This window comes from Odontesthes bonariensis, chromosome 10 (genome assembly GCF_027942865.1).
Source record: "Odontesthes bonariensis isolate fOdoBon6 chromosome 10, fOdoBon6.hap1, whole genome shotgun sequence".
Lineage (NCBI taxonomy): Eukaryota > Metazoa > Chordata > Actinopteri > Atheriniformes > Atherinopsidae > Odontesthes > Odontesthes bonariensis.
Window position 1 is genome coordinate 3,681,943 of NC_134515.1, and position 70,412 is coordinate 3,752,354.

The 70,412-nt window shown below is 42.5% G+C and overlaps 5 protein-coding genes across 6 annotated transcripts in view; 3 read left to right on the plus strand and 2 right to left on the minus strand.

Annotated features, from left to right (window-relative positions):
- The first annotated feature begins 12,128 nt into the window (after nucleotides 1-12,128).
- On the plus strand, nucleotides 12,129-17,127 carry LOC142390162 (galactose-specific lectin nattectin-like). The gene is made up of 7 exons (XM_075475535.1): nucleotides 12,129-12,207; nucleotides 12,619-12,681; nucleotides 13,031-13,058; nucleotides 13,234-13,334; nucleotides 15,349-15,483; nucleotides 15,713-15,824; nucleotides 16,885-17,127. The coding sequence occupies exons 2-7, from the start codon at nucleotides 12,619-12,621 to the stop codon at nucleotides 16,947-16,949; spliced, it is 504 nt and encodes a 167-aa protein (XP_075331650.1). The 5' UTR covers nucleotides 12,129-12,207; the 3' UTR covers nucleotides 16,950-17,127.
- Nucleotides 17,128-18,603: 1,476 nt separating this feature from the next.
- On the minus strand, nucleotides 18,604-28,216 carry LOC142390495 (L-rhamnose-binding lectin SML-like). 2 transcript variants are annotated; one of them, XM_075475963.1, is made up of 9 exons: nucleotides 28,115-28,216; nucleotides 26,146-26,178; nucleotides 25,645-25,749; nucleotides 24,510-24,645; nucleotides 21,276-21,385; nucleotides 21,151-21,195; nucleotides 20,919-21,051; nucleotides 20,729-20,832; nucleotides 18,604-18,897 (listed from the first exon to the last, which is right to left on the minus strand). In XM_075475963.1, exons 1-9 carry the CDS (start codon nucleotides 28,143-28,145, stop codon nucleotides 18,884-18,886), a joined length of 711 nt encoding a protein of 236 aa, XP_075332078.1. In that variant the 5' UTR covers nucleotides 28,146-28,216; the 3' UTR covers nucleotides 18,604-18,883. The 2 variants fall into 2 exon arrangements, with proteins under 2 accessions (XP_075332078.1, XP_075332079.1); XM_075475964.1 differs by lacking the exon at nucleotides 26,146-26,178 and having other exon boundaries at nucleotides 28,115-28,207.
- Nucleotides 28,217-40,397: 12,181 nt separating this feature from the next.
- On the plus strand, nucleotides 40,398-45,418 carry LOC142390497 (galactose-specific lectin nattectin-like). The gene is made up of 7 exons (XM_075475966.1): nucleotides 40,398-40,476; nucleotides 40,888-40,950; nucleotides 41,300-41,327; nucleotides 41,503-41,603; nucleotides 43,618-43,752; nucleotides 43,982-44,093; nucleotides 45,155-45,418. The coding sequence occupies exons 2-7, from the start codon at nucleotides 40,888-40,890 to the stop codon at nucleotides 45,217-45,219; spliced, it is 504 nt and encodes a 167-aa protein (XP_075332081.1). The 5' UTR covers nucleotides 40,398-40,476; the 3' UTR covers nucleotides 45,220-45,418.
- A 1,629-nt stretch (nucleotides 45,419-47,047) lies between these two features.
- On the minus strand, nucleotides 47,048-57,408 carry LOC142390496 (L-rhamnose-binding lectin SML-like). Its single transcript, XM_075475965.1, has 9 exons — nucleotides 57,326-57,408; nucleotides 55,726-55,758; nucleotides 55,225-55,329; nucleotides 54,091-54,226; nucleotides 49,547-49,656; nucleotides 49,422-49,466; nucleotides 49,190-49,322; nucleotides 49,000-49,103; nucleotides 47,048-47,167 (listed from the first exon to the last, which is right to left on the minus strand). Exons 1-9 carry the CDS (start codon nucleotides 57,354-57,356, stop codon nucleotides 47,154-47,156), a joined length of 711 nt encoding a protein of 236 aa, XP_075332080.1. The 5' UTR covers nucleotides 57,357-57,408; the 3' UTR covers nucleotides 47,048-47,153.
- Nucleotides 57,409-65,947: 8,539 nt separating this feature from the next.
- Nucleotides 65,948-70,412, plus strand: part of LOC142390163 (galactose-specific lectin nattectin-like) — a 5,063-nt gene continuing 598 nt past the window's right edge. Inside the window, exons 1-6 of the mRNA XM_075475536.1 lie at nucleotides 65,948-66,009; nucleotides 66,421-66,483; nucleotides 66,830-66,860; nucleotides 67,029-67,129; nucleotides 67,897-68,031; nucleotides 69,564-69,675. Coding sequence (XP_075331651.1) covers nucleotides 66,421-66,483; nucleotides 66,830-66,860; nucleotides 67,029-67,129; nucleotides 67,897-68,031; nucleotides 69,564-69,675 — 442 coding nt within the window. The 5' untranslated portion in view covers nucleotides 65,948-66,009. The remainder of the gene's footprint in view (nucleotides 66,010-66,420; nucleotides 66,484-66,829; nucleotides 66,861-67,028; nucleotides 67,130-67,896; nucleotides 68,032-69,563; nucleotides 69,676-70,412) is intronic.

The following is a 70,412-nucleotide window of genomic DNA, read 5'->3' on the forward strand; positions in this document are numbered from 1 at the left end:
CCGCGTCTGTCACGGCGGTGTCGCACCGTGACGTCAAAATGACGTTTCAGGCATGGCGCTTCCCTTGAAAAGACGGCGCAGCGTGTTGTCGTGCACCAGTCGATTTTTGTAACTTGTCGGCGCCGAGCACAACGAGTGAGGAGGTGCGTTTGTACAGGCAGCTGTACGAAACTGCAGTGAAACAGCACAGGGAGCACGTAAACTCCCAAAACTGGTGCACAGAGATGGGCAGAACTTTGGGGAAAGAGGGAGAGTTCTGTAAGAATGTGTGGAAGAAGCTACGGGACAGATACGTGAAGGCAAAGAAGAGGGCAGAGACTCTGTTGATGCCGGGGGCTTCAAACCTTCACCTCTTTTAACTGAATTAAAAAATTAAAATGATCGGAAAACTGCAGCAGCATCATTAATGACAGTATTCCTGCTCTTGACTGCGGCATTGTTTTCTTCTCCACTTTCGTGGTTGTAGAGTAGAGGTAACCTTCTCGTAGCAGCGCCACCTCTGTGACGGAGAAAATTGCAACTACTGGCGGGCAACGACTTGCGCCACTATGGCGGGAACGAACTCGTGACGTCATCAACACCGCTCGCGCGAGCAGACGCGGCAACCATGCTAGAGCCTTTAGTGTGAGAAGCTCGGTCATCCGGGAGGGGCTCGGAGTAGAACCGCTGCTCCTCCGCATCGAGAGGAGTCAGATGAGGTGAATCGGGCATCTGGTTAGGATGCCTCCTGGGGCATCTGGTTAGGATGCCTCCTGGTGCATCTGGTTAGGATGCCTCCTGGACGCCTCCCTGGTGAGGTGTTCCGGGAACATCCCACTGGGAGGAAACCCCGGTAAGACCCAGGACACGTTGGAGAGACTATGTCTCTCGGCTGACCTGGGAACGACTCGAGTTCCCCCCGGCAGAGCTGGAGGAAGTGGCCGGGGACAGGGACGTCTGGGCTTCTCTGCTCCAGCTGCTGCCCCCGTGACCCGATCCCCGGGGAAGCGGCAAATGATGGATGGATGGAAACATTAGTAATAAACTAACACGGATTAAGATACAAACAAAAAAGTCCAGGGGCCTCATGTATAACCATCAGATGTATCAAGAGTGAATTGACCGTGGAAATGTGCGGTGCCTCATGCCAACTTCGTGGCTGGCGTACGAAGTTGGCTCATTTAATTTTCTTTGCACAAATGCAATTTACTAACATTGTGGCGAGGTTCCCTGCTTCAACGCACGATTCATACATTCTGAGTAACAGCATTGTTGGAAACAAACTACAAGCTGGCACTGTGCGCGATGGGTGAATTCTTGGTGAGTAATTTTATCCTAATATTATTCCCTGTGACGTGCATTGAGTATGTGCGCCCCTAATTTCTATCCCGTCTTCACAGCATCATTACTAGTCAGTGGTTAAAGTTTTGATCTTTGCTGTTTTTTGCTGGTTCAACGACAGCTTAAGATCTTTCTAACAAGCCCCTGATGTCTCTGTGTGAAAACGTTAATAACCCTGTGCATAAAGTGTGAAATATCTTAATCAGCCTCACCTTTTCCCCGGCGCACTTCTGTACTAGTTTACTGTAAAACACATTTATTGTGAGTTACACGAATACATAGGTATTGTTGTGGAGAATACCTTGGGGGTAATCAGAGTCACCCACATGTGCTCCCACCACCCCTGAGAGAGCAGTGTCACCCATAGTTGCGCCGACTCTCTTTTCAAACAGGGTGGGCCCCTCTTCTCCTGTCCCCCCGCCTGTTTTGACCACACTTTGTCGGTGGGCAGCCAGTCTCCGCTTCACTTCCACCTTAATGTCGGACACTTTTTCTTTACTTCTGCTTGTGTGCGCTTCTCTGACCCCACAGCATAGACAGCCTCACATACGCTCTCCCACCTACTCCTCTTACGTTTGCTGTTTATGCCGGAGGACAGCGTGCCAAAGAGCACATTTTTGCGGTTCTCCACTTCAGAGAATAGCACCTCCAATTTGCTTTCTGTGAAATTCTTTTTTTCCCCGTCTTACTCATTCTTTTTTAATTTTTTTCTGATCGTGCAGAGAGGGGAATCTCAGTTGTAGGGCTCATTTAAATATGATTTACATATTTAAGTAGGGGCGTAGACAGGAAGGGGTCGGGTACTCCAACATGTGCGCTCAATTGCACGTGCAAAGGAAATGTGCTTGGATTCATGCGTGCACACAGATTCATACATCCGGATATTTTTGTGCGAAGGAGGGCCTTTAGGTTTGAGCATACACTATGTTTCAGTCGGAAATCCACACAATTCTTTGTACATGAAGCCCCTGGTCCTGTGGCTGCAGAACCAGCCCAGATCATCAGCCCTCCACCACCGTGCTTGACAGCTGGTGTGAGGTGTTTGTGCTGATATGCTGTGTTTGGTTTCCTCCAAACGTGCTGCTGTGCATTATGAGCAAACATCTCCACTTTGGTCTGCTCTGTCCAAAGGACATTGTTCCAGAAGTCTTGTGGTTTGTTCAGATGCAGCTTTGCAAACCTAAGCTGTGCTGCCATGTTCTTTTTAGAGAGAAGAGGCTTTCTCCTGCAGCCCTTCCACACAAGCCACACCTGTTCAGTCTGTTTCTAACTGTGCTGTCATGACCTTTAACCTTTAACATGCTGACTGAGGCCTGCAGAGTCTGAGATGCAGCTCTTGGGTTTCTGACCTTGGGGTGACCTTTGACCTTTAACATGCTAACTGAGGCCTGCAGAGTCTGAGATGCAGCTCTTGGGTTTCTGACCTTGGGGTGACCTTGCTGGGACGTCCACTCCTGGGAAGATTGACAGCTGGAACTTGACAGGCAGGAAGAAACTGATTGAATGCTTTCTAACTTCCTTTAAAAGTTGGATGACATTCCACCAGTTTCTTCCTGCCTGTCAAGTTATGATCGTATCTGCATGACCTGGGTTACCCTGACATAAAAAACAAAAGGCCTTATGTAAGTTCTGCTCTGTATTAGAATTAAGAGTAAAAAAAAAAGAAAACTAACAACCAGAAAGTTACTGTAGTTTCTGAATGACCTCAGTGTTCAGATCTGAGTATTTAACTTAAAAACAGAGCTTAAACACAATCAGATATGAGTAATGATCCATCTAAAAAAATCCTCTTTTATTTATAAACCTGTTGTGTTTTTGTGATATTGATGAATATCTGAGTAATGAGCGCATGTAAAACTAATTATTAATTATTTCTGTTGAACCTAACCCATGTTTTTATCTGGATATGTGCTCCAGGAAGTATTTAAAACATTGAGTGGACGTGAACACAGCAACTTGTTTTCCAGTAAGACGATCTGTACTCAAGGAAGTAAACAGCATTTTGTGTCAAAGCCTCATCAGGAAGAAAACTTTAATCTGTGAGGCTCATTCCAAAAATTCCTCTTCAGGTGCGCCGCAGGGGAGGAGTCGTCTGTTAACTCAGGACCTTCCTGCAAACGCTGGCACGGCACCAGGTGGTTATCACAGCAACCTTCCCTGCAGCCTGGGTGGTGAGCAGCACTTGGAAAGGTTCTGACCACTTCTGATGGTTCCACTTCTTGGTCCTCATCACAACCCCGTCACCAGGCTTATCACTCTGGAGTCTAAGAACCCGCCGGCGGGATTTTTGACACTTCTCCAAAAACACATCTGTAACTCTGTGAGTTTTTGTCATTCAAACATATAAGTGACACCATTACAAACCTTGAAACTTCTACTTTTCAAATATATATATATTAAAATAAATTATATAGCTGGCCCTTTTTAAAGAGAGTGAAAAGAAATCTTTGGATTTTCTGTACTCTCTGACTGCAGCAGCCTCCTAGGCCACACCTATCGCTATTCACATGTTAAGTACCAGGTGATTGAGTGGCTATTCACAGGTGAGAACACGCCCCATTCAGCCAGCATAAACAGACAATTATCACATGGAGAGTGACAGGGGGGTGGGGGCAATCAGGGGTGTTACACACCCATCTAATTAGTATTCAACTAACAGAGACACTGCCTTGAGTTACAATGACTTTTTTACAGTTTGTGTGAAAACAACAAAACATTTCTGACTGCACTTTTTACTTTTATGCAGCCAACACTTTTCTTTACAAGGTTCAACCTTCAAAAGTCTTGGCTGGATATATTTATAGTGTGTTTTCTTGCACTGTTTGAAGACCTCTAAAACTTGTTATTTGTACAGTTGTGTTTCCCCTCAATTTAAATAAAACTTGTTTGTATTACATTCACTTTACTCTTATATTATCTTTTGTTAGGCTTTTCAGAATACAACCATATGTGTCACTTTTAGATAGATGTTTATAGTTAGTTGAAATACTTGAAAATGTCAAGGTGTTGCAAACTGCCTCAAAGTCTCTGAAAGGCCTTAGGCTACGGCTACACGGAAACGTTTTTCACTGTAAACGATACTTTTTCTTATCGTTTCGCTGTCGCGGCCACACGGAGCCGGCGTTCCCACTACCCCAAAACGATAGTTTTTGAGAACGGGTTCCAGAGTGGGAAGATTTGAAAACGATACCGTTTCGTTTCCATTGTTACAGCTAAAACGTTTTTGCGTCAGTCAGTCACATGGCAAACGCAGTGACGTATACACATACGTCAGTGACCAGAACAAAAAGCAGCTTCCATTCAAAATCCGGAAGAAGAAGACAACACAACAAGGACAGACAGCGATCATCATGGACCCCACAACATTGATAGCAGCACTGCTGCAGACGATTGTTGAAGGAACAACTATCGCGCTGGTAGAAGTAGGGGCGTACACGCATGCGCATTGCTTCTTCTATTGTTCTGGTATAACCGGTGGGGGTGGCTTACAGCGCACCTAGAGGTGTTTCGTGTGTACTACATCGTTTTTCAGCAAGCGTCGCGTTGTCATGTGGACAGAGAAGCCCCCCTGTGTGGTCGAAATCGTTTTCGTACCCGTTTTAAAAAAAAACGTTTTCGTGTAGCCGTAGCCTTAGACTACAGAGGCTTAAAGAGATGCAGCACACCGGCTGCTGGATCAGGGAGATGCTTTCACCTATGAATGAATATCTGATCAAAGAGAAGACAGCAGAGCGCCTGCAGAACGGGGCGTGGTTTAACATTTGGCAGGGTTAAAGGTTAACTGCGACTGGTGCTTGCCAGGTTTGAGGATTTTCAAAAAGTACCGTGGTCCAGATCAGGTCTGGGAGAACAAACGTCAGAGAGAGCAGGTTCACAATCATGGTCCTCCCCTCGCCATCCTCACAAGGTGTAGAAAGAAGCTTAGCGGGACTCAAAACTCTGCCACATGTCTCAGCCTGTCACCATGTTGCTGCAAAGGGACAGAAGTCATGCAGCCCTCTATTCTTCAACAGTCTGTGTGAATGGTTTGCAAGGATCAGGGAGACGCCAGAGTGGGTGGAGACACAAGTCCTGGTCTCAGTGTGGACAAAGTTTGTTAAGTTTCAGGGCTTCGTGTGATGATGTCTTTTGGTCCCAAACCCGATCAATGCACACCAGCAGACAGAGGTGCTTCAATGACTGAACAATAAGGAATAAAAGAACAACAATATATACTCACTCCCAAAAAGGACATGACTTTTCCTTTATTATTTGGCTTAGGAATCTGCTGGATAGCCTGAATGCATTTTGGAAGGAGTTCTATAGCTTTGGTGATAAGAGATTTCCCAGAAAGGTCACCTGCTGCTGCACAAGCTGAAGCTCTGACACACTGGCTTTGTGTCCTCCAGCTGCAGGATGTTAGAGGAGTTTTAACAGTGTCGAGATCAACAACAGTGGATCACTGAGCATCAGGTGGAGATGGTCAAAGAATGGCCCAGTCCACCTCAACTGGTGGAGGCAGATGGCCGCCCTTCCTGAGTCTGGTTCTGCCACACGTTGGTGGTGTTGTCGCATCCCCTCAGGTGGCGTCTTATCAGACAGGTCATCTCTATCGTCTGGTCAAAGACTGGTGGAGCCGGCAGGCCACTCCCAGAATAGCATATTTCAACCCAGATATATCACACAGAATAAAAGACATGCAGCCGTTCAAGAGTTGAACAGCACGTAGGCTTTAAACATGAAAAACAAGCTGAATTCATCCATCAGCTGTACCTGCTGCGTTCTGCATCATCTTGGAGCATTTAACCTCCACATAGAGGCCTGATGTTGCTTTGGGGCTGCAGAACAACCACCACTGAAGTGAAAAAAATGACTGAAACAAATCATGTAGGTGCCCAGGTCCTGTGGCTGCAGAACCAGCCCAGATCATCAGCCCTCCACCACCGTGCTTGACAGCTGGTGTGAGGTGTTTGTGCTGATATGTTGTGTTTGGTTTCCTCCAAACGTGCTGCTGTGCATTATGAGCAAACATCTCCACTTTGGTCGGCTCTATCCAAAGGACATTGTTCCAGAAGTCTTGTGGTTTGTTCAGATGCAGCTTTGCAAACCTAAGCTGTGCTGCCATGTTCTTTTTAGAGAGAAGAGGCTTTCTCCTGCAGCCCTTCCACACAAGCCATACCTGTTCAGTCTGTTTCTAACTGTGCTGTCATGACCTTTAACCTTTAACATGCTAACTGAGGCCTGCAGAGTCTGAGATGCAGCTCTTGGGTTTCTGACCTTGGGGTGACCTTTGACCTTTAACGGTGTCGAGATCAACAACAGTGGATCACTGAGTATCAGAATCAGAATCAGAATCAGAATCAGAATCAGAATCAGCTTTATTGGCCAGGTTTGACTAAACAAACAAGGAATTTGACTCCGGAAACTTCACTCACAAAGTACAACACTCAACAATAACATGAAATGATAAAAATTAGAAATGCAGAACAGTAAGAGTTGAATTGATTATAAATATGAATAAATAGAAACTATGGGTGGGAATGCTATTCCTGGGTGTTCAACAGAGTGACTGCTTGGGGGAAGAAGCTGTCTTTGTGTCGTCTGGTTTTGGCAAGCAGTGCCCTGTATCGTCTGCCAGAGGGGAGGAGATTGAACAGTTTGTGACCAGGATGTGAGGGGTCTGCAGAGATTTTTACTGCCCTTTTCCTGGCCCTGGACCGGTACAGGTCCTGTATGGAAGGGAGGTCAGTTCCAATAATTCTCTCTGCAGCCCTAATTGTCCGTTGCAGTTTGGCCCTGTCACGTTTGGTGGCTGACCCAAACCAGGCAGTGATGGAGGTGCAGATGACAGACTGGATGATCGCCGAGTAGAAAGTGGTCAGCAGCTCCTTAGGCAGATTAAACTTCCTTAGTTGTCTCAGGAAGTATAACCTCTGCTGGGCCTTTTTCTGGATAGTGACAATGTGGGGAGACCATTTTAGGTCCTGTGAGATGGTTGATCCCAGGAACCTAAAGGAATCCACATTGGGCACTGTTTCGTTCTGAATGGTGAGTGGAGCGAGTTGGGGGGGGCTTCTCCTAAAGTCCATTTTCATCTCCACAGTCTTCTTGGGGTTAAGCTCCAGATGGTTCTGACTGCACCACTGGACCAGCTGCTCCACCTCCTGTCTGTAGTCAGACTCATCCCCATCCTGGATCAGACCAATGACAGTGGTGTCATCCGCAAACTTCAGGAGTTTTACAGGGCTCTTTGAGGTGCAGTCATTTGTGTAGAGGGAGAAGAGCAGTGGGGAGAGGACACACCCCTGTGGGGCGCCTGTACTGATAGACCGGGTCTTTGATGAGGTACTCCCCAGTCTGACATGCTGCTGCCTGTCTGACAGGAAGCTGATGATCCACTGACAGGTAGAGGCAGGCACTGATAACTGAGTGAGCTTCAGGTGGAGATGGTCAAAGAATGGTCCAGTCCACCTCAACTGGTGGAATCATACTCCTCATACTTGGAGGAGCGGAGTTAATTTGTGACTATTGGAAGTAATCAATCTGATCGAGTGGCTATGACTTGTGGAGTTCCTCTGGGGTCAGTTCTTGGACCCCTTCTGTTCACTCTATACATGCTGCCTCTGGGTCAAATTCTGAAGAACTCTAAAGTCAACTACCACAGCTATGCAGATGACACACAGATATATCTGGCACTGTCTCCAGATGACTGCAGTCCTATAGAGTCATTGGTCCTCATTTATCAAGCCGTCGTAGAAAGCATCGTAGATATGAGCGGAGAACTCGTCGTACGCAGAGGCTCAAGTGAGATTTACAGAACATGCGTACCACACCAATCCCATCGTAAGACCGAGCGGCTGTTGATAAATCCGGCGGGTGAAATCCATCGTAATGATCCTAACCACGCCTTCTACAAAAGGGCCGCACCTCTAGATTTGCGACATGGATAGACGAAAGGCGGCAAAGAAACGCTGTCAACACTGTTGACAGCTGGGACGGCTGTCACCAGCGTTGGCGATGTAAATCGCAGACCGGACGAGTTATGTATTTTCCCCTACTGTGATGGTCAATAAAACGTGATAAACTCCAGATTAAATTAAATCTAAAATTTAAGATGTTTTACTTTTTCTCCAATAAGATCAGGAAGAAGTGGTCCGATATGAAATTGGCCACAAAAAAGGTCGCAGCTCTCGGACGCAGCATGTCACAAACAGGGGGGGGGGGTTCCGATCCAGGTTTGGATTTGAGTGCCTTGGAGGAGAGGGTGGCTGGCCTGATCGGAGCTACGTCTTTTTTCCTTGAATAACAGAATGTGCAGGCTGGTGGTAGGGATCTCTGGGTACGGGGTCCTCTGGATGCACATCTGGAAATGGCACTCCATTGTTTTGGGCAATGTATGGAGAACCCCGCATGCAATAATAATATTGCATACCTTTTCGGGCGTATATAGAAGGGTTCCCCCGCAGCCGAGAGACAGATCCACCTGCCCTTTAGGAGCCCTGTACACCTCTCCACAGTGCGCAGTGTTAAAGCGCCTCTCCTGTTCGGTGTGAGGGTGCGCGGTTGAATAATGAGCCATCATTCTTCCAATTACGGAGTTGTACTTGTTTAATTGATTTAATTTGCGTTTATGTTTATATTTATGTTGAAGTCAAATAAAACATGGGCCTTCTTTGAAGTGATAAGTCTGTAATTTTAACCAAGGGATTTGTTGCGACTCATGAGGTACACACTAGTGACGCTGCTGTTTATGTATGCTATTGCAGTCACCGCAAGTCAAAATGGAAAAGTGCGTACACGCCCTCAGACCTGTCGTGGCGATTTCATCTTTCCTGCGCTCACGATGGATTTGATAAATGCCAACCTTTGCGCAGAAAAGAACGTACACACGACCTACGCACGTTTTTCGTCTTACGCAAGTTTGATAAATGAGGGCCATTGTGCGACTGCTTAGAGCAAGTCAAAAAGTGGATGAACCAAAATTTCCTTCAGTTAAATCAAGAAAAAACTGAGGTCATTGTGTTTGGCAACAAAGAGAAGAGGTTTGCTGTCAGTAAACATCTTGAGTCACTGTCTCTAGAAACTAAAGACCAAGTCCGGAACCTCGGCGTGCTGACAGACTCAGACCTGACCTTCAACAATCATATCAAATCAGTCACCAAATCAGCCTTTTATCAACTTAAGAACATATCCAGAATTAAGGGTTTCATGTCCCAAACAGATCAGGAGAAGCTGATTCATGCTTTCATCTCCAGCAGACTTGACTACTGTAACGGTCTTCTGACTGGACTCCCCCAAAAGAGTCTCAAACAGCTGCAGCTCATTCAGAACGCTGCAGCCCGAGTTTTAACCAGAACAAAGAGATCACATCACATCACCCGTTCTCAAGTCTTTACATTGGCTCCCGGTCAGATACAGAATAGATTTTAAAGTTCTGGAATGGTTTAGGTCCAGAACACATGAATGACATGCAAGCAGAGTATAAACCCAGCAGAGCTCTGAGATCTGCTGACTCAGGTCAGATAGTGGAGCCCAGAGTTCAAACTGGACCCGGTGAAGCAGCTTTTAGCTGTTATGCTGCACACAACTGGAACAAACTACCAGCAGAACTGAAATCAGCCCCAACTGTAAGCACTTTTAAATCCAGGTTAAAAACATTTCTCTTTCGGTGTGCTTATGGTTGACTTTATATCTTTCTTTTTCCCCTCTTCTTTGATTGCTTTTAACTGTGTTTTTAATTTTTTCTCTTTAAATTGCTGCTTTATTAGGGTGACCAAACGTCCGTATTTCCCGGGACATGTCCGTATTTCACGTCCTGTCCCGGGCGTCCCGGATTTCTTTTAGAAAGTGAGGAAATGTCCTGGTTTTTAAATGACCTTCTTTGGACCATTAAATTTACAGGCACTAGGGCCCTGCCCACGGCTGCGTGTGACGTAATCCCTGACCCGCGTCTGTGCAGGCAGAATGTAGACAGCGTGACTGTCAGTAGGCAAGCAACAATCATGCCGAAGCGCAAATGCACGTTTACCAACGATTTACACAAGAGTTTCCCCGCTTTCAGACCGGGTCGAGACAAATGGGAAGCCTTGTGCACAGTGTGCAAAGCAGGCACATATGTCTCGGTGTCCAATGGAAGTGCAAGAGATCTGAAAAGCCACCTGGACACCGAGAAGCACAAAACAGCTGTCCGAGGCGAGAGTAGTGCTAGCTCATTTATTTATTTATTTTTCCAATAGCCTACAGAACAGACATTATTTTGTTCATTACTGAGGCTAAGTGAGTTGGCCTATCATGTGTTATTTGGAGTTGAGAGTTATTGTTAAGTTTTGTTGTTAACTTTTACTGAAAAGCATTTTTAATAAACCAACTGTAAATCTTGTTATTGTAGGACTGGGTAGGCCTATGTTAAGTGAGCGCATGCCACAGACATAAATAATGATAATATTATAATAATAATATGTAATATAATATAATAATAATATTGTTAAAGCAGCAGCATCATCCTCCATATGCATGGGAACAGAGTCGTCCCCCCGTCCGCTCCAAGCTGTCCTGGTTTTCCCAAACGAAAATATGGTCACCCTAGTTTTATGCTGTTTTTTTTAAATGCCTTGTCTTTATGTAAAGCACATTGAGTTGCCTGTGGTATGAAATGCGCTATATAAATAAAGATGCCTTGCCTTGCCTTTAACATGCTAACTGAGGCCTGCAGAGTCTGAGATGTAGCTCTTGGGTTTCTGACCTTGGAGTGACCTTTAACCTTTAACATGCTAACTGAGGCCTGCAGAGTATGAGATGAAGCTCTTGGGTTTCTGACCTTGGGGTGACCTTTAACCTTTAACATGCTAACTGAGGCCTGCAGAGTCTGAGATGTAGCTCTTGGGTTTCTGACCTTGGGGTGACCTTGCTGGGACGTCCACTCCTGGGAAGGTTGACAGCTGGAACTGAACAGGCAGGAAGAAACTGATTGAATGCTTTCTAACTTCCTTTAAGTTAGATAACATTTAACCAGTTTCTTCCTGCCTGTCACGCTATGATCGTATCTGCTTGACCTGGGTTACCCTGACATAAAAAAAAAAGCCTTATGTAAGTTCTGCTCTGTATTAGAATTAAGAATAGACTGCAGGATATCTTTTTCCAGGGGGTTTGTTGGTTTCAGATTTCACTTTATTTCCGGTGCAGCCTGTGCCGATGATGGTGCAGCAAAAAGATGTCATTAAGTCAATGAGCATCAGGACAAGAACTGCAAACAACGGTCCAGTTGAATAGTCTAGTTATTAATATTATTATATTATAATATTATTATTATTAATCTGTATTTAATCAACACCCAGGATGAGAGCTGTTTGAATTCTCCAAATGCTGAGGAAAGGAGCTCCAGTGTCTCCTTTATTATCTCCTTTAGCAAAGGATACACCGGCCATTGTTTATGGGAGAAAGGAGATAATTCTGTCCCATAATTCCTTGCGGCCTCAGCTTTCAGAAAGACGATCAAATATTTATTTCCAGTCATTTTTTCATTCATGTCGACAAATTCAACTTCAGTACAGCAGTGCTTGGAGCTAAGAGTGAATGTCAGACTGTTGTTCACCATTTAAAATGTTTGGAAATGTGATAATTGGCATTAAAAGGACAGAAAATATTTTGGTTTGTTTTTCACAAAACTTTTTGGCAGTCATTTCTGCTTAATAAAAAAAGTGGGAATGTTCAGCTGTGACAAAGAGGAAGAAACAAATGTTTCCTCATTCCAGGACAAAACACCTGACAGTGGTGCCGGTAATCTGTGAAAAGATTAAACGATTGAAACATTTTGAGAAACTATATAAAGATCCATCCTCTCAGAGGTTTTGTACATCCTCTCTTCGTTTCAGAGGGTAGACTCGACTCACTGGACTGACTGCTGCAAAGGTAACACTTTACAGTTTCTATTCTTACAGATTTTTAACCACGTTTAATTTTTTATTGATGTAAATCTGAAACTAACAGAAATTGTATGAATCGAGTTTCTCAAAACCAGACTAACAACCAGATAAGGTGGTTGGCGTTTGAATCGTTCCAGCATGTATTCACTCAAAAGGGCCTCGGGGGTTTGTTCATGCTCTAAAGTTCAGTCTGTGTTCAATATGTCTGATGAAATCCCACAGAGAAAGTTAGAAGCATCAGAATATCTTTAACATTTTCTCACACAGTCCACACCGTTGAACAGGCTTCATTCCACAACTGGATTCTCCTCCCATGCGTGTGCAGTGGGACAAAGTCAGTGATTGTCTGTGTAACCGTGTAGATGTAACTTAATTTAATTTCTTTGTCTCTTCTCAGATGGCTTCAGGTTTTAACTTGGTTTTCTTCGGCTTCATCAGCAGCCTCTTGATTGTTCAGTGTGTGAGTATAATTAACTCTGTGTCACTTTCATGGCCATGTTAGCTTACCGAGGTAAAGACGGAAGCATTGATGTACATGTGCTCAGAAATGACTGACTTCATTGAAATTAAATGTGTATTCACAAAGTAATTTATTCAGATGAGTTTTATTTGTGCCACCAGTGAAAGGAATGCTACAGAACTGTAGCGTCCGCTCCATGATAGTATTAGCTTTGAATCACAGATCCTGCTCCAACAGATGACGTCAGCTTCATAACTGCAGCTTTTTTAGCCTAAATATGGGAGAGGAATATGATAGTTTTGAAAAGTACAAAGTCTTTACAGGTTTCAACCTGCTTTTGTGTTCACAGAGATCTGTCCAGAAAGAGGTTGAGCCAGGTTGGTAGTTATAATTTATTTACTGTTGAACAGCTGTTGGAGGATTTTGTGCAAATTAATGAAAAATAAAAGATTTTTATGACGGTTATGACAGTGAAAAGTGCAGCTTTAATCATGGGTCAAATTCCTGTATTTTGCACTTATTATCTTCTGTCTAATACAAAAACTGTGGCAGTTCCTCCTGGCAGTTCCTCTGGCTGTCCTCCTGGATGGACGCAGTTCGGCTCTCGCTGTTTCATTTTCATCGGCACAGGAAAGACTTGGATTGATGCAATGGTAAGTAACAGAGCAATATATTATTTCCTTCGAAACAAAGCAGAAAGCAAAATTTCTGCTAATTGTAAGTATTTCTCAAATGGTTTTAGAAAAAGTTTAACCTTTAAAAAGGGTCATCTATAGTCCTTTTTTCTGAGTTTTTCTTTGTGCTATTGAAAATGATATCAAGTATTTTCTTGGTATCTGTATCATCTTTGAAACCTTATTATTGTGACAAAACAACTACGGTCTTATTTGTAGCTGTGCATTTTCTGTCTGAACATTGGGCTTCATGCAAGAACATTTTCGTATTTTATTCTAAATTTCTCTAATTTTTCTCGTACGAAGGTCTCGTACCAGCATGCAACGTCAGATTCAACAAATGCTCTTAACTTCAGAAAAAGTGTATAAACGACCTGCGTGAATGATGAATCCCACCTGTGCGTATTAAGGCTGTGCTTCCTCTGTCCTGTACCAGGAAGTGTTGAGTCATGAAAACGGCATCAAGGTGCAAAAATAACAACTTTAGGGGCTCTGAGACTGAAGTTCTGCTTTCAGAGATCCAAAAAGGAAAATCTGTCATTTTCGAAATAAAGAAGAAATGGTTTGATAGGAAAATGGCTTAAAAAAGCTTTATGACTGCAACTAAAGCCGTGCAATCAGTTGTTGCCTCATCATGATGGCTCTTTGATGGGGCGGTCCATAAGGGGGGTCTTCTGGCACCACAGCTTCTGGTCTGCCTGGGCTGGTTCAGGTAGTAGGAGACCCTCGTTCATGGCAATATTGTGCAAATCTGGCATGCCTTCTCGGGGCTGTAGAGCAGTTTGCCCCCCGCTGTATTGAGACACACCCACGTGGCCTTCAGCTCAGTGTGCTTCACAACAGCACGGGTGCTTTGATGCGTATATGTGTGCAGTGTATTGCCCCGATTATGTTTGGCAGTCCAGCCACGGCATGAAAGTCCCTCTTAATTTGTACTTGTTGGACAGCGGTGTATGGGAATATGATGTACCATGGGTGATAAACTGATGAGAGCTTTGATGACCAAGGGGAGTGCACGACTCACAGAGGACTGGGACACCCCCGATCTGTCTCCAAACTCCCTCTGAAAGGTTCCAGTGGCCAAAAATCCAAGGGTGGTGAGGACCTGGACGTATGGAGGAATTGGGTTTGATCGGCGTGTTTCTCTCTGGAGTTCTAGCAAGCTGCATATTTGCAGCAGCACAGTCCTTGGCAATCTAAATCACGATGTCAGCCATTCGTCTGTCTCCACATGGGTATCTACACGTTCTCGAAACACACGCTCCCCTCCAAGAGCCTGGCGCGCTAATGCATCCAAAAGTAGTAAATCAGCGGCTGGTTACACTTCCCATGTAATGTACATATTTATTTATGTTTGCTTCAAAGTAATTAAATGTACAATCCATTAGTAAAGCAAACTTGATTGGAATAACAGCGGACTATTTTACAAAACTCCTACGACAGGTCTGGATCACTCGTTATTCTGTTTGTAACCTGAAAGAAAACGTAAAATACGAAAAGATTGGTGAATGCGCAAATTCTCTTAAATCACTCGTACGCACGTATTAAGAACAAATCTGTGCGTATGAACGGTTGTTGCATGAGGCCCAATGTGTTCATGTTGCAGTGGAGCTCTGAATGCTCAGCACATATTACACTCTTCATCTTTTAAATATGTCTACTCAAAGTTCACCACAAAAAATACACTTTTTGACTGAACTCTTCTCACTCTTGTCAGTGACGATGGCATCACGATCTTTAAACAGTCTGAGATAAATAATCTTGTTTTCACTGTTAGAGATTGTTAAAAAACACTAACGAATTAAACTAAATTGAACTAAAGAATAAGTGATGGAGTATTAAAAAACCTTTAACATAACAAGGTTTTTCTCATCATGATCACAAAGTGCTGCCTAAATTAGATTAACTAGCAAGTTATGTCCATGATGTTCCTCTAACTTGAAGGCACTTCTCCCTAAAATCTCTTTTTCCCCCACCCTGTTTTGATTGTTAGCATTTTTGCATATCTATTGGTGGGAATCTGGCTTCAGTCCACTCTGCTGATGAGAACATCTTCCTCAGTGAACTGGTTAAGAAAGTGACCGGCGCTCATCACCACGTCTGGGTTGGAGGTTTTGACATAGTTGCAGTAAGTTACACGGTGCAATTTATCAAATTAAGTTTTTACTGAATGTGTGAGACTATTTTACATGAATAAAATACAATTATTCATTTGTAATGTTTTGTTGACACATAACTCATCAATCACACACTTAATAAATGGTCTTTTATGAGGCAGCAGGTTGCAGCTTTGGTAAATCTGATTTATTATACTGCTGTGTATTTCTCCATACTACACAATGTATTTCCTCTTTCAGGACAAAAAGTGGCTGTGGACTGATGGATCAGACTTTAACTACAGGCGCTGGCATACTGGGCTGCCTGACAACCAGGGAGGAATTGAGCACTGTCTTGAGATCAATTATGGAGGTACAAACAGAGGTTCCACTACACTTTTATGGACAGCATATGGACACTGACAGTGTTCTCACTTTTTATGTCAACATCACATGAAGTCGCAGTGACAGCAGAATGTTTAAACATCAACACTTCATTTTAACTGATATGTGAACAAACTATTTACAGGAAATAACATGAAACTAACTCATTCAACCTGCTGTAGGCTACGATGAACCCAGAGCACCATCATGGTTGGCCTGGACTTAAAATGGGTGCTGGCTTGAGCATAGTCAAACAAAGGAGGCTGCAGCAGAAGCAGGTGTCATTAGGCTTTGTGTTTTTGCCTCAGAAAGACAACTTTACATGTATTCATTTTGCTCCAAAGGCTGATCTCAGTTACCTGCTCTGTATAAAAAACACGTATTTGAGGGATTGGATCTGAATGAGTCCTAAATCCATCTCAACTGTGTTCACACCTGTTTTTAGAACTGTGAACCTGTGATTGGATCATGACGATCACATGTTCGCACCGAGTCTGAGCAGGCCCACAGATGAGCTGCAGGCCAGCAGTCCGTAGCTCTGCAGTGTGCTGTAGCATCCGGATAGCAAGTTATATGAAGTACAGTTTCAAGCTCATAGATGATGAGCACATGAGCCTGTAGAACAGCTAATTAATAACACACTCTCACCCCAAACTGGACAGGAGGTCTACTGCATGTGGTTTAGAGACGTGTTGCTATGAACTACTTAAGTTTCTGGTGCTTGTTCTCATGTTTAAATCTGTTAAAATGACAGACGTCTTTCCCGTTTTTCCATTTTTCAATGATGGAAAATATTTGCCTAACAAGACACTTGGCACAAATATAAGTATTTGTTTTAAGATGTTTGATTTTTATTGAGATATTTGGAGACATCCCAGCCCGCTTTGTGCTGTAGGGTCACAGTGTCGTGTTTAAGAAGCATTTGAAAATGTTCACAGACAGAGATATTCAACACACTCTTATGCACTGGAACAGGAACAAGCTTGTGTAAAAACCTAAATTAATGCATGTTTCTCCATGTTTGTTTTTTCTAAAAAATCTCCAAACAGCAACCTACTGGAACGATGCACCATGTCACCATGGAAGATATTTCATTTGTGGAAAGAATCTGTGATGCATCCGGCCATGTCAGCAACAAGGATAATCTCAGGCCTCATCACTCTTTTCTGTTCTAATCAAACACTTCCAGATTAACACAGAGCAACAGAGCTCTTATGATTATGATTTCTGATTTTTTTCATCATATATTAACTCTGCATTTATTAATTCGACTGTAGATTTTATCTGCACGTTCAATAAAAATCCTCCAAACGCTGTTCTGAATCACTCTGTTCTGTGGTTTCTTGTGTCCTTTCTATGGTTTTATGTTTTTGGTGCAGCTGGCTGAAGGCTTCTGTGTGAAGATGTGGGCCTACATTAGGGGCTTCTTCTCTGCTCACAGCGTGCACGTTTACATGAAACATGAGGGAAACAAACTATTGTGTTAGTCCAACCAAAGTTGAACAGAATCAAGCTTCTCAGATCTGGACTAACACTCCCAGATGATGCAGTTGTGGATGGAACCACTCTGTCAGGCTTGGACTAAAGAGGAGACTCAGATGCAGAGAGTTGGCGGAAGGGCAGACTTTATTAAAAGGGAACTGCGGTATTTTCAACATTAAGCCTCTTTTCTGAGTCGTCTGCAATGTTTCAGAACCCCCCTCACCACTTTTTTGATGTTTACTGCTGTCTCCGGTATTTGCCTAATTTTGATTCTTCTCAACCTGCTTCAGAATGGCAAGTCATGTGCATGTCTAGAAAGGTCCGTAAAAGCACAATAAACGTTCGTTTTCAAAAGCATCAACTCACCGGAGTGGTTACTGGTGTGCACTGGTAATCCAGATCAAATTTCGTTGCGAAAAGTTGCTTCTGTCGTGTTTTATTTGACATTTTGTAAATCCCATTGAGTTCTATGGAAGACTGGATGTTCGTTGATATTACTCCGCCATCAAGTGGTGTGGAGTATAGCAAGTCAGATTCAACTGCTGAGCAGAAGTTTATCCACGGCTGTGAGGTGGCTAAGAAAATAGTGCGAGCATGAACGAGCTGCCAATTTTTCCAATTTTCTGAGGCCCCCCTAGCGCCCCCTGGCGGCCCCCACTTTGAAAACCACTGGTCTAACCAACTGATTGGTTTCATAGATAAGTACAGCTGAGTATCATCTGCAAAGCATTGAAAATGTAGAGAGGGTTCAGGCTGTGTTGGAGAATAAAGGAGCTCAGTGCAGATATTCACTTTAAAGCTGCTTAGAACTGAACAAACTCTGTTTCTGTCTCAGATTCTATGTTTATGTTCATGTTTACACGGTTCAGCTATCTACAGGTATCAACAAGGGTTGGCTTAAGACTCCTGCAGTGTGCTGATACTTAAGTATTGTTTAATCTAGTTTAAAGTGGAACTCTATGGTAAGGAGGAGGCACCTGTCACCTGTTTGCATGGATGCATGTTTCCCTCCCAGTAATGCTGCATTCAACAACAGAACTCCAAGTTTCACATCTCTGACCAGAAACATGTTCATGAACACGGAGCATGAAAGCTGATTTTATGAAGCCTAAACATGTTGCTTTTCAAGCAGTTAAACCACTTTATCTCTTTGAGATCAGATCAATCTGTTTGCACCTCAGTCTGGCTTCAGTGTTTAACAAGTCAGAAAATAATATAATACCACGAGACTGCAAGCTGTAAATGAAAGGAAAGTTTATTCATGTAGCTCAAAGAAAACTGACGCAGAATAACAGAACAAAAGAAAAAGACGAGTTGATCACAAAGGATATTGAATCAGTGTTACAATTAGAGTCATATTAAAGAAAATCAATACTATCTAATCACATGTGTATTAACACTGTGGTCCAAACGTCACCGGCCTCGTCTCCCAACAGCTACAAAGTGAACTTTATTCTAAATGGTGTATTTGGATTTTTTCAGGATTCGATTGGTTGATTATTGATTCAATATATATTGAATTTAAAGCATGAATTTGATGATGTCATCTTCTTTTCGGTGATGTCCTCAAATGGCAGGAGCTGCAAAAGACCAGGTAAAAACTGAATTTCAGTCAGAAGAAATCAGCACCAAAATGTGGCAGAAAAACCTTTTGTTAACACAGTGTGAATGTGGTTTGGTGGGAATAATCATGTCTTCTGCAGCTTTTTAGGAAACATGCGGAGGAATTAAATAAAAAGATATACAATGAGATAAATAACTGACAGAAATGGACTAGAATACGAAACATAAGAAAGGAACTATTAAACCAACGCAGAAAAACACAGACCATGACAACCTGACATCACACTTCATGGTGTTCACTGAGTTGAGTCACATGATGAATATCTCCATCACAACTGAGCCAGTAAAATTGACCAATCACGTTTAGTTTTGTCCCTAAGTCATTGCTGTCCCGGTTCAAACCCTCCATGTGGGACGCTGTGGTCACTAAACACGTCTTTTCTGTGCAGAAAAAGTGAACTACGCCCACTCTTGCTGCTCCATGTGCAGCATTCTCATTGAAAACTGGCGTAAGCATCCAGGTGTTGGGTTAGAAGTAATGCTGATCAGAGCCAGAGCCCATAAATACCCCCGAACACTGCAGAGTCACTTGATGCGGGACTGAATTCTGATCATTTTCCTGTAATACTCAACAACACCAGATGTTAGTGGGCTTCACATTTCATCAAATCTTTCCATGACAGCTTAGCAACCATAACTAGGTTTGCAGTTCAGTCAGATTTCTTATATCCATTTGCTCAGACATGAACTGTAAATGTTAGCATGTCAAGCTGTGTAGCTCACAAAGTTATGCGGTGGAACTACAAAAGTCAAGCTAGAGCTCATATTCAGCTGTGATTGTTGCAGCTGATCCTCAGCTGTGTTGGTGTCTGAGCCTTTGGTTCAGGTTGTGGAGCAGTTAGCATCGCTCTCATTCTTTTTGTAGCTTCTCCAACTTCTACCCCAGCAGCATCTCATGTCACAGCCCCACACACATTATAAAGCAGCTTCAGTACATTGCTGCCACCTGGTGGTATAAGCATTACCACCAGTGTAAACTTAGCAGCTTGTTTAATCACACTGTGCAGATCAACATGTGTTTGTGTGGAAGTTCAGCCATTAACGGATCCCAGAAATCAGCAGAGCTCTCTGTGTTGTCAGCAGCTTTTATATCTTTACAGCAGAGTCACTTCCAAACACCAACGTGAGTCGGGGTCAATCTGAAATACCAGCTTCCAGAGAAAGTTGATTCTCATGATTGGAAACTGTTTTTGACCAATAAAGGTTAACTTGAATAGTCTTTCGTTTCTGGTTAATATAGAAAATAAATGTGACCTCATGGCTCTGTTTAACACTACCTGGTTTCAGTAAATAGTCCATAAAAGGCCTGTCGGAGCTATTTGTTATTTTGTAATATTTGGCTCACTTATTATTTAGTTACCTTTTGGGGGTTTAGTTTTGGGGAATACACCTTTTTTGGTTGTTTATGATATTTAGTATTTTTTGAGTTAATTTGGGTATTTAACTATGCTTTTATTTTGAAGGCACTGGTTAGCTGGGGCTCACTGGGAGAGTTTTATTAGATGGGCAGGCAGTCACAGGTGAGCAGGCACCTGGGAGGGCTAATGGTTTTTGACCAGGGCAAGAGAGGCGGCAAAGGCAAAGTTCTTTGTTCGTTTGCTTGGTTTGAAGAATAAACCTAAAGAAACAATTTTTTTTTGCCTGGACAATGGACTCATTTATCCTGTGTAAATTCACTCCCTAGCTGTCTCAGTGGCTGTTTGATTTCATTTAGTTTATTATTGTTTTGATTTTTTGATTATTGACACTGAGGACGAGTAGTCCATAAAAGGCCTTTAAAGTACTTACATATGCATATGTAGGTCACCTCCAGGTACTTGTATGTGCCAGCACAGGGGTCTCCAAACATTGAGTTGCTTGCTTTGACGGAACAGCTGCTTTTCCCATTGCAGCTGTGGATGAAACAGGAGCTTTAAAATGGACTGAGGGAACATGGGTGCCATTAGATGGAGGATTGGAGTAAAGTAACATTCTGTACCTGGCAGCAACTTCACTCGCAGGCCTTGAGCAGAGGATATTTTGGACCTGATCGGTAGGACGCCCAAAAATGCACGTGTTTCTGTCACTGCGTCCATAATCGGCCCCGAGGACAGATATAACCTGCCCCTCACCTGACGAACAGAGAAGTTAGATACCAGGCTGGTGAAAGCAAGGAAAACACAAACATGTATATTTATGGCATCAATCCAATGCAAATACAAGAATCTCACCACACTGAAGGTTTGCCAGAGAAAATTCACATGCTACACTTCGGACTGTTGGAGCAACAGAAATCACATGAGAAACAGAAATCATCTCTGTTCAGCTGTTATGAGTTCACTTTGATGCCACAGACCTGCAGGGAAGCAGCCGTAGGTGGTGTCCAGGTACTTGTAGATGCCATGGCAGGGATCAGAGGTACGAACGACGTGTGCATTGATTTCACACACTTTCTTACCGTCACATCTGCAGGAGCAAAAGGAAGGAAAAGAGCTTGTTTCCAGGTTTGAATAGAGGGATTCAAGGTAAACACAAGAAACTTGTGCTAAAGAAAAAATAAATAAATAAAAAGAACCAGACTCAGTGAATAATTCCCTATACTCCCTATAATATAGATCAGTGAGCAGTGCTGACCAACATGTCATTGGGGTCATCAGGTGGGAACCTCCTTTCATCAGTGTTTAGTCTAGTTGGGCCCACGACACCTCCAGGAGGCTAGAGAGTGATCACTGGCGTTCCAGAGTCACTCCCCTAATGCCAGCCATCACTGCTCCTCACACCACAACCACCATCTTTTTTTTCTGGGCTTTTTATGCCTTTAATGATAGGACAGTTGGAGAGAGACAGGAATGCAAGGGGCAGAGAGAGGGGGGAGACATGCAAAGGGCCGCTTGGTGCGGGACTCGAACCGGGGCCAGCTGCAGCGAGGACTATAACCTCTGTACATGGGGCGGCTGCTTAACCCACTACGCCACCGACCGCCCCAACAACCATCTTTTACAGCCACAAGCTACCCCAGCCTCTCACCAATTGCACACCAGTCACAGCGGGGAGGCAAACCCTGGTTCGGGTAGGGGGTAATGAAAATATAGAGGGTGCCAGAGGTGGAGGCAGGACAAGACACACCAGCAGATTCAGCCGACAAACTCACCTAAACAGTCCTATAATCACTAAAAATGCCAGCAAAATCAAATCCATACAACTCACTCAAAGCCAACTCACCCAAAATGGCCGTCTGGTTTCAAAAGGATCACATGGGCCAAATCCTCCACTTAAATATCTTGAACTTCTTCTTTGCTTTTTCAAAAGTCTGTTTACCCTAAGAGCTGCCCCTGCTGGGCCCCCAGCTGCTATTGCTTCTTCTAATCCAAATCCACTGACTGGATTTTACTGCTTCATCTGACACTTCCTTCACTATTTTCCTCACACTCTGTCCACTTACACCCAGCTCCCTCAACAATGAGACAAATGACTTTGCAACAAATCCTCTACATCCTACTTCCACTGGACAGATTCCAACTTTCCATCCTCGCTGCTCTGCTTCTGCCCCCAACTCTACATACCTAAGCTTTTTCCTTTCATATGCTTCTGCTACTAATTCCTCCCAAGGAACAGTCAGCTCTATGAAATGCTAATGGGGAGATCGTACACCCTGCCATAATGCCTATTTCTAGCCTCTGCCAGCCTGTTGTGAAACCTGCTGTACTTAGGCACAGTCTAATATCCTGAAAATATGCTCTTACTAAGTTAACAACTACTACAGGCACTCTAAAATACTCAAATGCTTTCCAAATAAGGCTATGTGGCACTGAAACAAATGCATTTGCTAGATCCAGAAATATAACTTGCAAGTCTTTTTTCTCAATCTTGAATCTGATGCCAAATCATGCTAGTGTGCTCTAAACACCCTGCGAAACCTGGTATTCCTGCATTCTGCACAGTAGTATCTATCAAGCTATTCTTTTCTAAATAACTGGCTAATCTCTGTGCAACTAAACTAAAAAAAATCTTCCCCTCTTCATTTAGGAGAGAGATCATCCGGAACTGACTCAGGTCCGAGGACTCTTTCTCCTTTGGAATAAGAACGCCTCCTGCCCTACGTCATGCTCTAGGAATAACCTGTTTCTCCCAAACTATTCTTTATTGCCTCCACAAAAACTTTAGGATATCAGGTGCACTTTTATAAACCCGGTAGGGGACTCCATTTGACCCTGGGGCCGCCGAAGCCTTTGCACGCCTGACTACCTCCTCAACCTCCTTCCACCTAGGTGGTCTAACATCCATCTTATGAGCTATCTCTCCTAATGGTGGCATGTCAGGTAGAAGGCCTGCTACTCTACGCTGTTCAAGATCTGAATATGTATTTCTTAGATACTCTTCCACCTCTGACTTTGTTGCCTTAAGCTGCCCTCCCTTTTCCTGGCTAAACAATCCTTTTACAAACTTGAACGGATCCCTGTAAAATGCCGTCCTTACATATTCTTTCTTCTGTCTCTTTTTCCTAAGATTTTCCGCCCTTCTGAGTATTGCTAGCCTGCCTCTCAATTCTTCCTGCAAAACATTAATTCCCTCTCTCTCTTCTTCTGTAGCTCTTTTCCACTGCTTTCTTAAATTTCTTCTTTCCTTAACCAATTTCTCCATCTCTTTTTGCCGTCTAGACTTAACTAAATGTACTCTTTCAACCCTCTTTTTATCTTGCACCCCAAATCTCTCTACACCATAGGAATAAATTATATCTCCCATCTTCTCTAGCCTATCGCTTGGATTTCCTCCTAACCTACCCAATATTATTGACAAATCTTTACTGCCTCCCATTCTTTGTTACTATTTGCCCTAGGCCACTTAACTCTAGCTTTCTGCTCCATATTTCTCTCTTTAACCGGCCTGTTCACCTCAGTATCAGCTGCATCCGTTCTTAGAACCTCCTCCTCCCCCTCCGTAGCTGTGTTATTGATATCCTTCGGGTTGGGGTTTTCTACCTGCCGCTGGACTTCATCCGACTTACTCGATTGACTTCTTAAAAAGTACTGATCGATTCGGCCACACTGCCCTTCCTTTACCACACATCTCTTTCTTCCCTGATGCATTTTAAGGCCTCTAACTGACGTTTCTTTCTGCCAGCCACAAGGACAAACCTGGAGCTTACTTTCCTCTAGCCTATCACTTTTATTTACGCTCTCTTTCCTCTGAGAACTATTCTGGTCAGTTCTAGCCCTAGAGAATAGGTCCGTGCCCCTATCCTTCACTGAGTCGTGTATCCACCTCATAGTCATGTTCGTTCCAGGGAAGTGAATTGATTACAGATTGATCTCTGGTGGGCCTGTTACTGTTTAATTTCAATATCATTAGGAATGTTGTCCCACCAAAATGAGCGGTTGCTCATTTTGTCTCAGACTTTTTCATCCCACCACATGTCATCCATCACTTGGCTGCTTCAGCTGTTTATTTATCGCTTTAACTTTGATTCATTTCCAACTCTGTTAGCTCCTTTTAGTCAAGTTAAACCTCTGCTGCTTGTCAAATTCAAACATTTTCAATGAGTGTGCGACTCATCTGGTGGATTGATTCTGCGTCGTCATGGCAACTGTACCTTTTTTTCAGGACATCCACAGTGCCTTTCTGAGAGCACTTTGTGTTGGTGAGCTGCTCTGAAGGTCTGCCCTCACTGCAGGTCTCTGTGTCCAAACGTCCATACAGAGCTGACTGCACGATGATCACGCCATCCTCTGTTTCACAGAAAACACAGGAAGAACATTTAATAATCCCAATCATCTTTATTTGATCCCAATAAAACTTCATTTTTCCATCACATAAAAAAGAAAATGAATTAAATAAATTAAAATAATTCAAATCTCTTGCAGTGAAAAGATATGTCAAGTAGATAATGGTGTAAGGCCCCTTAAAGAACGTATAGAAATAATAACTGTCTCTGTTTCATTTATGTTTTATCAAGAAATCCAACATCTAAGCTTCCTGGTTTTACATCAGCCTCAGTTTCTTTCAGACAGAAAGAGGCAGCTCCTGGTCCATGTGAGTTCAGCTGAGTTCTCTGCACAGACGCTGTCTTTAAGCTGCTTTAATGCTGATTCTGTGGTTATAAAATCAGGATTTTATTAGAGCAGGGCGACAGTCTGGAAATGCTTTAAGTGAGCTGACACGTAGTCTTAATGGGCTGATTTTAGTCCCAGTTTTGAGAAAAGAAACAGAAAAATATGTGAATCAGAGCAGCTTTACTGGGAATTCAGCTGTATTAATAAACACTTTACTGTTTTTTAACTGAAAGATGCAGAAATATTAAACATTTTGGCCTGTATAAAGCACCAAGCACCATCAGTCTATTTATATATCTATGATTCATGTATTTTGTGTTTTGCATTTTCCTATGTTTCGGGGTTTCTTATGTTCTGATGGACAACCAGGAGGTCATCCGGGAGGTCGGCCAGAGGAGCTCCTGATGATCCAAAACCACAGTAAAAACACTAGAAAAACAAGGCCTGAGACATGGACATGAAACAGTGATCCGACAGGGAATAACTGAAACCAAGGAGTTAATATACTGAGGGAGTAAATACTACAAAATAAAACAGGAAGTGAACTAACGAAGGAGTAAGAATCTATCTATCAGTCTATCTAAGATAAGATGAGAAGTAAGAATAGAATCGACTTGTTCACTTCGACTTGTTTTCCAGCAAACTTTTGAGTGTGCTGGAGCTGCTCAGTCGTACCGCAGCTCATGCGCTGGACATTGTGACTGTCATCGCAGGTGATCACTCTCTCTGTGGTTATGGCGGTCCCAGCGAAGGGAAACGGCTCTTCGGCTCCGGCAAAACCTGGAATGAAAAGCAAAATGTTTGGTGAATAGTTACTCCATAAAGGAGAATATATGTTGGTTATGGTGCTGAAGCAGATCTCTCACCTACACTTTCTTTTCAGGTTGATATAAATAAATACATGTAGAAGTTTTTATTTAATTAAATGGTGGAGGGAGCTGCATCAACAAAGACTGCTGACAAGATAACAGTTTAAAAGGTCAGATCTCCACTTTCTGGGTTAAGAGTCACCTCCCTCAGCATTTCATTGTAAACTATACTACTCTGAATAATATGGCATGCATTAAAATCACTTATAGAGTCAAAACAAAGCTTGATTAAGTGTAAAAAGTTTGGATTCCCTCCTGTGCCTGACAATGGTTTGGTTTTACAGTACAGAATGAAATGTGTATTGACCTGAACACGTCAGCAAAGATGATGCTGCCAGCACTGAAAAGAGAAAAGAAACCTCAGTGTTAGTTGATTCACTTGTCCTGTTACTTCTGTTTAAAGCTGCTTTAGCATTGGGCTTTTCCATGTCGAGTCAGACAAATTAATTCCACTTCCCCATGAATGATGATGATCATGGTGATCACACCATCAGGCTGCAGTGAAACAGTAAAGTCTGAGGGCAGAGACGAAGGAATGCAGGAACGGCTCAGATCACAGAGTCAAAACCTGGAGACATTTCAGTAGCATGAACTACAGCTTTCATAAGGAGGGTGAGAGGGAAACAGGTGGATGGATGATCAGAACATCCAGGATTTTTATGCACAAGGGTCAGTTTCACTGTGCTCAGAGTTTGTACTGAAACATGAATGTGCATCATGTTTGCACCTTCACCATCAAACATCATGTAAAATCTTCATATCTTTAAAAATCATAAGGCTCGGTATGATTACTGGATTTCATTGTAGACTGTATCTTTGAAGGATTGAGATGACATTTGCTGTGAGTTGGCGCTCTATAGATAAAATCAAATTGAATTATATAATCACAAGTGAAAAGAAGAGACAGAGGTCCCATCACTATCCCCACCTCGGTTCTTTCTCTTTAACTTCACAGGCAAAACCTGAAGAAACAGAAAATACTTTCATGCTCACAGGTTAAAAATGATCATTTGGCTCATGGCAGATTCAGGTTGTTTTTGTCTCTTTTAACACTCTGGGGTCTAAGAACCTGTTGGCTGGATCTTTGACACTTCTCCAAAAACACATCTGTAACTTTGTGAGTTTTTGTCATTCAAACATATAAGTGACACCATTAAAAACCTTGAAACTTATACTTTTCAAATATATATATATTAAAATAAATTATATAGCTGGCCCTTTTTAAAGAGAGTGAAAAGAAATCTTTGGATTTTCTGTACTCTCTGACTGCAGCAGCCTCCTAGGCCACACCTATCGCTATTCACATGTAAAGTACCAGGTGATTGAGTGGCTATTCACAGGTGAGAACACGCCCCATTCAGCCAGCATAAACAGACAATTATCACATGGAGAGTGACAGGGGGGTGGGGGCAATCAGGGGTGTTACACACCCATCTAATTAGTATTCAACTAACAGAGACACTGCCTTGAGTTACAATGACTTTTTTACAGTTTGTGTGGAAACAACAAAACATTTCTGACTGCACTTTTTACTTTTATGCAGCCAACACTTTTCTTTACAAGGTTCAACCTTCAAAAGTCTTGGCTGGATATATTTATAGTGTGTTTTCTTGCACTGTTTGAAGACCTCTAAAACTTGTTATTTGTACAGTTGTGTTTCCCCTCAATTTAAATAAAACTTGTTTGTATTACATTCACTTTACTCTTATATTATCTTTTGTTAGGCTTTTCAGAATACAACCATATGTGTCACTTTTGCATAGATGTTTACAGTTAGTTTAAATACTTGAAAATGTCAAGGTGTTGCAAACTGTCTCTGAAAGGCCTCAGACTCCAGAGGGTTAAAGCTGTGAAATAATTAAATATGCCTCATAAACACAAGTATAAGCATTTCATCCCCGACTAAACTTTTATTCATTCATTCATTCATTCATTCATTCATTCATTCATTCATTCATTCATTCATTCACACAATGTATCAACAGACCTTTCACATAGAAGAATCCTCTGTGTAAATGAATAAGTTTCTGAATACCTTTTAGCTTTCATGGCTGAGATTTTTTTCAATGATGTGACGTTAAAACTTTTTTCCATCGCAGAAAAAAAGAAAAATGAATCAAGTGATTTAAAATAAGTCAAATCTCTTAAAGTGTAAACACATGTCAGGTAGATGATGGTGTAAGACCCATTAAAGAACGTATAGAAATAATAATTTCCTCTGTCTCCTTCTATGTTTTATCAATAAATCAAACATCTACAGTCAGCTGTGTACTTACGCAGTGAGATGCTCAGTCTGGTGCAGAACATGGTGTCAGGAGATGTGGTCGGAGGTGCTGAAATGAAGGGGATGAAAAAGACTCCGGCTATTTATTCTGCTGGGGTTAGAGCCATCTTACGACACACGAATACAAAGTATGGGGAAATAATCTTTTACTGACATGTTGCATAGATTAAATCAGAAAACAAAAATGCTGTAACTGGTCCAAGAAAACCAAAATGCCATGAAGTGAACATCAGTTACACAACAAAAACATCACCTGAACAAATGTGCAAAAAAAGGAAGATATTTCTGCATGTTTCGAAAGAGGGACAATTGATCAACAGCACTTTTTTAATTGGACATTTTTAACAACTGCAGCTGTTATTTAGAATAAATTAATTTAATAAAGCGAACATATTCCATGGTTCAGTTTCCTCTCTTATACGTCTCCACAAGTTCCCAAAGAATGACCAGGAACTACAAAACGATATGTTGAAAAAGGTTCATGAGGGAAGGCGGTTGGACGGTGGCGTTACTCTGAACTGTCGTGTTCAGAGAACAGAGTCTGAGACCCATCTGACCCAATCTGTTAAAGGTCAGGCAAAAAAAATACAGGGTTTAGGTTAGTTATGGTTACAGGCTGGTATCATATCACCTGACTCTAGAATACTTTGGTATCCAGAAGAGTTCATGGTGGACTCAATGGGCCTCATGCAAGAACATTTTCGTATTTTTATTCTAAATTTCTCTCACTTTTTTCGTACGAAAGTCTCGTACGAACACGCCACGTCAGATTCAACAAACGCTCTTAACTTCGGAAAAAGTGAGTAAACGACCTGCGTAAATGATGAATGCCACCCGTGCGTATTTAAGTGCATGTGCACGAGGATAGTAAATTTGCATACTCCACGCCCAAAATGATACCATATAAGGCTGTGCTTCCTCTCTCCTGTGCCAGGAAGTCATGAAAACGGCATCAAGGCACAAAAAGAACAACTTTAGGGGCTCTGAGACTGAAGTTCTGCTTTCAGAGATCCAAAAGGGAAAATCTGTCCTTTTTAGCAGAGTCAGCAGTGGAATTACGGAACCTGCTAAAGCGAAGAAATGGGAAGCAATTACGAGTGCTGTTAACTCTGTGTCACCGAAATAAAAAAGAAATGGTTTAATATGAAAATGGCTTAAAAAAAACAAAAACGTCTCGCCATGGCCAGGCGCTCGATGATTGCAACTAAAGCCGTGCAATCAGTTGTTGCCTCATCATGATGGCTCTTTGATGGGGCGGTCCATGAGGGGGGTCTTCTGGCACCACACCTTCTGGTCTGCCTGGGCTGGTTCAGGTAGTAGGAGACCCTCGTTCATGGCAATATTGTGCAAATCTGGGATGACTTCTCTGGGCTATAGAGCAGTTTGCCCCCCCCCCCCCCCCCCCCCCCCAGCCGTACCGAGACACACCCACCTGGCCTTCAGCTCAGTGCGCTCCACGACAGCACGGGTGCTTTGATGCATATATGTGTGCAGTCTATTGCCCCGATTATGTTTGGCAGTCCAGCCACGGCATGAAAGTCCCTCTTAATCTGTACTTGTTGGACAGCGGTGTATGGGAATCTGATGTACCATGGGTGATAAACTGAGATGAGAGTTTTGATGAACAAGCGGAGCGCACGACTCACAGAGGACTGGGACACCCCCGATCTGTCTCCAATCTCCCTCTGAAAGGTTCCAGTGGCCAAAAATCCAAGGGTGGTGAGGACCTGGACGTGTGGTGGAATTGGGTTTGATCGGCGTCTTTCTCTCTGGACTTGTGGCTCTACCAAGCTACATATTTGTAGCAGCACAGTCCTTGGCGATCTAAATCACGATGTCAGCCATTCGTCTGTCTCCGCAAGGATATCTACACGTTCTCGGAACACACGCTTTCTTCCAAGAGCCTGACGTGCTAATGCATGCAAAAGTAGCAAGTCAGCTGGTTACACTTCCCATTGACCTTGTTATATACAGAGTCAATTAACCTTTAATTAGTGCATAATTTAAGTCAAACAGAATAATGTCAGCATAATTATGGGGTATAATGTATATTTATTTATGTTTGCTTCAAAGTAATTAAATACAATCCATTAGTCAAGCAAACTTGATTGGAATAACAGCGGACTATTTTACGAAACTCCTACAACAGCTCTGGATCACTCGTAATTCTGTTCGTACCTGAAAGAAAACGTAAAATACAAAAAGATTGGTGAATGCGCAAATTCTCTTAAATCACTCGTACACACGATTTAAGAACAAATCTGTGCGTACGAACGGTTGTTGCATGAGGCCCAATGACTGCAAGGTGCCCAGGTCCTGTGGCTGCAGAACCAGCCCAGATCATCAGCCCTCCACCACCGTGCTTGACAGCTGGTGTGAGGTGTTTGTGCTGATATGCTGTGTTTGGTTTCCTCCAAACGTGCTGCTGTGCATTATGAGCAAACATCTCCACTTTGGTCTGCTCTGTCCAAAGGACATTGTTCCAGAAGTCTTGTGGTTTGTTCAGATGCAGCTTTGCAAACCTAAGCTGTGCTGCCATGTTCTTTTTAGAGAGAAGAGGCTTTCTCCTGCAGCCCTTCCACACAAGCCAAACCGGTTCAGTCTGTTTCTTACTGTGCTGTCATGACCTTTAACCTTTAACATGCTGACTGAGGCCTGCAGAGTCTGAGATGCAGCTCTTGGGTTTCTGACCTTGGGGTGACCTTTAACCTTTAACATGCTAACTGAGGCCTGAAGAGTCTGAGATGCAGCTCTTTGGGTTTCTGACCTTGGGGTTAACTTGCTGGGACGTCCACTCCTGGGAAGATTGACAGCTGGAACTTGACAGGCAGGAAGAAACTGATTGAATGCTTTCTAACTTCCTTTAAAAGTTGGATGACATTCAACCAGTTTCTTCCTGCCTGTCAAGTTATGATCGTATCTGCTTGACCTGGGTTACCCTGACATAAAAAAACAAAAGGCCTTATGTAAGTTCTGCTCTGTATTAGAATTAAGAGTAAAAAAAAAAGAAAACTAACAACCAGAAAGTTACTGTAGTTTCTGAATGACCTCAGTGTTCAGATCTGAGTATTTAACTTAAAAACAGAGCTTAAACACAATCAGATATGAGTAATGATCCATCTAAAAAAAAAAAAATCCTCTTTTATTTTTAAACCTGTTGTGTTTTTGTGATATTGATGAATATCTGAGTAATGAGCGCATGTAAAACAAATTATTAATTATTTCTGTTGAACCTAACCCATGTTTTTATCTGGATTTGTGCTCCAGGAAGTAATTAAAACATTGAGTGGACGTGAACACAGCCGCTTGTTTTCCAGTAAGACGATCTGTACTCAAGGAAGTAAACAGCATCAAAGCCTCATCAGGAAGAAAACTTTAATCTGTGAGGCTCATTCCAAAAATTCCTCTTCAGGTGCGCCGCAGGGGAGGAGTCGTCTGTTAACTCAGGACCTTCCTGCAAACGCTGGCACGGCACCAGGTGGTTATCACAGCAACCTTCCCTGCAGCCTGGGTGGTGAGCAGCACTTGGAAAGGTTCTGACCACTTCTGATGGTTCCACTTCTTGGTCCTCATCACAACCCCGTCACCAGGCTTATCACTCTGGAGTCTAAGAACCCGCCGGCGGGATTTTTGACACTTTTCAAAAAACAAATCTGTAACTTTGTGAGTTTTTGTCATTCAAACATATAAGTGACACCATTACAAACCTTGAAACTTATACTTTTCAAATATATATATATTAAAATAAATTTTATAGTTGGCCCTTTTTAAAGAGAGTGAAAAGAAATCTTTGGATTTTCTGTACTCTCTGACTGCAGCAGCCTCCTAGGCCACACCTATCGCTATTCACATGTAAAGTACCAGGTGATTGAGTGGCTATTCACAGGTGAGAACACGCCCCATTCAGCCAGCATAAACATGGAGAATGACAGGGGGGTGGGGGCAATCAGGGGTGTTACACACCCATCTAATTAGTATTCAACTAACAGAGACACTGCCTTGAGTTACAATGACTTTTTTACAGTTTGTGTGGAAACAACAAAACATTTCTGACTGCACTTTTTACTTTTATGCAGCCAACACTTTTCTTTACAAGGTTCAACCTTCAAAAGTCTTAGTTGGATATATTTATAGTGTGTTTTCTTGCACTGTTTGAAGACCTCTAAAACTTGTTATTTGTACAGTTGTGTTTCCCCTCAATTTAAATAAAACTTGTTTGTATTACATTCACTTTACTCTCATATTATCTTTTGTTAGGCTTTTCAGAATACAACCATATGTGTCACTTTTAGATAGATGTTTATAGTTAGTTGAAATACTTGAAAATGTCAAGGTGTTGCAAACTGCCTCAAAGTCTCTGAAAGGCCTTAGGCTACGGCTACACGGAAACGTTTTTCACTGTAAACGATACTTTTTCTTATCGTTTCGCTGTCGCGGCCACACGGCGCCGGCGTTCCCACTACCCCAAAACGATAGTTTTTGAGAACGGGTTCCAAAGTGGGAAGATTCGAAAACGATACCGTTTCGTTTCCATTGTTACAGCTAAAACGTTTTTGCGTCAGTCAGTCACATGGCAAACGCAGTGACGTATACACATACGTCAGTGACCAGAACAAAAAGCAGCTTCCATTCAAAATCCGGAAGAAGAAGACAACACAACAAGGACAGACAGCGATCATCATGGACCCCACAACATTGATAGCAGCACTGCTGCAGACGATTGTTGAAGGAACAACTATCGCGCTGGTAGAAGTAGGGGCGTACACGCATGCGCATTGCTTCTTCTATTGTTCTGGTATAACCGGTGGGGGTGGCTTACAGCGCACCTAAAGGTGTTTCGTGTGTACTACATCGTTTTTCAGCAAGCGTCGCGTTGTCATGTGGACAGAGAAGCCCCCCTGTGTGGTCGAAATCGTTTTCGTACCCGTTTTAAAAAAAAACCTTGTTTCGTTTTCGTGTAGCCGTAGCCTTAGACTACAGAGGCTTAAAGAGATGCAGCACACCGGCTGCTGGATCAGGGAGATGCTTTCACCTATGAATGAATATCTGATCAAAGAGAAGACAGCAGAGCGCCTGCAGAACGGGGCGTGGTTTAACATTTGGCAGGGTTAAAGGTTAACTGCGACTGGTGCTTGCCAGGTTTGAGGATTTTCAAAAAGTACCGTGGTCCAGATCAGGTCTGGGAGAACAAACGTCAGAGAGAGCAGGTTCACAATCATGGTCCTCCCCTCGCCATCCTCACAAGGTGTAGAAAGAAGCTTAGCGGGACTCAAAACTCTGCCAAATGTCTCAGCCTGTCACCATGTTGCTGCAAAGGGACAGAAGTCATGCAACCCTCTATTCTTCAACAGTCTGTGTGAATGGTTTGCAAGGATCAGGGAGACGCCAGAGTGGGTGGAGACACAAGTCCTGGTCTCAGTGTGGACAAAGTTTGTTAAGTTTCAGGGCTTCGTGTGATGATGTCTTTTGGTCCCAAACCCGATCAATGCACACCAGCAGACAGAGGTGCTTCAATGACTGAACAATAAGGAATAAAAGAACAACAATATATACTCACTCCCAAAAAGGACATGACTTTTCCTTTATTATTTGGCTTAGGAATCTGCTGGATAACCTGAATGCATTTTGGAAGGAGTTCTATAGCTTTGGTGATAAGAGATTTCCCAGAAAGGTCACCTGCTGCTGCACAAGCTGAAGCTCTGACACACTGGCTTTGTGTCCTCCAGCTGCAGGATGTTAGAGGAGTTTTAACAGTGTCGAGATCAACAACAGTGGATCACTGAGCATCAGGTGGAGATGGTCAAAGAATGGCCCAGTCCACCTCAACTGGTGGAGGCAGATGGCCGCCCTTCCTGAGTCTGGTTCTGCCACACGTTGTTGTCGCATCCCCTCAGGTGGCGTCTTATCAGACAGGTCATCTCTATCGTCTGGTCAAAGACTGGTGGAGCCGGCAGGCCACTCCCAGAATAGCATATTTCAACCCAGATATATCACACAGAATAAAAGACGTGCAGCCGTTCAAGAGTTGAACAGCACGTAGGCTTTAAACATGAAAAACAAGCTGAATTCATCCATCAGCTGTACCTGCTGTATTCTGCATCATCTTGGAGCATTTAACCTCCACATAGAGGCCTGATGTTGCTTTGGGGCTGCAGAACAACCACCACTGAAGTGAAAAAAATGACTGAAACAAATCATGTAGGTGCCCAGGTCCTGTGGCTGCAGAACCAGCCCAGATCATCAGCCCTCCACCACCGTGCTTGACAGCTGGTGTGAGGTGTTTGTGCTGATATGCTGTGTTTGGTTTCCTCCAAACGTGCTGCTGTGCATTATGAGCAAACATCTCCACTTTGGTCGGCTCTATCCAAAGGACATTGTTGCAGAAGTCTTGTGGTTTGTTCAGATGCAGCTTTGCAAACCTAAGCTGTGCTGCCATGTTCTTTTTAGAGAGAAGAGGCTTTCTCCTGCAGCCCTTCCACACAAGCCATACCTGTTCAGTCCGTTTCTAACTGTGCTGTCATGACCTTTAACCTTTAACATGCTAACTGAGGCCTGCAGAGTCTGAGATGCAGCTCTTGGGTTTCTGACCTTGGGGTGACCTTTGACCTTTAACGGTGTCGAGATCAACAACAGTGGATCACTGAGTATCAGAATCAGAATCAGAATCAGAATCAGAATCAGAATCAGCTTTATTGGCCAGGTTTGACTAAACAAACAAGGAATTTGACTCCGGAAACTTCACTCACAAAGTACAACACTCAACAATAACATGAAATGATAAAAATTAGAAATGCAGAACAGTAAGAGTTGAATTGATTATAAATATGAATAAATAGAAACTATGGGTGGGAATGCTATTCCTGGGTGTTCAACAGAGTGACTGCTTGGGGGAAGAAGCTGTCTTTGTGTCGTCTGGTTTTGGCAAGCAGTGCCCTGTATCGTCTGCCAGAGAGGAGGGGGTTGAACAGTTTGTGACCAGGATGTGAGGGGTCTGCAGAGATTTTTACTGCCCTTTTCCTGGCCCTGGACCGGTACAGGTCCTGTATGGAAGGGAGGTCAGTTCCAATAATTCTCTCTGCAGCCCTAATTGTCCGTTGCAGTTTGGCCCTGTCACGTTTGGTGGCTGACCCAAACCAGGCAGTGATGGAGGTGCAGATGACAGACTGGATGATCGCCGAGTAGAAAGTGGTCAGCAGCTCCTTAGGCAGATTAAACTTCCTTAGTTGTCTCAGGAAGTATAACCTCTGCTGGGCCTTTTTCTGGATAGTGACAATGTGGGGAGACCATTTTAGGTCCTGTGAGATGGTTGATCCCAGGAACCTAAAGGAATCCACATTGGGCACTGTTTCGTTCTGAATGGTGAGTGGAGCGAGTTGGGGGGGGCTTCTCCTAAAGTCCATTTTCATCTCCACAGTCTTCTTGGGGTTAAGCTCCAGATGGTTCTGACTGCACCACTGGACCAGCTGCTCCACCTCCTGTCTGTAGTCAGACTCATCCCCATCCTGGATCAGACCAATGACAGTGGTGTCATCCGCAAACTTCAGGAGTTTTACAGGGCTCTTTGAGGTGCAGTCATTTGTGTAGAGGGAGAAGAGCAGTGGGGAGAGGACACACCCCTGTGGGGCGCCTGTACTGATAGACCGGGTCTTTAAAGAGGTACTCCCCAGTCTGACATGCTGCTGCCTGTCTGACAGGAAGCTGATGATCCACTGACAGGTAGAGGCAGGCACTGATAACTGAGTGAGCTTCAGGTGGAGATGGTCAAAGAATGGTCTAGTCCACCTCAACTGGTGGAATCATACTCCTCATACTTGGAGGAGCGGAGTTAATTTGTGACTATTGGAAGTAATCAATCTGATCGAGTGGCTATGACTTGTGGAGTTCCTCTGGGGTCAGTTCTTGGACCCCTTCTGTTCACTCTATACATGCTGCCTCTGGGTCAAATTCTGAAGAACTCTAAAGTCAACTACCACAGCTATGCAGATGACACACAGATATATCTGGCACTGTCTCCAGATGACTGCAGTCCTATAGAGTCAGTGGCCCTCATTTATCAAGCCGTCGTAGAAAGCATCGTAGATATGAGCGGAGAACTCGTCGTACGCAGAGGCTCAAGTGAGATTTACAGAACATGCGTACCACACCAATCCCATCGTAAGACAGAGCGGCTGTTGATAAATCCGGCGGGTGAAATCCATCGTAATGATCCTAACCACGCCTTCTACAAAAGGGCCGCACCTCTAGATTTGCGACATGGATAGACGAAAGGCGGCAAAGAATCGCTGTCAACACTGTTGACAGCTGGGACGGCTGTCACCAGCGTTGGCGATGTAAATCGCAGACCGGACAAGTTATGTATTTTCCCCTACTGTGATGGTCAATAAAACGTGATAAACTCCAGATTAAATTAAATCTAAAATTTAAGATGTTTTACTTTTTCTCCAATAAGATCAGGAAGAAGTGGTCCGATATGAAATTGGCCACAAAAAAGGTCGCAGCTCTCGGACGCAGCATGTCACAAACAGGGGGGGGGGGTTCCGATCCAGGTTTGGATTTGAGTGCCTTGGAGGAGAGGGTGGCTGGCCTGATCGGAGCTACGTCTTTTTTCCTTGAATAACAGAATGTGCAGGCTGGTGGGATCTCTGGGTACGGGGTCCTCTGGATGTACATCTGGAAATGGCACTCCATTGTTTTGGGCAATGTATGGAGAACCCCGCATGCAATAATAATATTGCATACCTTTTCGGGCGTATATAGAAGGGTTCCCCCGCAGCTGAGAGACAGATCCACCTGCCCTTTAGGAGCCCTGTACACCTCTCCACAGTGCGCAGTGTTAAAGCGCCTCTCCTGTTCGGTGTGAGGGTGCGCGGTTGAATAATGAGCCATCACTCTTCCAATTACGGAGTTGTACTTGTTTAATTGATTTAATTTGCGTTTATGTTTATATTTATGTTGAAGTCAAATAAAACATGGGCCTTCTTTGAAGTGATAAGTCTGTAATTTTAACCAAGGGATTTGTTGCGACTCATAAGGCACGCACTAGTGACGCTGCTGTTTATGTATGCTATTGCAGTCACCGCAAGTCAAAATGGAAAAGTGCGTACACGCCCTCAGACCTGTCGTGGCGATTTCATCTTTCCTGCGCTCACGATGGATTTGATAAATGCCAACCTTTGCGCAGAAAAGAACGTACACACGACCTACGCATGTTTTTCGTCTTACGCAAGTTTGATAAATGAGGGCCATTGTGCGACTGCTTAGAGCAAGTCAAAAAGTGGATGAACCAAAATTTCCTTCAGTTAAATCAAGAAAAAACTGAGGTCATTGTGTTTGGCAACAAAGAGAATAGGTTTGCTGTCAGTAAACATCTTGAGTCACTGTCTCTAGAAACTAAAGACCAAGTCCAGAACCTCTGCGTGCTGATAGACTCAGACCTGACCTTCAACAATCATATCAAATCAGTCACCAAATCAGCCTTTTATCAACTTAAGAACATATCCAGAATTAAGGGTTTCATGTCCCAAACAGATCAGGGGAAGCTGATTCATGCTACATGCTAATGCTAACGGTCTCTGACTGGACTCCCCCAAAAGAGTCTCAAACAGCTGCAGCTCATTCAGAACGCTGCAGCCCGAGTTTTAACCAGAACAAAGAGATCACATCACATCACCCCAGTTCTCAAGTCTTTACATTGGCTCCCGGTCAGATACAGAATAGATTTTAAAGTTCTGGAATGGTTTAGGTCCAGAACACATGAATGACATGCAAGCAGAGTATAAACCCAGTAGAGCTCTGAGATCTACTGACTCAGGTCAGATAGTGGAGCCCAGAGTTCAAACTGGACCTGGTGAAGCAGCTTTTAGCTGTTATGCTGCACACAACTGGAACAAACTACCAGCAGAACTGAAATCAGACCCAACTGTAAGCACTTTTAAATCCAGGTTAAAAACATTTCTCTTTCGGTGTGCTTATGGTTGACTTTATATCTTTCTTTTTCCCCTCTTCTTTGATTGCTTTTAACTGTGTTTTTAATTTTTTCTCTTTAAATTGCTGCTTTATTAGGGTGACCAAACGTCCGTATTTCCCGGGACATGTCCGTATTTCACGTCCTGTCCCGGGCGTCCCGGATTTTTTTTAGAAAGTGAGGAAATGTCCTGGTTTTTAAATGACCTTCTTTGGACCATTAAATTTACAGGCACTAGGGCACTGCCCACGGCTGCGTGTGACGTAATCCCTGACCCGCGTCTGTGCAGGCAGAATGTAGACAGCGTGACTGTCAGTAGGCAAGCAACAATCATGCCGAAGCGCAAATGCACGTTTACCAACGATTTACACAAGAGTTTCCCCGCTTTCAGACCGGGTCGAGACAAATGGGAAGCCTTGTGCACAGTGTGCAAAGCAGGCACATATGTCTCGGTGTCCAATGGAAGTGCAAGAGATCTGAAAAGCCACCTGGACACCGAGAAGCACAAAACAGCTGTCCGAGGCGAGAGTAGTGCTAGCTCATTTATTTATTTTTTTTTCCAATAGCCTACAGAACAGACATTATTTTGTTCATTACTGAGGCTAAGTGAGTTGGCCTATCATGTGTTATTTGGAGTTGAGAGTTATTGTTAAGTTTTGTTGTTAACTTTTACTGAAAAGCATTTTTAATAAACCAACTGTAAATCTTGTTATTGTAGGACTGGGTAGGCCTATGTTAAGTGAGCGCATGCCACAGACATAAATAATGATAATATTATAATAATAATATGTAATATAATATAATAATAATATTGTTAAAGCAGCAGCATCATCCTCCATATGCATGGGAACAGAGTCGTCCCCCCGTCCGCTCCAAGCTGTCCTGGTTTTCCCAAACGAAAATATGGTCACCCTAGTTTTATGCTGTTTTTTTTAAATGCCTTGTCTTTATGTAAAGCACATTGAGTTGCCTGTGGTATGAAATGCGCTATATAAATAAAGATGCCTTGCCTTGCCTTTAACATGCTAACTGAGGCCTGCAGAGTCTGAGATGTAGCTCTTGGGTTTCTGACCTTGGAGTGACCTTTAACCCTTAACATGCTAACTGAGGCCTGCAGAGTCTGAGATGTAGCTCTTGGGTTTTTGACCTTGGAGTGACCTTTAACCTTTAACATGCTAACTGAGGCCTGCAGAGTATGAGATGAAGCTCTTGGGTTTCTGACCTTGGGGTGACCTTTAACCTTTAACATGCTAACTGAGGCCTGCAGAGTCTGAGATGTAGCTCTTGGGTTTTTGACCTTGGAGTGACCTTTAACCTTTAACATGCTAACTGAGGCCTGCAGAGTCTGAGATGTAGCTCTTGGGTTTCTGACCTTGGGGTGACCTTGCTGGGACGTCCACTCCTGGGAAGGTTGACAGCTGGAACTGAACAGGCAGGAAGAAACTGATTGAATGCTTTCTAACTTCCTTTAGAAGTTAGATAACATTTAACCAGTTTCTTCCTGCCTGTCACGCTATGATCGTATCTGCTTGACCTGGGTTACCCTGACATAAAAAAAAAAGCCTTATGTAAGTTCTGCTCTGTATTAGAATTAAGAATAGACTGCAGGATATCTTTTTCCAGGGGGTTTGTTGGTTTCAGATTTCACTTTATTTCCGATGCAGCCTGTGCCGATGATGGTGCAGCAAAAAGATGTCATTAAGTCAATGAGCATCAGGACAAGAACTGCAAACAACGGTCCAGTTGAATAGTCTAGTTATTAATATTATTATATTATAATATTATTATTATTAATCTGTATTTAATCAACACCCAGGATGAGAGCTGTTTGAATTCTCCAAATGCTGAGGAAAGGAGCTCCAGTGTCTCCTTTATTATCTCCTTTAGCAAAGGATACACCGGCCATTGTTTATGGGAGAAAGGAGATAATTCTGTCCCATAATTCCTTGCGGCCTCAGCTTTCAGAAAGACGATCAAATATTTATTTCCAGTCATTTTTTCATTCATGTCGACAAATTCAACTTCAGTACAGCAGTGCTTGGAGCTAAGAGTGAATGTCAGACTGTTGTTCACCATTTAAAATGTTTGGAAATGTGATAATTGGCATTAAAAGGACAGAAAATATTTTGGTTTGTTTTTCACAAAACTTTTTGGCAGTCATTTCTGCTTAATAAAAAAAGTGGGAATGTTCAGCTGTGACAAAGAGGAAGAAACAAATGTTTCCTCATTCCAGGACAAAACACCTGACAGTGGTGCCGGTAATCTGTGAAAAGATTAAACGATTGAAACATTTTGAGAAACTATATAAAGATCCATCCTCTCAGAGGTTTTGTACATCCTCTCTTCGTTTCAGAGGGTAGACTCGACTCACTGGACTGACTGCTGCAAAGGTAACACTTTACAGTTTCTATTCTTACAGATTTTTAACCACGTTTAATTTTTTATTGATGTAAATCTGAAACTAACAGAAATTGTATGAATCGAGTTTCTCAAAACCAGACTAACAACCAGATAAGGTGGTTGGCGTTTGAATCGTTCCAGCATGTATTCACTCAAAAGGGCCTCGGGGGTTTGTTCATGCTCTAAAGTTCAGTCTGTGTTCAATATGTCTGATGAAATCCCACAGAGAAAGTTAGAAGCATCAGAATATCTTTAACATTTTCTCACACAGTCCACACCGTTGAACAGGCTTCATTCCACAACTGGATTCTCCTCCCATGCGTGTGCAGTGGGACAAAGTCAGTGATTGTCTGTGTAACCGTGTAGATGTAACTTAATTTAATTTCTTTGTCTCTTCTCAGATGGCTTCAGGTTTTAACTTGGTTTTCTTCGGCTTCATCAGCAGCCTCTTGATTGTTCAGTGTGTGAGTATAATTAACTCTGTGTCACTTTCATGGCCATGTTAGCTTACCGAGGTAAAGACGGAAGCATTGATGTATATGTGCTCAGAAATGACTGACTTCATTGAAATTAAATGTGTATTCACAAAGTAATTTATTCAGATGAGTTTTATTTGTGCCACCAGTGAAAGGAATGCTACAGAACTGTAGCGTCCGCTCCATGATAGTATTAGCTTTGAATCACAGATCCTGCTCCAACAGATGACGTCAGCTTCATAACTGCAGCTTTTTTAGCCTAAATATGGGAGAGGAATATGATAGTTTTGAAAAGTACAAAGTCTTTACAGGTTTCAACCTGCTTTTGTGTTCACAGAGATCTGTCCAGAAAGAGGTTGAGCCAGGTTGGTAGTTATAATTTATTTACTGTTGAACAGCTGTTGGAGGATTTTGTGCAAATTAATGAAAAATAAAAGATTTTTATGACGGTTATGACAGTGAAAAGTGCAGCTTTAATCATGGGTCAAATTCCTGTATTTTGCACTTATTATCTTCTGTCTAATACAAAAACTGTGGCAGTTCCTCCTGGCAGTTCCTCTGGCTGTCCTCCTGGATGGACGCAGTTCGGCTCTCGCTGTTTCATTTTCATCGGCACAGGAAAGACTTGGATTGATGCAATGGTAAGTAACAGAGCAATATATTATTTCCTTCGAAACAAAGCAGAAAGCAAAATTTCTGCTAATTGTAAGTATTTCTCAAATGGTTTTAGAGAAAGTTTAACCTTTAAAAAGGGTCATCTATAGTCCTTTTTTCTGAGTTTTTCTTTGTGCTATTGAAAATGATATCAAGTATTTTCTTGGTATCTGTATCATCTTTGAAACCTTATTATTGTGACAAAACAACTACGGTCTTATTTGTAGCTGTGCATTTTCTGTCTGAACATTGGGCTTCATGCAAGAACATTTTCGTATTTTATTCTAAATTTCTCTAATTTTTCTCGTACGAAGGTCTCGTACCAGCATGCAACGTCAGATTCAACAAATGCTCTTAACTTCAGAAAAAGTGTATAAACGACCTGCGTGAATGATGAATCCCACCTGTGCGTATTAAGGCTGTGCTTCCTCTGTCCTGTACCAGGAAGTGTTGAGTCATGAAAACGGCATCAAGGTGCAAAAATAACAACTTTAGGGGCTCTGAGACTGAAGTTCTGCTTTCAGAGATCCAAAAAGGAAAATCTGTCATTTTCGAAATAAAGAAGAAATGGTTTGATAGGAAAATGGCTTAAAAAAGCTTTATGACTGCAACTAAAGCCGTGCAATCAGTTGTTGCCTCATCATGATGGCTCTTTGATGGGGCGGTCCATAAGGGGGGTCTTCTGGCACCACAGCTTCTGGTCTGCCTGGGCTGGTTCAGGTAGTAGGAGACCCTCGTTCATGGCAATATTGTGCAAATCTGGCATGCCTTCTCGGGGCTGTAGAGCAGTTTGCCCCCCGCTGTATCGAGACACACCCACCTGGCCTTCAGCTCAGTGTGCTTCACAACAGCACGGGTGCTTTGATGCGTATATGTGTGCAGTGTATTGCCCCGATTATGTTTGGCAGTCCAGCCACGGCATGAAAGTCCCTCTTAATTTGTACTTGTTGGACAGCGGTGTATGGGAATATGATGTACCATGGGTGATAAACTGATGAGAGCTTTGATGACCAAGGGGAGTGCACGACTCACAGAGGACTGGGACACCCCCGATCTGTCTCCAAACTCCCTCTGAAAGGTTCCAGTGGCCAAAAATCCAAGGGTGGTGAGGACCTGGACGTATGGAGGAATTGGGTTTGATCGGCGTGTTTCTCTCTGGAGTTCTAGCAAGCTGCATATTTGCAGCAGCACAGTCCTTGGCAATCTAAATCACGATGTCAGCCATTCGTCTGTCTCCACATGGGTATCTACACGTTCTCGAAACACACGCTCCCCTCCAAGAGCCTGGCGCGCTAATGCATCCAAAAGTAGTAAATCAGCGGCTGGTTACACTTCCCATGTAATGTATATATTTATTTATGTTTGCTTCAAAGTAATTAAATGTACAATCCATTAGTAAAGCAAACTTGATTGGAATAACAGCGGACTATTTTACAAAACTCCTACGACAGGTCTGGATCACTCGTTATTCTGTTTGTAACCTGAAAGAAAACGTAAAATACGAAAAGATTGGTGAATGCGCAAATTCTCTTAAATCACTCGTACGCACGTATTAAGAACAAATCTGTGCGTATGAACGGTTGTTGCATGAGGCCCAATGTGTTCATGTTGCAGTGGAGCTCTGAATGCTCAGCACATATTACACTCTTCATCTTTTAAATATGTCTACTCAAAGTTCACCACAAAAAATACACTTTTTGACTGAACTCTTCTCACTCTTGTCAGTGACGATGGCATCACGATCTTTAAACAGTCTGAGATAAATAATCTTGTTTTCACTGTTAGAGATTGTTAAAAAACACTAACGAATTAAACTAAATTGAACTAAAGAATAAGTGATGGAGTATTAAAAAACCTTTAACATAACAAGGTTTTTCTCATCATGATCACAAAGTGCTGCCTAAATTAGATTAACTAGCAAGTTATGTCCATGATGTTCCTCTAACTTGAAGGCACTTCTCCCTAAAATCTCTTTTTCCCCCACCCTGTTTTGATTGTTAGCATTTTTGCATATCTATTGGTGGGAATCTGGCTTCAGTCCACTCTGCTGATGAGAACATCTTCCTCAGTGAACTGGTTAAGAAAGTGACCGGCGCTCATCACCACGTCTGGGTTGGAGGTTTTGACATAGTTGCAGTAAGTTACACGGTGCAATTTATCAAATTAAGTTTTTACTGAATGTGTGAGACTATTTTACATGAATAAAATACAATTATTCATTTGTAATGTTTTGTTGACACATAACTCATCAATCACACACTTAATAAATGGTCTTTTATGAGGCAGCAGGTTGCAGCTTTGGTAAATCTGATTTATTATACTGCTGTGTATTTCTCCATACTACACAATGTATTTCCTCTTTCAGGACAAAAAGTGGCTGTGGACTGATGGATCAGACTTTAACTACAGGCGCTGGCATACTGGGCTGCCTGACAACCAGGGAGGAATTGAGCACTGTCTTGAGATCAATTATGGAGGTACAAACAGAGGTTCCACTACACTTTTATGGACAGCATATGGACACTGACAGTGTTCTCACTTTTTATGTCAACATCACATGAAGTCGCAGTGACAGCAGAATGTTTAAACATCAACACTTCATTTTAACTGATATGTGAACAAACTATTTACAGGAAATAACATGAAACTAACTCATTCAACCTGCTGTAGGCTACGATGAACCCAGAGCACCATCATGGTTGGCCTGGACTTAAAATGGGTGCTGGCTTGAGCATAGTCAAACAAAGGAGGCTGCAGCAGAAGCAGGTGTCATTAGGCTTTGTGTTTTTGCCTCAGAAAGACAACTTTACATGTATTCATTTTGTTCCAAAGGCTGATCTCAGTTACCTGCTCTGTATAAAAAACACGTATTTGAGGGATTGGATCTGAATGAGTCCTAAATCCATCTCAACTGTGTTCACACCTGTTTTTAGAACTGTGAACCTGTGATTGGATCATGACGATCACATGTTCGCACCGAGTCTGAGCAGGCCCACAGATGAGCTGCAGGCCAGCAGTCCGTAGCTCTGCAGTGTGCTGTAGCATCCGGATAGCAAGTTATATGAAGTACAGTTTCAAGCTCATAGATGATGAGCACATGAGCCTGTAGAACAGCTAATTAATAACACACTCTCACCCCAAACTGGACAGGAGGTCTACTGCATGTGGTTTAGAGACAGTGTTGCTATGAACTACTTAAGTTTCTGGTGCTTGTTCTCATGTTTAAATCTGTTAAAATGACAGACGTCTTTCCCGTTTTTCCATTTTTCAATGATGGAAAATATTTGCCTAACAAGACACTTGGCACCAATATAAGTATTTGTTTTAAGATGTTTGATTTTTATTGAGATATTTGGAGACATCCCAGCCCGCTTTGTGCTGTAGGGTCACAGTGTCGTGTTTAAGAAGCATTTGAAAATGTTCACAGACAGAGATATTCAACACACTCTTATGCACTGGAACAGGAACAAGCTTGTGTAAAAACCTAAATTAATGCATGTTTCTCCATGTTTGTTTTTTCTAAAAAATCTCCAAACAGCAACCTACTGGAACGATGCACCATGTGACCATGGAAGATATTTCATTTGTGGAAAGAATCTGTGATGCATCCGGCCATGTCAGCAACAAGGATAATCTCAGGCCTCATCACTCTTTTCTGTTCTAATCAAACACTTCCAGATTAACACAGACCAAAAGAGCTCTTATGATTATGATTTCTGATTTTTTTCATCATATATTAACTCTGCATTTATTAATTCGACTGTAGATTTTATCTGCACGTTCAATAAAAATCCTCCAAATGCTGTTCTGAATCACTCTGTTCTGTGGTTTCTTGTGTCCTTTCTATGGTTTTATGTTTTTGGTGCAGCTGGCTGAAGGCTTCTGTGTGAAGATGTGGGCCTACATTAGGGGCTTCTTCTCTGCTCACAGCGTGCACGTTTACATGAAACATGAGGGAAACAAACTATTGTGTTAGTCCAACCAAAGTTGAACAGAATCAAGCTTCTCAGATCTGGACTAACACTCCCAGATGATGCAGTTGTGGATGGAACCACTCTGTCAGGCTTGGACTAAAGAGGAGACTCAGATGCAGAGAGTTGGCGGAAGGGCAGACTTTATTAAAAGGGAACTGCGGTATTTTCAACATTAAGCCTCTTTTCTGAGTCGTCTGCAATGTTTCAGAACCCCCCTCACCACTTTTTTGATGTTTACTGCTGTCTCCGGTATTTGCCTAATTTTGATTCTTCTCAACCTGCTTCAGAATGGCAAGTCATGTGCATGTCTAGAAAGGTCCGTAAAAGCACAATAAACGTTCGTTTTCAAAAGCATCAACTCACCGGAGTGGTTACTGGTGTGCACTGGTAATCCAGATCAAATTTCGTTGCGAAAAGTTGCTTCTGTCGTGTTTTATTTGACATTTTGTAAATCCCATTGAGTTCTATGGAAGACTGGATGTTCGTTGATATTACTCCGCCATCAAGTGGTGTGGAGTATAGCAAGTCAGATTCAACTGCTGAGCAGAAGTTTATCCACGGCTGTGAGGTGGCTAAGAAAATAGTGCGAGCATGAACGAGCTGCCAATTTTTCCAATTTTCTGAGGCCCCCCTAGCGCCCCCTGGCGGCCCCCACTTTGAAAACCACTGGTCTAACCAACTGATTGGTTTCATAGATAAGTACAGCTGAGTATCATCTGCAAAGCATTGAAAATGTAGAGAGGGTTCAGGCTGTGTTGGAGAATAAAGGAGCTCAGTGCAGATATTCACTTTAAAGCTGCTTAGAACTGAACAAACTCTGTTTCTGTCTCAGATTCTATGTTTATGTTCATGTTTACACGGTTCAGCTATCTACAGGTATCAACAAGGGTTGGCTTGAGACTCCTGCAGTGTGCTGATACTTAAGTATTGTTTAATCTTGTTTAAAGTGGAACTCTATGGTAAGGAGGAGGCACCTGTCACCTGTTTGCATGGATGCATGTTTCCCTCCCAGCAATGCTGCATTCAACAACAGAACTCCAAGTTTCACATCTCTGACCAGAAACATGTTCATGAACACGGAGCATGAAAGCTGATTTTATGAAGCCTAAACATGTTGCTTTTCAAGCAGTTAAACCACTTTATCTCTTTGAGATCAGATCAATCTGTTTGCACCTCAGTCTGGCTTCAGTGTTTAACAAGTCAGAAAATAATATAATACCACGAGACTGCAAGCTGTAAATGAAAGGAAAGTTTATTCATGTAGCTCAAAGAAAACTGACGCAGAATAACAGAACAAAAGAAAAAGACGAGTTGATCACAAAGGATATTGAATCAGTGTTACAATTAGAGTCATATTAAAGAAAATCAATACTATCTAATCACATGTGTATTAACACTGTGGTCCAAACGTCACCGGCCTCGTCTCCCAACAGCTATAAAGTGAACTTTATTCTAAATGGTGTATTTGGATTTTTTCAGGATTCGATTGGTTGATTATTGATTCAATATATATTGAATTTAAAGCATGAATTTGATGATGTCATCTTCTTTTCGGTGATGTCCTCAAATGGCAGGAGCTGCAAAAGACCAGGTAAAAACTGAATTTCAGTCAGAAGAAATCAGCACCAAAATGTGGCAGAAAAACCTTTTGTTAACACACTGTGAATGTGGTTTGGTGGGAATAATCATGTCTTCTGCAGCTTTTTAGGAAACATGCGGAGGAATTAAATAAAAAGATATACAATGAGATAAATAACTGACAGAAATGGACTAGAATACGAAACATAAGAAAGGAACTATTAAACCAACGCAGAAAAACACAGACCATGACAACCTGACATCACACTTCATGGTGTTCACTGAGTTGAGTCACATGATGAATATCTCCATCACAACTGAGCCAGTAAAATTGACCAATCACGTTTAGTTTTGTCCCTAAGTCATTGCTGTCCCGGTTCAAACCCTCCATGTGGGACGCTGTGGTCACTAAACACGTATTTTCTGTGCAGAAAAAGTGAACTACGCCCACTCTTGCTGCTCCATGAGCAGCATTCTCATTGAAAACTGGCGTAAGCATCCAGGTGTTGGGTTAGAAGTAATGCTGATCAGAGCCAGAGCCCATAAATACCCCCGAACACTGCAGAGTCACTTGATGCGGGACTGAATTCTGATCATGTTCCTGTAATACTCAACAACACCAGATGTTAGTGGGCTTCACATTTCATCAAATCTTTCCATGACAGCTTAGCAACCATAACTAGGTTTGCAGTTCAGTCAGATTTCTTATATCCATTTGCTCAGACATGAACTGTAAATGTTAGCATGTCAAGCTGTGTAGCTCACAAAGTTATGCGGTGGAACTACAAAAGTCAAGCTAGAGCTCATATTCAGCTGTGATTGTTGCAGCTGATCCTCAGCTGTGTTGGTGTCCGAGCCTTTGGTTCAGGTTGTGGAGCAGTTAGCATCGCTCTCATTCTTTTTGTAGCTTCTCCAACTTCTATCCCAGCAGCATCTCATGTCACAGCCCCACACACATTATAAAGCAGCTTCAGTACATTGCTGCCACCTGGTGGTATAAGCATTACCACCAGTGTAACCTTAGCAGCTTGTTTAATCCCACTGTGCAGATCAACATGTGTTTGTGTGGAAGTTCAGCCATTAACGGATCCCAGATATCAGCAGAGCTCTCTGTGTTGTCAGCAGCTTTTATATCTTTACAGCAGAGTCACTTCCAAACACCAACGTGAGTCGGGGTCAATCTGAAATACCAGCTTCCAGAGAAAGTTGATTCTCATGATTGGAAACTGTTTTTGACCAATAAAGGTTAACTTGAATAGGCTTTCGTTTCTGGTTAATATAGAAAATAAATGTGACCTCATGGCTCTGTTTAACACTACCTGGTTTCAGTAAATAGTCCATAAAAGGCCTGTCGGAGCTATTTGTTATTTTGTAATATTTGGCTCACTTATTATTTAGTTACCTTTTGGGGGTTTAGTTTTGGGGAATACACCTTTTTTGGTTGTTTATGATATTTAGTATTTTTTGAGTTAATTTGGGTATTTAACTATGCTTTTATTTTGAAGGCACTGGTTAGCTGGGGCTCACTGGGAGAGTTTTATTAGATGGGCAGGCAGTCACAGGTGAGCAGGCACCTGGGAGGGCTAATGGTTTTTGACCAGGGCAAGAGAGGCGGCAAAGGCAAAGTTCTTTGTTCGTTTGCTTGGTTTGAAGAATAAACCTAAAGAAACAATTTTTTTTTTGCCTGGACAATGGACTCATTTATCCTGCGTAAATTCACTCCCTAGCTGTCTCAGTGGCTGTTTGATTTCATTTAGTTTATTATTGTTTTGATTTTTTGATTATTGACACTGAGGACGAGTAGTCCATAAAAGGCCTTTAAAGTACTTACATATGCATATGTAGGTCACCTCCAGGTACTTGTATGTGCCAACACAGGGGTCTCCAAACATTGAGTTGCTTGCTTTGACAGAACAGCTGCTTTTCCCATTGCAGCTGTGGATGAAACAGGAGCTTTAACATGGACTGAGGGAACATGGGTGCTATTAGATGGAGGATTGGAGTAAAGTAACATTCTGTACCTGGCAGCAACTTCACTCGCAGGCCTTGAGCAGAGGATATTTTGGACCTGATCGGTAGGACGCCCAAAAATGCACGTGTTCCTGTCACTGCGTCCATAATCGGCCCCGAGGACAGATATAACCTGCCCCTCACCTGACGAACAGAGAAGTTAGATACCCAGCTGGTGAAAGCAAGGAAAACACAAACATGTATATTTATGGCATCAATCCAATGAAAATACAAGAATCTCACCACACTGAAGGTTTGCCAGAGAAAATTCACACGCTACACTTCGGACTGTTGGAGCAACAGAAATCACATGAGAAACAGAAATCACCTCTGTTCAGCTGTTATGAGTTCAGTTTGATGCCACAGACCTGCAGGGAAGCAGCCGTAGGTGGTGTCCAGGTACTTGTAGATGCCATGGCAGGGATCAGAGGTACGAACGACGTTTGCATTGATTTCACACACTTTCTTACCGTCACATCTGCAGGAGCAAAAGGAAGGAAAAGAGCTTGTTTCCAGGTTTGAATAGAGGGATTCAAGGTAAACACAAGAAACTTGTGCTAAAGAAAAATAAATAAATAAAAAGAACCAGACTCAGTGAATAATTCCCTATACTATAGATCAGTGAGCACCAACATATCATTGGGGTCATCAGGTGGGAACCTCCTTTCATCAGTGTTTCGTCTAGTTGGGCCCACAACACCTCCAGGAGGCTAGAGAGTGATCACTGGCGTTCCAGAGTCACTCCCCTAATGCCAGCCAACACTGCTCCTCACACCACAACAACCATCTTTTTTTTCTGGGCTTTTTATGCCTTTAATGATAGGACAGTTGGAGAGAGACAGGAATGCAAGGGGCAGAGAGAGGGGGGAGACATGCAGCAAAGGGCCGCTCGGTGCGGGACTCGAACCGGGGCCAGCTGCAGCGAGGACTATAGCCTCTGTACATGGGGCGGCTGCTTAACCCACTACGCCACCGACCACCCCAACAACCATCTTTTACAGCCACAAGCTACCCCAGCCTCTCACCAACTGCACATCAGTCACAGCCAGGATGCAAACCCTGGTTCGGGTAGGGGGTAATGAAAATATAGAGGGTGCCAGAGGTGGAGGCAGGACAAGACACACCAGCAGATTCAGCCGACAAACTCACCTAAACAGTCCTATAATCACTAAAAATGCCAGCAAAATCAAAGCCATACAACTCACTCAAAGCCAACTTACCCAAAATGGCCGCCTGGTTTCAAAAGGATCACATGGGCCAAACCCTCCACTTAAATATCTTGAACTTCTTCTTTGCTTTTTCAAAAGTCTGTTTACCCTAAGTGCTCCCCCTGCTGGGCCCCCAGCTGCTATTGCTTCTTCTAATCCAAATCCACTGACTGGATTTTACTGCCTCATCTGGCACTTCCTTCACTATTTTCCTCACACTCTGTCCACTTACACCCAGCTCCCTCAACAATGAGACAACAGACTTTGCAACAAATCCTTTACATCCTACTTCCACTGGACAGATTCTAACTTTCCATCCTCGCTGCTCTGCTTCTGCCCCCAACTCTACATATCTAAGCTTTTTCCTTTCATATGCTTCTGCTACTAATTCCTCCCAAGGAACAGTCAGCTCTATGAAATAGACTCTCATCCTACTCCTAGACCACAAGACTATATCAGGCCTTAGATTTGTAGAGGCTATCTCCTGGGGAACAACAAACGTATTTTCTAAATCTACCTGCATCTCCCAATCACAAGCATCCTCCAAGCTGCCGTGTCTCCTTATCGTCTTATAAACTTTCTCCCCCTCTTGAACAAACTGAATTGCAACTCTCTTCACCTTAGACCTTCCTAAGTTTACCAGCCTTTGTTTATCTTCAATACCTGCAGCTAAGCTTCTTAATACTTGGTCATGTCGCCATGTATACCGGCCTTGTGACAGACTAACCTTACAACCTGACAAGATATGCCTTAGAGTTGCAGTACCTGAACATAACGAACATAACGGGTCTCCATTTACCCAGAGTTTCAGGTTCTGGGAAGTTGGTCATACATCATATGTTGCCCCTACCAAAAATCTAATACTCCTTTCCTTCATACTCCACAGTTCTTTCCAACTAAGCTTTTTCTTCTCTACACCTTCACAATTCAACCACCGTCCCTGCTTAGCCTGAGCCACTGCCTTTGCACCCCTTAACATTTCCTCCTGTCTACGAACCTGCTCAACAACTAGCTTTCTCTTCTCCTTGGGACCTGCTCTACTCCACACTGGTTTGCCTAGGCCAAGCCCCAAGCCTCCCCGGCCTATTTGCATATTACCCACAATCTCTGCATGTCTAAGAGTTGCTTCTCCCTCCTGAGCTGCCATTCTTGGATTCCACTTTCTCCCACTTTACTAACTACCACATCTTTACTTGGACCCCTTCTGTTCACTCTATACATGCTGCCTCTGGGTCAAATTCTGAAGAACTCTAAAGACAGTGGCCACAAACAGTGGCCACATCAACCTATAGGAAACAATCCAAACCGCAGACACCACAGCTTCAACTTTCCTGGAAGCCCTGATTTATCTATTCTATCCAGTCCCTCAGCAACATCTTTCTGAAACTGCACTGCCTGCTCTCCATCATTCATGTCTGCCTGGTACCACCTGCCTAAACTCTTTACTGCCTTTTCCCTAATTATTGGAATGTTTTCTTCATCAATTACAAACTTTCTATCACTTAATTTCCCTCTACTTATTGAGATACTTCTAGACTTAGTAGGTTTGATTTTCATACCAGCCCACTTTAGATTTTTATTAAGTCTCTCAAGTATTCTCTTCATACATGGCACTGTTGTAGTCACCAACGTCATATCATCCATGTATGCTCTAATTGGTGTAAGGCGCATGCCATCCTGACGTCTCTCTCCACCTACAACCCACTTGGAAGCTCTAATAATTATCTCCATCGCCATTGTAAATGCTAATGGAGAAATAGTACACCCTGCCATAATGCCTATTTCTAGCCTCTGCCAACCTGTTGTGAAACCTGCTGTACTTAGGCAGTCTAATATCCTGAAAATATGCTCTTACTAAGTTAACAACTATTACAGGCACTCCAAAATACTCAAATGCTTTCCAAATAAGGCTATGTGGCACTGAAACAAATGCATTTGCTAGATCCAGAAATATAACTTGCAAGTCTTTTTTCTCAATCTTGAATCTGATGCCAAATCATGCTAGTGTGCTTTAAACACCCTGCGAAACCTGGTATTCCTGCCTTCTGCACAGTATCTATCAAGCTATTCTTTTCTAAATAACTGGCTAATCTCTGTGCAACTAAACTAAAGAAAATCTTCCCCTCTTCATTTAGGAGAGAGATCATCCGGAACTGACTCAGGTCCGAGGCCTCTTTCTCCTTTGGAATAATAACGCCTCCTGCCCTACGCCATGCTCTAGGAATAACCTGTTTCTCCCAAACTATTTTTAATTGCCTCCACTAAAACTTGAGGACATCAGGTGCACTTTTATAAACCCGGTAGGGGACTCCATTTGACCCTGGGGCCGCCGAAGCCTTTGCACGCCTGACTACCTCCTCAACCTCCTTCCACCTAGGTGGTCTAACGTCCATCTTATGAGCTATCTCTCCTAACGGTGGCATGTCAGGTGGAAGGCCTACTACTCTACGCTGTTCAAGATCTGAATATGTATTTCTTAGATACTCTTCCACCTCTGACTTTGTTGCCTTAAGCTGCCCTCCCTTTTCCTGGTTAAACAATCCTTTTTACAAACTTGAACGGATCCCTGTAAAATGCCGTTCTTACATATTCTTTCTTCTGTCTCTTTTTCCTAATATTTTCCGCCCTTCTGAGTATTGCTAGCCTGCCTCTCGATTCTTCCTGCAAAACATTAATTCCCTCTCTCTCTTCTTCTGTATCTTTTTTCCACTGCTTTCTTAAATTTCTTCTTTCCTTAACCAATTTCTCCATCTCTTTTTGCCGTCTAGACTTAACTAAATGTACTGTTTCAACCCTCTTTCTATCTTGCACCCCAAATCTTTCTACACAATAGGAGTAAATTATATCTCCCATCTTCTCTAGCCTATCGCTTGCATTTCCTCCTAACCTACCCAATATTATTGACAAATCTTTATTGACTGCCTCCCATTCTTTGTTACTATTTGCCCTAGGCCACTTAACTCTAGCTTTCTGCTCCATATTTCTCTCTCTAACTGGCCTGTTCACCTCAGTATCAGCTGCATCCCTTCTTAGAACCTCCTCCTCCCCCTCCGTAGCTGTGTTATTGATATCCTTCGGACTGTGGTTTTCTACCTGCCGCTGGACTTCATCCGGCTTACTCGACTGACTTCTTAAAAAGTACTGATCGATTCGGCCACACTGCCCTTCCTTTACCACACATCTCTTTCTTCCCTGATGCATTTTAAGGCCTCTAACTGATGTTTCTTTCTGCCAGCCACAAGGACAAACCTGAAGCTTACTTCCCTCTGGTCTACCACTTTTATTTACGCTCTCTTTCCTCTGAGAATTGTTCTGGTCAGTTCTAGCCCTAGAGAATAGGTCCGTGCCCCTATCCTTCACTGAGTCGTGTATCCACCTCATAGTCATGTTCGTTCCAGGGAAGTGAATTGATTACAGATTGATCTCTGGTGGGCCTGTTACTGTTTAATATCAACATCATTAGGAATGTTGTCCCACCAAAATGAGCGGTTGCTCAATTTGTCTCAGACTTTTTCATCCCACCACATGTCATCCATCACTTGGCTGCTTCAGCTGTTTATTTATCGCTTTAACTTTGATTCATTTCCAACTCCGTTAGCTCCTTTTAGTCAAGTTAAACCTCTGCTGCTTGTCAAATTCAAACATTTTCAATGAGTGTGCGACTCATCTGGTGGATTGATTCTGCGTCGTCATGGCAACTGTACCTTTTTTTCAGGACATCCACAGTGCCTTTCTGAGAGCACTTTGTGTTGGTGAGCTGCTCTGAAGGTCTGCCCTCACTGCAGGTCTCTGTGTCCAAACGTCCATACAGAGCTGACTGCACGATGATCACGCCATCCTCTGTTTCACAGAAAACACAGGAAGAAGATTTAATAATCCCAATCATCTTTATTTGATCCCAATAAAACTTCATTTTTCCATCACATAAAAAAGAAAATGAATTAAATAAATTAAAATAATTCAAATCTCTTGAAGTGAAAATGTATGTCAAGTAGATAATGGTGTAAGACCCCTTAAATAACTTATAGAAATAATAACTGTCTATGTTTCATTTATGTTTTATCAAGAAATCCAACATCTAAGCTTCCTGGTTTTACATCAGCCTCAGTTTCTTTCAGACAGAAAGAGGCAGCTCCTGGTCCATGTGAGTTCAGCTGAGTTCTCTGCACAGACGCTGTCTTTAAGCTGCTTTAATGCTGATTCTGTGGTTATAAAATCAGGATTTTATTAGAGCAGAGCGACAGTCTGGAAATGCTTTAAGTGAGCTGACACGTAGTCCTAATGGGCTGATTTTAGTCCAAGTTTTGAGAAAAGAAACAGAAAAATATGTGAATCGGAGCAGCTTTACTGGGAATTCAGCTGGATTAATAAACACTTTACAGTTTTTTCCTGAAAGATGCAGAAATGTTAAACTTTTTGGCCTGTATAAAGCACCAAGCACCATCAGTCTATTTATATATCTATGATTCATGTATTTTGTGTTTTGCATTTTCCTATGTTTCGGGGTTTCTTATGTTCTGATGGACAACCAGGAGGTCATCCGGGAGGTCGGCCAGAGGAGCTCCTGATGATCCAAAACCACAGTAAAAACAGTAGAAAAACAAGGCCTGAGACATGGACATGAAACAGTGATCCGACAGGGAATAACTGAAACCAAGGAGTTAATATACTGAGGGAGTAAATACTACAAAATAAAACAGGAAGTGAACTAAATAAGGAGTAAGAATCTATCTATCAGTCTATCTAAGATAAGATGAGAAGTAAGAATAGAATCGACTTGTTTACTTTGACTTGTTTTCCAGCAAACTTTTGAGTGTGCTGGAGCTGCTCAGTCGTACCGCAGCTCATGCGCTGGACATTGTGACTGTCATCGCAGGTGATCACTCTCTCTGTGGTTATGGCGGTCCCAGCGAAGGGAAACGGTTCTTCGGCTCCGGCAAAACCTGGAATGAAAAGCAAAATGTTTGGTGAATAGTTACTCCATAAAAGAGAAAATCTGTTGGTTATGGTGCTGAAGCAGCTCTCTCACCTACACTTTCTTTTCAGGTTGATATAAATAAATACATGTAGAAATATTTATTTCATTAAATGGTGGAGGGAGCTGCATCAACAAAGACTGCTGACAAGATAACAGATCAAAAGGTCAGATCTCCACTTTCTGGGTTAAGAGTCGCCTCCCTCAGCATTTCATTGTAAACTATACAACTCTGAATAATATGGCATGCATTAAAGTTACTTATAGAGTCAAAACAAAGCTTGATTAAGTGTAAAAAGTTTGGATTCCCTCCTGTGCCTCACAATGGCTTGGTTTTACAGAACAGAATGAAATGTGTATTGACCTGAACACGTCAGCAAAGATGATGCTGCCAGCACTGAAAAGAGAAAAGAAACCTCAGTGTTAGTTGATTTACTTGTCCTGTTACTTCTGTTTAAAGCTGCTTTAGCATTGGGCTTTTCCATGTCGAGTCAGACAAATTAATTCCACTTCCCCATGAATGATGATGATCATGGTGATCACACCATCAGGCTGCAGTGAAACAGTAAAGTCTGAGGGCAGAGACGAAGGAATGCAGGAACGGCTCAGATCACAGAGTCAAAACCTGGAGACATTTCAGTAGCATGAACTACAGCTTTCATAAGGAGGGTGAGAGGGAACAGGTGGATGGATGATCAGAACATCCAGGATTTTTATGCACAAGGGTCAGTTTCACTGTGCTCAGAGTTTGTACTGAAACATGAATGTGCATCATTTTTGCACCTTCACCATCAAACATCATGTAAAACCTTCATATCTTTAAAAATCATAAGGCTCGGTATGATTACTGGTTTTCATCGTAGACTGTATCTTTAAGGATTGAGATGACATTTGTTGTGAGTTGGCGCTCTATAGATAAAATCAAATTGAATTATATAATCATAAGTGAAAACAGTGCTTTGCCCTGAGAAGAGACAGAGGTCCCATCACTATCCCCACCTCAGTTCTTTCTCTTTAACTTCACAGGCAAAACCTGAAGAAACTGAAAAGACTTTCATGCTCACAGGTTAAAAATGATCATTTGGCTGATGGCAGATACAGGTTGTTTCTGTCTCTTTTAACACTCTGGGGTCTAAGAACCCGCCGGCGGGATTTTTGACACTTCTCCAAAAACACATCTGTAACTGTGAGTTTTTGTCATTCAAACATATAAGTGACACCATTAAAAACCTTGAAACTTATACTTTTCAAATATATATATATATATATTAAAATAAATGATATAGCTGGCCCTTTTTAAAGAGAGTGAAAAGAAATCTTTGGATTTTCTGTACTCTCTGACTGCATCAGCCTCCTAGGCCACACCTATCGCTATTCACATGTTAAGTACCAGGTGATTGAGTGGCTATTCACAGGTGAGAACACGCCCCATTCAGCCAGCATCAACAGACAATTATCACATGGAGAGTGACAGGGGGGTGGGGGCAATCGGGGGTGTTACACACCCATCTAATTAGGATTCAGCTAACAGAGACACTGCCTTGAGTTACAATGACTTTTTTACAGCTTGTGTGGAAACAACAAAACATTTCTGACTGCACTTTTTACTTTTATGCAGCCAACACTTTTGTTTACAAGGTTCAACCTTCAAAAGTCTTGGCTAGATATATTTATAGACCTCTAAAACCTGTTTTTTGTACAGTTGTGTTTCCCCTCAATTTAAATAAAACTTGTTTGTATTACATTCACTTCACTCTCATATTGTTTTTTGTTAGGCTTTTCAGAATACAACCATATGTGTCACTTTTGCAGAGATGTTTACAGTTAGTTGAAATACTTGAAAATGTCAAGGTGTTGCAAACTGCCTCAAAGTCTCTGAAAGAATGTATAGAAATAATAATTTCTTCTGTCTCCTTCTATGTTTTATCAATAAATCAAACATCTACAGTCAGCTGTGTACTTACGCAGTGAGATGCTCAGTCTGGTGCAGAACATGGTGTCAGGAGATGCGGTCGGAGGTGCTGAAATGAAGGAAATGAAAAAGACTCTGGATATTTATTCTGCTGGGGTAAGAGCCATCTTACGACACACGAATACAAAGTATGGGGAAATAATCTTTTACTGACGTGTTGCATAGATTAAATCAGAAAACAAAAATGCTGGAACTGGTCTAACTGGCACGTGCAAGAGGATGGTAGATTTGCATACTCCACGCCCAAAATGATACCATATAAGGCTGTGCTTCCTCTGTCCTGTGCCAGGAAGTGTTGAGTCATGAGAACGGCATCAAGGCGCATAAAGAACAACTTTACGGGCTCTGAGATTAAAGTTCTGCTTTCAGAGATCCAGAAAGGAAAATCTGTCATTTTTAGCAGTGTCAGCAGTGGAATTACGGGACCTGCTAAAGCCAAGAAATGGGAAGCAATTACGAGTGCTGTTAACTCTGTGTCACCGAAATAAAAAAGAAATGGTTTAATATGAAAATGGCTTAAAAAAAACAAAAACGTCTCGCCATGGCCAGGCGCTCGATGACTGCAACTAAAGCCGTGCAATCAGTTGTTGCCTCATCATGATGGCTCTTTGATGGGGCGGTTAATGAGGGGGGTCTTCTGGCACCACACCTTCTGGTCTGCCTGGGCTGGTTCAGGTGGAGACCCTCGTTCATGGCAATATTGTACAAATCTGGGATGACTTCTCTGGGCTATAGAGCAGTTTGCCCCCCCGCTGTATCGAGACGCACCCACCTGGCCTTCAGCTCAGTGCGCTCCACGACAGCACGGGTGCTTTGATGCGTATATGTGTCCAGTCTATTGCTCCGATTATGTTTGGCAGTCCAGCCACGGCATGAAAGTCCCTCTTAATTTGTACTTGTTGGACAGCGGTGTATGGGAATCTGATGTACCATGGGTGATAAACTGATGAGAGCTTTGATGACCAAGCGGAGCGCACGACTCACAGAGGACTGGGACACCCCCGATCTGTCTCCAATCTCCCTCTGAAAGGTTCCAGTGGCCAAAAATCCAAGGGTGGTGAGGACCTGGACGTGTGGTGGAATTGGGTTTGATCGGCGTGTTTCTCTCTGGAGTTCTAGCAAGCTGCATATTTGCAGCAGCAAAGTCCTTGGGAATCTTAATCACGATGTCAGCCATTCGTCTGTCTCCGCAAGGATATCTACACGTTCTCGGAACACACGCTCCCCTCCAAGAGCCTGGCGCGCTAATGCATCCAAAAGTAGCAAGTCAGCCGCTGGTTATACTTCCCATTGACCTTGTTACATACAGAGTCAATTAACCTTCAATTAGTGCATAATTTAAGTCAAATAGAATAATGTCAACATCATTATGGGGTATAATGTATATATTTATTTATGTTTGCTTCAAAGTAATTAAATATACAATCCATTAGTCAAGCTAACTTGATTGGAATGACAGCGGACTATTTTACGAAACTCCTACGACAGGTCTGGATCACTCGTAATTCTGTTCGTAACCTGAAAGAAAACGTAAGATGCAAAAAGATTGGTGAATGCGCAAATTTTCTTAAATCACTCGTACGCACGACTTAAGAACAAATCTGTGCGTACGAACGTTGTTGCATGAGGCCCAATGACTGCGAGGTGCCCAGGTCCTGTGGCTGCAGAACCAGCCCAGATCATCAGCCCTCCACCACCATGCTTGACAGCTGGTGTGAGGTGTTTGTGCTGATATGATGTGTTTGGTTTCCTTCAAACGTGCTGCTGTGCATTATCAGCAAACATCTCCACTTTGGTCTGCTCTGTCCAAAGGACATTGTTCCAGAAGTCTTGTGGTTTGTTCAGATGCAGCTTTGCAAACCTAAGCTGTGCTGCCATGTTCTTTTTAGAGAGAAGAGGCTTTCTCCTGCAGCCCTTCCACACAAGCCATACCTGTTCAGTCTGTTTCTAACTGTGCTGGCATGACCTTTAACCTTCAACATACTAACTGAGGCCTGCAGAGTCTGAGATGTAGCTCTTGGGTTTCTGACCTTGGGGTGACCTTTAACCTTTAACATACTAACTGGGGCCTGCAGAGTCTGAGATGCAGCTCTTGGGTTTCTGACCTTGGGGTGACCTTTAACCTTTAACATGCTAACTGAGGCCTGCAGAGACTGAGATGTAGCTCTTGGGTTTCTGACCTTGGGGTGACCTTGCTGGGACGTCCACTCCTGGGAAGATTGACAGCTGGAACTGGACAGGCAGGAAGAAACTGATTGAATGCTTTCTAACTTCCTTTAGAAGTTAGATAACATTTAACCAGTTTCTTCCTGCCTGTCACGTTATAATCGTATCTGCTTGACCTGGGTTACCCTGACATAAAAAAACAAAAGGCCTTATGTAAGTTCTGCTCTGTATTAGAATTAAGAGTAAAAAAAATATGAAAACTAACAACCAGAAAGTTACTGTAGTTTCTGAATGACTTCAGTGTTCAGATCTGAGTATTTAACTTAAAAACAGAGCTTAAACACAATCAGATGAGTAATGATCCATATAAAAAAATCCTCTTTTATTTTTAAACCTGTTGTGTTTTTGTGATATTGATGAATATCTGAGTAATGAGCGCATGTAAAACAAATTATTAATTATTTCTGTTGAACCTAACCCATGTTTTTTTCTGGATATGTGCTGCAGGAAGTATTTAAAACATTGAGTGGACGTGAACACAGCCACTTGTTTTCCAGTAAGGCGATCTGTACTCAAGGAAGTAAACAGCATTTTGTGTCAAAGCCTCATCAGGAAGAAAACTTTAATCTGTGAGGCTCATTCCAAAAATTCCTCTTCAGGTGCGCCGCAGGGGAGGAGTCGTCTGTTAACTCAGGACCTTCCTGCAAACGCTGGCACGGCACCAGGTGGTTATCACAGCAACCTTCCCTGCAGCCTGGGTGGTGAGCAGCACTTGGAAAGGTTCTGACCACTTCTGATGGTTCCCCTTCTTGGTCCTCATCACAACCCCGTCACCAGGCTTATCACTCTGGAGTCTAAGAATCCGCCGGCGGGATTTTTGACACTTCTCCAAAAACAAATCTCTAACTCTGTGAGTTTTTGTCATTCAAACATATAAGTGACACCATTAAAAACCTTGAAACTTATACTTTTCAAATATATATATATTAAAATAAATTATATAGCTGGCCCTTTTTAAAGAGAGTGAAAAGAAATCTTTGGATTTTCTGTACTCTCAGACTGCATCAGCCTCCTAGGCCACACCTATCGCTATTCACATGTTAAGTACCAGGTGGCTGAGTGGCTATTCACAGGTGAGAACACGCCCCATTCAGCCAGCATCAACAGACAATTATCACATGGAGAGTGACAGGGGTGTGGGGGCAATCAGGGGTGTTACACACCCATCTAATTAGGATTCAACTAACAGAGACACTGCCTTGAGTTACAATGACTTTTTTACAGCTTGTGTGGAAACAACAAAACATTTCTGACTGCACTTTTTACTTTTATGCAGCCAACACTTTTGTTTACAAGGTTCAACCTTCAAAAGTCTTGGCTAGATATATTTATAGTGTGTTTTCTTGCACTGTTTGAAGACCTCTAAAACCTGTTTTTTGTACAGTTGTGTTTACCCTCAATTTAAATAAAACTTGTTTGTATTACATTCACTTTACTCTCATATTATTTTTTGTTAGGCTTTTCAGAATACAACCATATGTGTCACTTTTGCAGAGATGTTTACAGTTAGTTGAAATACTTGAAAATGTCAAGGTGTTGCAAACTGTATCAAAGTCTCTGAAAGGCCTTACACTCCAGAGGCTTAAAGAGATGCAGCACACCGGCTGCTGGATCAGGGAGAGATGCTTTCACCTGTGAATGAGGCCCCATCCACACGTAGCCGGGTATCTGCTAAAACGAATATATTTTTCTACGTTTGGACCTTTCATCCACATGAAAACGCATAAAAACGCACCGTAAACGAATGTTTTTAAAAACTCCGGGCAAAGTGAAGATTTTTGAAAACTCCGTTTATGCAGCTGCGTGTAGACAGAGATAACCGGAGATTTGCGTTTTCGAACGTCACAATATGCGCCAAAACAACAACAAATCTGCTTAAAAGTCTAAAGTGCGACCTTTGTTTACTGAAGAAGCATGGATGTCTTGAGAACTGTGGTGGTTATTATTGTGCAGGCGCTGTTTACTGCCTTGATTTTACACGCCCAAGTCGTACTCCTCACTCCTGTCGCTGTCGGAATTATTACGTCCTCATATCGAGGGGCAGTCATGCGATCACCTGTCCGTGTGCTCAAAAAAGTGGCGTGCACACTTTATTATTTAGCTTACGAGGGCAGATTACGCAAAACAGCAAATGCATTTGGGTTGTCAAGACAGGTGAAAACGCAGATGTTTGGTTATGTGTGGAAGGTGTTTTTTTCAAAAACGAGGTAATGTGGATACAGATTTTTTTATAAACGGAGGGGGGGAAACATTCGGTTTTAAAAATACCCGGCTACGTGTGGACAAGGCCTGAATATCTGATCGAAGACAAGACAGCAGAGCGCCTGCAGAGCGGGGCGTGGTTTAACATTTGGCAGGGTTAAAGGTTAACTGCGACTGGTGCTTGCCAGGTTTGAGGATTTTCAAAAAGTACCGTGGTCCAGATCAGGTCTGGGAGAACAAACGTCAGAGAGAGCAGGTTCACAATCATGGTCCTCCCCTCGCCATCCTCACAAGGTGTAGAAAGAAGCTTAGCGGGACTCAAAACTCTGCCACATGTCTCAGCCTGTCACCATGTTGCTGCAAAGGGACAGAAGTCATGCAGCCCTCTATTCTTCAACAGTCTGTGTAAATGGTTTGCAAGGATCAGGGAGGCGCCAGAGTGGGTGGAGACACAAGTCCTGGTCTCAGTGTGGACAAAGTTTGTTAAGTTTCAGGGCTTCGTGTGATGATGTCTTTTGGTCCCAAACCCGATCAATGCACACCAGCAGACAGAGGTGCTTCAATGACTGAACATTAAGGAATAAAAGAACAACAATATATACTCACTCCCAAAAAGGACATGACTTTTTCTTTATTATTTGGCTTAGGAATCTGCTGGATAGCCTGAATGCATTTTGGAAGGAGTTCTATAGCTTCGGTGATAAGAGATTTCCCAGAAAGGTCACCTGCTGCTGCACAAGCTGAAGCTCTGACACACTGGCTTTGTGTCCTCCAGCTGCAGGATGTTAGAGGAGTTTTAACAGTCAATAGTCAAAGAATGGTCCAGTCCACCTCAACTGGTGGACTCATACTCCTCATACTTGGAGGAGCGGAGTTATTTTGTGACCATTGGAAGTTATCAATCTGATCGAGTGGCTATGACATGTGGAGTTCCTCAGGGGTCAGTTCTTGGACCCCTTCTGTTCACCCTATACATGCTGCCTCTGGGTCAAATTCTGAAGAACTCTAAAGTCAACCTCCACAGCTATGCAGATGACACACAGATATATCTCGCACTGTCTCCAGATGACTGCAGTCCGATGGAGTCATTGTGCGACTGCTTAGAGCAAGTCAAAAAGTGGATGAACCTAAATTTCCTTCAGTTAAATCAAGAAAAAAACTGAGGTCATTGTGTTTGGCAACAAAGAGAAGAGGTTTGCTGTCAGTAAACATCTTGAGTCACTGTCTCTAGAAACTAAAGACCAAGTCCGGAACCTCGGCGTGCTGATAGACTCAGACCTGACCTTCAACAATCATATCAAATCAGTCACCAAATCAGCCTTTTATCAACTTAAGAACATATCCAGAATTAAGGGTTTCATGTCCCAAACAGATCAGGGGAAGCTGATTCATGCTACATGCTAATGCTAACGGTCTCTGACTGGACTCCCCCAAAAGAGTCTCAAACAGCTGCAGCTCATTCAGAACGCTGCAGCCCGAGTTTTAACCAGAACAAAGAGATCACATCACATCACCCCAGTTCTCAAGTCTTTACGTCGGCTCCCGGTCAGATACAGAATAGATTTTAAAGTTCTGCTACTCGTCTACAAATCACAGAATGGTTTAGGTCCAGAACACATGAATGACATGCTAGCAGAGTATAAACCCAGCAGAGCTCTGAGATCTGCTGACTCAGGTCAGATAGTGGAGCCCAGAGTTCAAACTAGACCCGGTGAAGCAGCTTTTAGCTGTTATGCTGCACACAACTGGAACAAACTACCAGCAGAACTGAAATCAGCCCCAAATGTAAGCACTTTTAAATCCAGGTTAAAAACATTTCTCTTTCCGTGTGCTTATGGTTGAGTTTATATCTTTCTTTTTCCCCTCTTCTTTGATTGCTTTTAACTGTGTTTTTAATTTTTTCTCTTTAAATTGCTTGTTTTTATGCTGCTTTATGCTGTTCTTTTAAATGCCTTGTCTTTATGTAAAGCACATTGAGTTGCCTGTGGTATGAAATGCGCTGTATAAATAAAGATGCCTTGCCTTGCCTTTAACATGCTGACTGAGGCCTGCAGAGTCTGAGATGCAGCTCTTGGGTTTCTGACCTTTAACCTTTAACATGCTAACTGAGGCCTGCAGAGTATGAGATCTAGCTCTTGGGTTTCTGACCTTGGGGGGACCTTTAACCTTTAACATGCTAACTGAGGCCTGCAGAGTCTGAGGCTATGTACACACATAGCCGGGTATTTTTAAAACCGAATATTTCCCCCCCTCCGTTTATAAAATAATTTGTATCCACATTACCTCGTTTTCGAAAAAAACACCTTCCACACATAACCGAACATCTGCGTTTTCACCTGTCTTGACAACCCAAATGCATTTGCTGTTTTGCGCAATCTGCCCTCGTCAGCTAAATAATAAAGTGTGCACGCAACTTTTTTGAGCACACTGACAGGTGATCGCATGACAGTGGACTGCCCCTCGATATGAGGACGTAATAATTCTGACAGCGACAGGAGTGAGGACCGGGACATGCGAAATTGTCACGCCATTCCTCTGGGAGTACGACTTGGGCGTGTAAAATCAAGGCTGTAAACAGCGCCTGCACAATAATAACCACCACAGTTCTCAAGGCATCCATGCTTCTTCAGTAAACAAAGGTCGCACTTTAGACTTTTAAGCAGATTTGTTGTTGTTTTGGCGCATATTGTGATGTTCGAAAACGCAAAACTCCGGTTATCTCTGTCTACACGCAGCTGCATAAACGGAGTTTTCAAAAATCTTCACTTTGCCCGGAGTTTTTAAAAACATTCGTTTACGGTGCGTTTTTATGCGTTTTCATGTGGATGACAGGTCCAAACGTAGAAAAATATATTTGTTTTAGCAGATACCCGGCTACGTGTGGATGGGGCCTGAGATGCAGCTCTTGGGTTTCTGACCTTGGGGTGACCTTTAACCTTTAACATGCTAACTGAGGCCTGCAGAGTCTGAGATGTAGCTCTTGGGTTTCTGACCTTGGGGTGACCTTTAACCTTTAACATGCTGACTGAGGCCTGCAGAGTCTGAGATGCAGCTCTTGGGTTTCTGACCTTGGGGTGACCTTTAACCTTTAACATGCTAACTGAGGCCTGCAGAGTCTGAGATGCAGCTCTTTGGGTTTCTGACCTTGGAGTGACCTTTAACCTTTAACATACTAACTGAGGCCTGCAGAGTCTGAGATGTAGCTCTTGGGTTTCTGACCTTGGGGTGACCTTGGGGTGACCTTGCTGGGACGTCCACTCCTGGGAAGGTTGACAGCTGGAACTGGACAGGCAGGAAGAAACTGATTGAATGTTATCTAACTTCCTTTAGAAGTTAGATAACATTTAACCAGTTTCTTCCTGCCTGTCACGCTATGATCGTATCTGCTTGACCTGGGTTACCCTGACATAAAAAAAAAAGCCTTATGTAAGTTCTGCTCTGTATTAGAATTAAGAATAGACTGCAGGATATCTTTTTCCAGGGGGTTTGTTGGTTTCAGATTTCACTTTATTTCCGGTGCAGCCTGTGCCGATGATGGTGCAGCAAAAAGATGTCATTAAGTCAATGAGCATCAGGACAAGAACTGCAAACAACGGTCCAGTTGAATAGTCTAGTTATTAATATTATTATATTATAATATTATTATTATTAATCTGTATTTAATCAACACCCAGGATGAGAGCTGTTTGAATTCTCCAAATGCTGAGGAAAGGAGCTCCAGTGTCTCCTTTATTATCTCCTTTAGCAAAGGATACACCGGCCATTGTTTATGGGAGAAAGGAGATAATTCTGTCCCATAATTCCTTGCGGCCTCAGCTTTCAGAAAGACGATCAAATATTTATTTCCAGTCATTTTTTCATTCATGTCGACAAATTCAACTTCAGTACAGCAGTGCTTGGAGCTAAGAGTGAATGTCAGACTGTTGTTCACCACTTAAAACGTTTGGAAATGTGATAATTGGCATTAAAAGGACAGAAAATATTTTGGTTTGTTTTTCACAAAACTTTTTGGCAGTCATTTCTGCTTAATAAAAAAAGTGGGAATGTTCAGCTGTGACAAAGAGGAATAAACAAATGTTTCCTCATTCCAGGACAAAACACCTGACAGTGGTGCCGGTAATCTGTGAAAAGATTAAACGATTGAAACATTTTGAGAAACTATATAAAGATCCATCCTCTCAGAGGTTTTGTACATCCTCTCTTCGTTTCAGAGGGTAGACTCGACTCACTGGACTGACTGCTGCAAAGGTAACACTTTAATGTTTCTATTCTTACAGATTTTTAACCACGTTTAATTTTTTATTGATGTAAATCTGAAACTAACAGAAATTGTATGAATCGAGTTTCTCAAAACCAGACTAACAACCAGATAAGGTGGTTGGCGTTTGAATCGTTCCAGCATGTATTCACTCAAAAGGGCCTCGGGGGTTTGTTCATGCTCTAAAGTTCAGTCTGTGTTCAATATGTCTGATGAAATCCCACAGAGAAAGTTAGAAGCATCAGAATATCTTTAACATTTTCTCACACAGTCCACACCGTTGAACAGGCTTCATTCCACAACTGGATTCTCCTCCCATGCGTGTGCAGTGGGACAAAGTCAGTGATTGTCCGTGTAACCGTGTAGATGTAACTTCATTTAATTTCTTTGTCTCTTCTCAGATGGCTTCAGGTTTTAACTTGGTTTTCTTCGGCTTCATCAGCAGCCTCTTGATTGTTCAGTGTGTGAGTATAATTAACTCTGTGTCACTTTCATGGCCATGTTAGCTTACCGAGGTAAAGACGGAAGCATTGATGTATATGTGCTCAGAAATGATTGACTTCATTGAAATTAAATGTGTATTCACAAAGTAATTTATTCAGATGAGTTTTATTTGTGCCACCAGTGAAAGGAATGCTACAGAACCGTAGCGTCCGCTCCATGATAGTATTAGCTTTGAATCACAGATCCTGCTCCAACAGATGACGTCAGCTTCATAACTGCAGCTTTTTTAGCCTAAATATGGGAGAATATGATAGTTTTGAAAAGTACAAAGTCTTTACTGGTTTCAACCGGCTTTTGTGTTCACAGAGATCTGTCCAGAATGAAGTTGATGAGCCAGGTTGGTAGTTATAATTTATTTACTGTTGAACAGCTGTTGGGCGATTTTTGTTCATATTTATGAAAAATAAAATATTTTTATGACAGTTATGACAGTAAAAAGTGCAGCTTTAATCATGGGTCAAATTTTTCACTTATTATCTTCTGTCTAATACAACAACTGTGGCAGTTCCTCCTGGCTGTTCCCCTGGCTGTCCTCCTGGTTGGACGCAGTTCGGCTCTCGCTGTTTCATTTTCTACGGCACAGGAAAGACTTGGATTGATGCAGAGGTATGTAACAGAGTGATATCTTATTTATTTTTATATAAAGTTTATCTCTACTCAAAGTTCACCACAAAAAATACACTTTTTGAATGAACTCTTCTCACTCTTGTCAGTGACGATGAGAGATTCTTGAAACAGTCTGAGATAAATAATTTTGTTTTCACTGTTAGAAATTGTTCAAAAACACTAAAGAATAAGTGATGGAGTATTAAGGCCTCTTGATGAACTATAAGTCATGGCTCACTGTAATGGCTGAATTGTGTTCTGCAGTACAATCATCAAGGTATTTCAACATCAGATCAGTAACAAGATTAAAATGATAAAAAAAAAAATTCAAAATATGCTTTAGCACACAGTTGACTGATCATGAACAACAACATGTGGGCTATGAGCAAACACCTGGGAATGCTGGTGGATCAGTTTGTGGTTTGGTTCACTGCCATAAACTACGAGCAAAAGCTTTGATTCTGACCCAGGAAGACAAAAACATGACAGAGGATGCAGTGATCAGCAACTCTGATCTGATGAAAGAAAAAGGAAATTCCAAAGACAAACTTTAAACATTGCTGTATATTACACAGACTGGATTTTACACTTTGCACATTTACAATGAAATTAGGAAGAAACCTTTAACATAACAAGGTTTTTCTCATCATGGTAACAAAGTGCTGCCTAAATTAGATTAACTAGCAAGTTATGTCCATGATGTTCCTCTAACTTGAAGGCACTTCTCCCTAAAATCTCTTTTTCCCCCACTCTGTTTTGATTGTTAGCATTTTTGCATGTCTATTGGTGGGAATCTGGCTTCAATCCACTCTCATGATGAGAACCTCTTCCTCAGTGACCTGGTTAAGAGAGTGACCGGCGTTCATCACCTTTTCTGGGTTGGAGGTTTTGACGCAGTCGCAGTAAGTTAAACAGTGCAGTTTATCAAATTAAGTTTTTACATAATGTGTGAGAGTATCTAACATTAAAGGGGAAGTTCGTTTTTTTTTAATTTAAAACCTGGACCTTATTTCTGGCATAAAATACGTTCATCTACTCAACAATAACAGTTTGGCGAAAGTCGGCGAAGGACAATATTTAGATCCCTCAGATCGGTGTATATCCATATAACGGGAGAGAACAGGGCAGAGACAATACAGCCTCTGAATAAGGCATTATCTGTCTGTATTTCACCAATACTTTAAGACAGAGGTCTTCAACAGGGGGTCCGCGGAGGTACTGCGGGGGGTCGCGAAATCTTTGGTTGATTAGACGATTTTTAACTTTTTTTTTTTTCAAACAGTTTTTTCTCACAAATTGTGTGCAAACATGTGCCATCCACAGATGGTTTGAGGATTCATTGTCCCATCTACATGCATGTTTAAAGTTAAAATCTGTGGATTATTTGAATAGCTCAGTGTTGTACGCAAGATGTTTGTTTATAAATGGCAGTGGCATGGCCACCCTGTACCTTGCACATGTTTAAAATAAAAACATGAATATATTAACCTGTGTATTATTTGAATAGCTTAGTATTGAATGTACAATAACAGAGTAGCTATGTTTATACATGGCACTAGGCCCCGTTAAATATAAAACACAATTGTATGCTATATAAATAGTAGGGGGGTCCCTGCTCCAACTCTCCATCAGTTTGGGGGTCCCTGGCCTGAAAAACGTTGAAGACCCCTGCTTTAAGACCAATGAATGAATGAACGCGTACTATTGCACTGTTAGCTCAGAGCTGCCGTGTTGTTGTTATCGGGGGCTATCGGGGCTTTCTACATACGCATCTACTGGGATGATGTCATCGACGCGCGCCGCTGCAGCACAGCTCATTCACTCCGGTAAAGACGTCCATCGTAATCAAAGTCGTCGTCCACGTCGTCAAAATCTGATAAATATCCTGCCATGTTGCACAAAACTAGCAGCAGCAAACTCTGTGTGAAGTTAGCCGACCGTCACAGAGCACGGAGTGAATGAGCTTTGCTGCAGCGACGCCTCGATGATGTCATCCCACTGGACGTGTGCGTAGAAAGCTTCCTATAAGCCCCCCAATAGCCCCCGATAACAACAACATGGCAGCTCTGAGCTAACAGTGCAACAGTACGCGTTCATTCATTCATTGGTCTTAAAGTATTGGTGAAATAAAGACAGATAATACGCCGATCTCCAGTGATCTAAATATCTTCCGAAGGACGCCGACTTTCACCAAACTGTTATCGGTGAGGATATGGACGTATTTTATGCCAGAAATAAGGTCCAGGTTTAAAAAAAACAAACTCTTTTAATAAAATACAATTATTCATTTGTAATGTTTTATTGACACATAACTCATCAAACACACACTTAATAAATGGTCTTTTATGAGGCAGCAGGTTGCAGCTTTGTTAAATATGATTATATAATACTGTCATACATTTCTCCATACTACACATTGTATTTCCTCTTTCAGGAGGGAAGGTGGCAGTGGACTGATGGATCAGACTTTAACTACAGCAACTGGCTTAGTGGGCAGCCTAACAACGCTGGAGGAAAAGAGCACTGTATTGATATCAATTATGGAGGTACAAACAGAGGTTCCACTACACTTTTATGGACAACATATGGACACTGACAGTGTTCTCACTTTTTATGTCAACATCACATGAAGTCGCAGTGACAGCAGAATGTTTAAACATCAACACTTCATTTTCACTGATATGTGAACAAACTATTTACAGGAAATAACATGAAACTAACTCATTCAACCTGCTGTAGGCTTCGATGAACCCAGAGCACCATCATGGTTGGCCTGGACTTAAAATGGGTGCTGGCTTGAGCATAGTCAAACAAAGGAGGCTGCAGCAGAAGCAGGTGTCATTAGGCTTTGTGTTTTTGCCTCAGAAAGACAACTTTACATGTATTCATTTTGCTCCAAAGGCTGATCTCAGTTACCTGCTCTGTATAAAAAACACGTATTTGAGGGATTGGATCTGAATGAGTCCTAAATCCATCTCAACTGTGTTCACACCTGTTTTTAGAACTGTGAACCTGTGATTGGATCATGACGATCACATGTTAGCACCAAGTCTGAACAGGCCCACAGATGAGCTGCAGGCCAGCAGTCCGTAGCTCTGCAGTGTGCTGTAGCATCCGGATAGCAAGTTATATGAAGTACAGTTTCAAGCTCATAGATGATGAGCACATGAGCCTGTAGAACAGCTAATTAATAACACACTCTCACCCCAAACTGGACAGGAGGTCTACTGCATGTGGTTTAGAGACGTGTTGCTATGAACTACTTAAGATTCTGGTGCTCGTT

Coding starts and splice junctions, on each gene's coding strand:
- LOC142390162 (XM_075475535.1), top strand. CDS start 12,619: ATGGCTTCAGGTTTTAACTTGGTTTTCTTCGGCTTCATCAGCAGCCTC. Junction 13,335..15,348: donor AGACTTGGATTGATGCAATG/GTAAGTAACAGA, acceptor TTTGATTGTTAG/CATTTTTGCATATCTATTGG. Junction 15,484..15,712: donor GAGGTTTTGACATAGTTGCA/GTAAGTTACACG, acceptor TTCCTCTTTCAG/GACAAAAAGTGGCTGTGGAC.
- LOC142390495 (XM_075475963.1), bottom strand. CDS start 28,145: ATGTTCTGCACCAGACTGAGCATCTCACTGC. Junction 25,750..26,145: donor ATCTTTGCTGACGTGTTCAG/GTCAATACACAT, acceptor TTTTCATTCCAG/GTTTTGCCGGAGCCGAAGAG. Junction 24,646..25,644: donor TGTCCAGCGCATGAGCTGCG/GTACGACTGAGC, acceptor TCTGTGAAACAG/AGGATGGCGTGATCATCGTG.
- LOC142390497 (XM_075475966.1), top strand. CDS start 40,888: ATGGCTTCAGGTTTTAACTTGGTTTTCTTCGGCTTCATCAGCAGCCTC. Junction 41,328..41,502: donor CCAGAAAGAGGTTGAGCCAG/GTTGGTAGTTAT, acceptor AAACTGTGGCAG/TTCCTCCTGGCAGTTCCTCT. Junction 41,604..43,617: donor AGACTTGGATTGATGCAATG/GTAAGTAACAGA, acceptor TTTGATTGTTAG/CATTTTTGCATATCTATTGG.
- LOC142390496 (XM_075475965.1), bottom strand. CDS start 57,356: ATGTTCTGCACCAGACTGAGCATCTCACTGC. Junction 54,227..55,224: donor TGTCCAGCGCATGAGCTGCG/GTACGACTGAGC, acceptor TCTGTGAAACAG/AGGATGGCGTGATCATCGTG. Junction 49,323..49,421: donor TCTGGCAAACCTTCAGTGTG/GTGAGATTCTTG, acceptor TCTGTTCGTCAG/GTGAGGGGCAGGTTATATCT.